Raw genomic sequence first — 72089 nt, 5'->3', positions numbered from 1 at the left:
TGCTTATGTGACATCAGTTTACTAAGAATGTTGGTTTAGTACAATGTTCATGACAAGTTGTCTGCCACGACTCTTCTTAAATCAATGTATCAGTTACTGTCTGTTGTACTTTTGTATGTTTTATAACGTGATTAATTTGGCATGACATTAAGTTCATTAATAGATTCAATGGGGGGATGTTCAGGAGTTTGTAGCCCCCCCCCCCTTGGGTTTTTGATGGAAAATTTAGTTAACTTTCTGCAGAATCTGGTCACATAGGAACAAACGGTCCTGGAGATCCGCCCTTGAACTCTTTTGTTCATTCGCTCTAGTGTTAATACCTTTAGCTGCCGTGTGGCCACGATAAAAAAGCAATATATTCGTGATGTTGTACATTGTTCGTGGTCGAAAATATTTACAAATATAACTGTTTACTTTTCGGAGAAATTCCGCATGCTCACACTACCAATCAAATTGGAACTACACGGTCAATTCTTCCACACTAAAAATAACGTTTTCCTTTTGTGTAACCAGAAACACTGAGCTCAAATCCTAAAAGAAAAATAAATTACTTTTAAGTTGACTGATATAAAAGTTGGCTTTTTATTTCTTTTTATTTTTGTCTTTTTTGTATTTTATTAGATATAGGTCTATCATACGTATACCTTAAATACTATCATACAAGATGACTGGAGGAAAGGTGAACCCGGTAGAGATAGACATTCCTCACCGGCCGTCCACTGCCAGTTCTATATTTTCCCTAACGCCATCTCAACTAAACTCGACCATAATGGATATGCTCAACATGAGGCAGGCAGCGACGAGATGTGATGCTGTTTGTAGAGGTAAGCAAGTATTGGATTTATACAAACCTTGCAAGGTCCGCCACATCATACTTATTGGATAAGGGATAAGTTTTTTTTTTAAAATAAACTAAGGCATGTTGATCAACTATTACTGCTAATCCTGCTATATTTTGTTATGTCTTAGATCTTGTTTACGCCTACCATACTGGTGTAAACACTAATTCCCTGGTTTTCTTTATCTGAAGAGTTGAATACCTATCGAATAAGCGAAAAACAATTAGCAAATTTTAGCCTACATGTGAACATGCTATGACAGTGCTATCGATCGGCATTGTCTCCGTAGTTGGGATTTTAGCCTTACGGATCAGAATGAGGATTACTCCGACATCGGCTTAAACAAGGATGAAATATGATTTTTTTTTTGCCAATGACTGGATTTCTTAATTGACAACACCGTCAAAACAAATCGCCTGAAATATCAACAGAAAATAAATGGTCCGTGAAGTAGGCCAAATATATGTCAGCGTATGCTCTATATTTTTCCTAACGCCAAACCTACTAATTTCGGCAATAATGGGTATTCCTTTAAAGCAACGAGATATGATGTTGTTTTAAGGAGGTTACATGGTTTTAATACAAGCAAACGTTTTCCCTAGCGCCACCTCAACTTTACTCTGACACGATGGTGCAACGAGGTGTGATGCTCTTAGTAGTGGAAAACAAATCCAAATTTTCAGGAAAATGATCAAAATCTGTAGTTTAACATACAATCTGTCCACATTAATTCTCTGTTTTCAATACACGTTTGTAACCACTTGTCGAAGATGAACTCTCATAAAAAAAAGTCATAGGAAGCAGTAGGTTGTACTGTATACACAACTAGCACTTTTATTTATTTTTGTTTCTTTCTTGTAGGGAACCCAATCACTGACGCTGGAAAGAGAAAACAATTGATAAAGATGTTGTCAGTTGTCATGATTCCAGTTTTAGTCATCACGGGAATGACGGCAAACACGTTTGCCACTGCCATTCATAATTACATTAGTTCCGCCAATGTACGGGAATTACTCTTTTTCAGTATCGAACTCGGGGCTTTACTTCGAACGATACAGTTCGAACGCGACATGAGCGCTCTTTATGTGAGTAATATCAAACCGGAAACAAAAGACTTTCTTCTACAACGTTATCCAGACACTGATCTGGCAATTCAAAATTTATCGAAATGGCCAAGAGGCGATGACATCATCAGCGAAATGGAGACTCGGGAACGGTTTTTATCCTATTTAAATAAACATCGGTATCAACTTGATGTTTATAATCAATCGGTAGAGACCGAATTGGATTTCTATTCGAACAGCATTATGGTCCTTCTGAAGTGGCTGTATGATGCAGTTAGCGAATCAAGCACTGGGTCTGTATGGAAAGATGTGGTTGCTTATCAAGAAATCATTGTTTCAAGTGAGCTTTTTGGTCGAGAAAGAGCACTTGGTGTATCCTTCTACGCCACCGGTGGATTTCAGACGAGGGAGAAGTATCTTTTATTCATGGAGAACCAAGACAGAGCAAACGTCACTTTCGAGTCGGCTCGCTTTTATTCAAAAATAGCTTTTGATATCTATAACTCAGAACTTGAGAAAAATACAGAAGTCATTGTACCAATAGAAAATTACCGGAACAGGATCAAAACAAATAACTATACAAGTACGCAGGCGTCAATATCGGAAGCTGAGAGATGGTTCGATAACATGACCATATACCAAGGCGTCTTGACACGAACGCAGAATGCATTGGCTCTAACCATTGACGAGAGCTTGGCAAAAGCTTCAGAGGAAGAGTTACAAAGTGTGATCACTATTTGCATTGTGTTTGGGGTTATTTTGATTGTATGTCCACTGATTGTGTTTGCTGTGTATTCTCTGACATCAGAAATCCAGAAATACTCGATTTCCATTTCAAACAGGTAGTGGATTTTAAATTTGCATAAATTTGCATAAATTTGCATAAATTAGACGTTGTAGAATTAAATTTGCATAAATTTGCATAAATTAGACGTTGTAGAAATGGTGTAATGCATCTTTTCTTATGGTCGATTAGATCATAATTCTTCTAGAACCAAATAATTTGCCCCTGATAGAGTCCAAGTTCGGTTGTATTTTAGGCTAGTATTATAGAATTTTAACTTGCCCGAATGGTCTGGTAAGTAGGACGCCATTAACCTTTATTAATGACCCAATACCGGTATACTGTGTTGATAATTTATCACAATGTAGACTATGAACGAATAATTACTATAATTACAAAAAAAAATCAATCCATCAATTTCGTGGTTCGTACTAGTACGAAAACAAAATGTTTAGTAATGCATAACTTCCCTGGATCCAGTCATAAAACCTTGGCCTTTTCAGAAAAAAATAATCAATAATCGATGTAAACTTTAAGTCAAAATACAAATAAGTGGCAAACGCAAAACATATTAAAAAAGGTTTGAACTGAAATGATAATAGTGATAGCACACACTTTTCAAAATTATATACTTTTTTAAAAGTTGTTTATGAATGAAATAGTACCGATAATTTTTACACTGTTGGGTTGAAATTACGTTTATAATTCTTATTCTACTCGAAAAGGTCTAAGTGGAAAAAAAAAACATGACTTTTATTCATTTATCTTTTTCTTATTTTTACATAGAACAAAAGCCCTGAACAAAGAAAAGAAACGCACTAACTTATTACTATACCAAATGCTACCGAAGTCGGTAGCAGAAAGATTAAAGAGAAGCGAGCAGGTGGATGCCGAACAGTACGGAGAATCTACAATTTTCTTCAGCGACATCGTCGGCTTCACGTCCATTTCCGCACAAAGCTCGCCACTACAGGTAGTGAGCATGCTCAATAATTTGTACTCGTGCTTTGATGCCAGAATCGAAGTTTATGATGTGTACAAAGTTGAGACAATTGGAGATGCATATATGGTTGTTTCAGGTAGGGTTAGAATTCAGCTATTTGTGGTCCATGCCCTTCCATTATGAAAAAGATTTTCAATACATTTTCTTGTTTATTGCATGATATTTTGTTTACAAAACAACGAAGAGGAAATTACCTTTTCTAATGCTGTTTTCGCCTTTATCATGTTGTTCAAATAGGAAAGAAGTTTTGAAAAGTAACGATGTTTTACAAAAAAAATGATTTTCTCTTTCAGTCTATCGAGATAACTATCAAAATAATCAGAATAACTATCATACATTAATACATGTGTCGAAGTATTCCATCGAAATCGCAATTCAAATTTAAAAGACCCCCCACGAGCGTAAAAAAGAGAATAAAACTAAACATTCACACGAAATATCAAGAATTAATGAAAAAAAGCAAAATTTAAAAAAATGCATGCAATTGATTAAAATGTAATACATTGCGTGTGCATGATTAGCAATTACTAAAAAGTACAATGTGCATCAAATTTGGGTGCAAGTAGTAAACCACAATCTTGGTCAAATGATTAAGTGTCAGTCCCTATAAGAACCAGGCAGTGGGGGAAACCTGGTATTAAAAAAACCCATCATTTTGATTGACAAGGTTTTCCATATCATGCTGGACCATTGAGTTACAATTTCATTGAAATGCACTGAAAATGAACGTTTCAAGGGCACATAACTCTGTCAAAAACCTCATTTTTTATGATTCTATTGAACAATTTCTGAGCTAATCCAACGGTGCAGATATGAAATAATGGTCTTTACAAATAGAGAAAGTATCCTTTAGTGATATTACATTGTGAGATCGGTGATGTTCTGCCATGCGTGTTTCTAATTTTTTTCCATTTTGCCTGATTCTTACAAACACTTACAGTTAATAGCTTAATCTATTACAAAGTGAACAAAAAGAAAAAAAAATAAGGCATATTTTGGACCCATTTAATATTCTTTTAATTTTTAGCAGGTAGTATGTAGCCTATAGCTATCAATAGTAGCATTATAATTCGTAAGTTATACATTATGCATGTACATCTAGTAATGCATTTCTATTATCGTATTCAGGGGTACCAAAGCGTAACGGAAGAAAGCATGCGTCAGAGATAGCTACAATGGGTCTGGATTTGTTGGACGACATCAAAAGATTAGAAATACCCCACCTGCCTGGTACAACGTTTAAAATTAGAATAGGTGTTCATTCAGGTAGGGAAATTTGTTTTTTTTTTAAAGATGACAAAAATAATGAACAGTATTATCACGACTCTCAACGATTCAGGAACAACATATCTAAAAAAAGTGATGTAGGTATGGAAAGTTTACGATCGTGATATTTTTTGGTAAAACTTGAATGACTAAATCAAAACGATTCTGATTATCACATTTTTATGATTAGCCTAAATTATCGACATGTTTAGTTGTTAACACCGTACCTGCAAATGCAATAAAAAAAAACATTCTGTGATTTTTTTTCATATTGATTTTAAGGACCAGTTTTAGCAGGAGTTGTAGGAACTAAAATGCCGCGTTACTGCTTGTTTGGAGAGACTGTCAGTATTGCATCTAAGATGGAGTCTCGTAGTCGAGGTAAAGCATTTTTTCTTTTTTTTTTCAAACTAGAATTTTGTGAACATAATATCATAGCTTCGTAACTATAATCATAATTATCGTATTACTTCCAGTCGTCGGCGTTTTTGGTGTATAAATATTGTACGCGTATACACTTTGTAATAAAAAAATATTAATGTACATTCTAATATGACGAACTCATATCGTCCATCAGTATAACCCCACCTTAAGCATCTGCGCACTGCATGTCTCTTTTCTTTCGCTGTCGCTTCGAGACAAAACACTCATTTGAAAACCTTTAATCGATTATTTAACGGCTGAGAGGTTATCAAATTGAAGCCCATTATATAAATGCACACATTTAACACATACGATGACATATATATACACATTTAATCCAACTACCATACGGGGGAGGTTAAGCGAACAGTTATTTTGGATACGCTTACGGAAATTTTTGTCACAAAAATTACCGTATTTGTTATATTAGAAAAGAAATAATTTCTTGCAGGGGGTAGATTTGTACTCATTTTAACATGGGTTTGGCATTTATATTCTCATTTAACACCTCGCTGTCGCTCGTTGTTAAATAATCGAATATAAATGCCGTACCCATGTTAAAATGAGTACAAATCTATCCCCTCCACGAATTATTTATTAAATACAATTTAAAAATTACAATTTAATCTTTGATTCAAGTATTTGTACGTTTATATTTTTTAAACAAAACGGAAATATATATGTGCGTGTGTGTATGCGCTAATAATTAACATGTATCTTTGTGTTAAATGTGTCTAAGGCATGTAACATTGTGTACATGTGTGTTTAACACGAATCAGCTATGTGGATAGCTGCATGATTCACTAAACCACGGTAGTGCAGAAAGAAAGGTCAAGCTCGATGTATTTATTTTTTATAATTTAAGGTGCTAAACCGAAAATTTAAACATAATGAGAAAAACTAGACCAGTTATTCGCAATTTTGTGTAGCAGTTAACAGTCAATTTGTTCAGTGCGTACGTGAGTCAGAGCACACTATCATTTTTGTAAAGAAAATCATCCTACTTTCAAAATTTATCTTTTTATATGTATGTTATAAGGTTCTGTATGAACATTATTCTTACATTACCGTTCTTTTTTGATGACGTGTGACCCACTTATCATCTATACAATGTTTGTAGTATTGTATTGGGAGATAGAATTCACTCAAAGGTGCTTTTAAAGAAATGTCAACAGGAAAATAAACCAAAAAAAAAAAAAAAAAAAAGAAAAAAAAAAGAAGCAAAAAAAAAAAAACAAAAAAAAAAAAAAAAAAAAAAAAAAAAAAAACCCCCCCCCCCCAAAAAAAAAAACCAAAAAAAAAAAAAAAAAACACAAACCAACAATTAAGAAAAACAACGTAAAAACATCAAACACACACACACATGGTATAATATGCCGGACAACACACTTATATCGGTATTCTATTTCAGCAAATAAAATACAAATAAGTAACACCACCCGAGATATATTAAAAGTACTCGGAGGTTTTGTGATGGAAGAAAGAAAGGATGATGTCATGAGGGTAAGACTAGAAGAACAATTTGTTTGATTTTAAATGGTCAATGGAACTTATCTAAAAGAAACGCTCTACACCTTAAGATTATTTTCACATTCATTATTTTCACGTGTAGTTTTTATATTATTGTCACCGAAATCGAGTAAATACATTTTTTTTTCATATAAATGACACTATAGAAATTTACGTGAAATGTGCAATTTGTGTGAATTTCAAACTGGATTATTATGTATGATTAAATTCTGAATGTTACAACGAAATGCCTAACTTTATAGATTCCTTCAATATCACAAGCCGTCTGACTAACATATGTGATTGTCAGAGTTATCGACCTTCACATGTATTTGTGATTTGTTAAAATCTTATAAAATACCAGAAACATATCATATACATGAACTCAGTTGTACGACGACAACGACGACAGTAGCAAATCATTTACAACAATTTTCGTCGCTGTATTTTTGGAAATACACTGATTAATTGAAAATTAGCATGTTCTTTAAATGCTGTTCAGTAGAAGGAAAATATGAATTACAGAATATATATATGATATAAAAACTGTTAACTTAGCAATTATAAGACTTGTGTTTATACTTGAAAGCATTGTACTAGATTGAAATTATTATAAGCAGAAACTCTGCGCGAATTATGACAAAGAATCAGAATTTACCAAATTATCCTAAAAACAAAATAAGAATTTAAGAAACAGCGAAGATGGTATGTTAACTACTTTCTTAATTGAACCTAAGTCAACTGAGTACTAAAATAATGGGAACGGGTGGGTAGGTAAAATGCCGAAATGACGCTTGTGTCTGCAGACAACTGATCAGACTGTCCAGACAGTAAAACGCGTGGATGGCTCATATTCTTTGGTTCTTTGAACAATTAATAGTCTACTTCCTTATTTGGCCATAACAAATTCTAAGGTAATAGTTTGCATGCACTTTTAAAGCTTTATATGGAAGCCATAAAAATAATATGTTTAACATCATGAACTCGTGGATCGTTATGGTGTATCCATCTGCACCATGAAAACTGATTTATTCAACGGGTCATAGTTTTCCTTTCCTCTTTCGTCTACCTTGGACTTGTCATCATGAACTCGTGGGTCATTATGGTGTATCCAGCTGCACAATGAAACACCTTTCCTCTGTCGTCTACTCTGGACTTGACTTTTTATGGGCAACTCGGTGGGTGTTTCTAGAAAAGCAGAGGACACTTACCCTATAGGTGCACCTGGTCCATGCACCCAGTTTTCAGTAGAGTCCGAGTTGCTCATTGATTTTTGTTACTTTGTATGTATTAGTTTTGTTAATTTATGTTCTTTGTTGTGTTTGTCTAATTCCATGCCTGGTCCTTGTCCCTGGATTACATTCTTTTGATTTCCGCTAGAATCTTGGTTACCTTGATTACTCTTGAACATCATACATTCATATGTGTCCGAGGAAAATGATAAATACACTTTGAAATACAAACAAAATCTAGAGAATCCGTCTAAATTACTGATCAGATACTAGTGTTTTTTTTTCAGCAAGACCAGGAAGTGCAGTGTGCTTTCCGTGGGTTTGTTCGCACATATTGGTTGCTGCACAGGGATGGGTTTCAATCTGATAATTATAATGAGTCAGACGGCTCAGATACGTCGACGCCTGACCTGGGTTATCAAAACTCGGAAAAATCAGGAGGTAATTAACATGTTATACAGCATGTCAGTAGGTACAAACACACAGAAACAGCGTTTAAAATTGAAGTCCGGAACCCGCTTGATCCGAATTTCAAGTGGTTTCAATTTATTACAAATAAGGTTGTGGTGCTGATTAGGTTTTATTTGCTCGTGAATACATAAACCTGTACAATTGAACTTTGTTATGATTTCTCTTAAAGGGGTAGACCTACCTCTATATATGTAAGGGATAAAACTCTTAAAATCAGTGATATGTTTGTATCATATTAAAATTTCACCAAACCTATCAAGCTTTCTTTGAAACAGAATGAAATCAGTCCCAGTTACTTGGATGCTTACATGCGATTGACGTAAAATGCTGAATGATAACGTTCAAATGATTTGTAAGACGTGTGTCCCTAATTCTAGGTCTATCTCCATAAATTGTTTCGAATATTCAGTAGTCTAGAAATACTTCAACATGTACTGTTTTATTCATAAAACTGCATCAAGCTTCCGATCGGGTATAACATAAAGTAAGAGAATATTTTTATATGCGAGAACTGATATTAGAAATGAGAATAAAATTCACATTTCAGGAGTGTTTTAACCCAAAAACTGATTTTAATATTTCAGGTTTAAAATCCTACTTTCCTCATTAACGTGGACGCCTACTGTGGAATGGTCACGCCAGAATTTAATACAACTAAATCTTCTTCACATGAAATTCATGTCTTTTAATTCAAATAAAACTTCATAAAATGTTTTCGATGGAAAATTGTAATGTTTTTAGTTTACCCTCGGCGAAATTTTACTTCAACATGTCGAGGATTTGGCAGTTGGAAAACAGTTGTTTTTCGCATGATACACAATTTCGATCAGCTTATATAATACGGATAAACAAATACAAAAACAAAACAAAACAAAACATTAAGTGCAAAAGTGCATATTTTATGCATCAAAGCACGATTTCCAAATAATTCAACTCCAAACATATCTTTTCTTGCTCCGAAAACTGCTAAATGCATAAACATGTCAAATATACACCTGTCTCCTATCATTATTGCATATAAATAAACAAACAAACAATTACAAATAAACAAAAACAAAACAAAACAAAACAAAAACAAAAACAAAACAAAATAAAACACACTATCGCACACACACATGAAAACGCACAAATTAACTCTCATGCTGAGTTACTACGCAATTCGTCGGGTCTTTTTTCATACATGTAATAGTGAAAATGACTTCATGGTCTGTGTGTTACATGTAGTGCATTTAGAATCAGTTGTCCTCCATATTTATTTTGAAACAGATCATGGTAATCAAGGCCATATTGTGTTAATTAAGGTACGTTAGCTAGAGATTTTAACTTTCGAATATTCTGGAATGCACTCCATAATTTAGCCATTTTGCTAAAGTGACAAGAGTTTTACAAGTAAATTTATAAATTGTTTACTACCAAGCATTTCCACGATCAAAGTTGTCAAAATTTCAAGAAATCATTTATTGTATTTTTAAACATCATCTTTTTATCCACGGAGATTCATATTATCAGTATAATTCCTGATGATTCCTTACCATTTCTTCGCGTTTGGCAACATGATCTTTGAACACTAAAAATTTAGACTGGAGACAACTTTCCACTATCCCTTTGCTTAACAAATCTATTATTGGCAAAAATTGTACTTTACTTTCACTGGTATGCTATGAAATATATTAAGTTAAAACATTTTCTTTCCGTAATTAAAGTTTCTATAGACTTTATTGGACGTGTTACTTCCCACATAAAAAGACGGACACGATTTTTCGTTTAAACGTTCCTTTAACAATTATGTTCTTAGTACCCATTCATAGTTTTCATGCCATTTGGAGAAAGTTCAAAAGAATGGTGATAGCCGCAAGGATGATAAATGTCACTTTAATGAGTAATCGGATGTGAGTAATTTTGCTTTGAGTTTTGATGAAAAAAAATCAGTATGATGGAGAAGCTTGTAAAAGTAAATTTCCGAAAAGGCAATGCGCATGTTCATGTGTAACAAAGGTGTGGTATGAATGAACATAACTCATTTGATTAAACAGACTTTAAGTTACTTGATAAAGTGAAAATGTATGAACAAAACCATAAATAAATCAGTCATATGAAATCTCTATCTTCAATGTTAATTTGTTTTGAACCTCTGCAAACTGACTACTTGCCTAAATGGAACAAAACCGTCAGTCCGAAAGGGCTTGGTATAGATAGGTTTCACTGTTTCATTTATTAACATTATCAGTGTATGTCTTTTAAATAAATCACGTAAACTCCATTTTATCATTGTTTTACAACGGGTTGGCCATTTGTGTCGCATTGTTTTACCCCAAGCGACAGTTAGTGGTTAAATAACGATATAAATGGCCATCCAATGATATAATCGAGTTTCTTGATTTATTTCGGTTCTAATAGGACTAGTTTCTTCATATTTTTTAATAGACGCAGTCTATGTGTTGCACGAAATGTTGGTCATGTGTTTATCACTTTTTTACCATGGCTGTGGTCTAAATAGCTTTGAAGCGCGTCATAATAGAATTTGTATTATAGGATTTGTTATTGACATTCTAAGGCCGCGTCGGTGATACTTTCAACAACTGTATTAATATCATGAAAACATGGCCTCTATCCTTTCAACAAAATGACGAGTCGATTAAAGGCGTAAATCTGAATGTTTAGTTTTATTCCATTTATTTTCAACAGATAATGTCAATAAAAAGTAATAATTAAAGCTTGCATGATTATAGTATAGTATAGTTCCCTTTTAACTTCCAATAAATGATAACCATACTAGTATCGTAAGAATGTATGATTAAAAAAAAACCAAAAAAAAAAAACCCAAAAAAACCAACCATTTGCAATTTCAATTTTACACCGAATAAAGACTGTAAGAAAAACGAAATATACATTTTAAGGATTTGTTTTGTGATAAGAATTAAAATTGCCTATTTGGTCAATCGTTGGATGATGATTCGTTTATACTGAACGTAAGCAAATGACCCAACTACTTTCATTTTTATTTTATGCATTAACCAAACCATGACCAATAACTTCCCTTACCACTAATTAAATGTAAAAATTGATCTTAAAGCCGACTCTAAAAGGAAAGTGCAAAGTTGAGTGTCTCAAATCATGCAAACGTAAAGAGGTTCACACACTTCTTGTAATTTTAACGGTTACAAAATACTATTTATGCAATATTGATCGAAATTATCGCTGCACACGTTCGAATGCCCTTTAAACGTATTTATGTACATGGTACGCTTTTTCTGTGCCATTAGGATATGTTTGCTTATGTTCCTGTGGATCGACCATTTCACCTTAATGTATATTTCTGAGAACTCTTAGATGTAGCGTATCGTGTTAGTGTCATTTTTGGTAACGTCGAAATTGGCAAAATTTGACGTCTTTCTTGTATTGCGACGTACATCGTTCTATAATTGTTACATGTAAAAAGAAGTGTGCTTTATTTTTTTTACATAAAATAAAACACACGAAATGTTTAATTACTTAATTATTAGATTCGATATTAATTTTTCGTACGTTTTGGTCAATTGAAATGATCAGATTACATCCCGATATGGTAAACCCATTTGTTAAGCCAAAGAAAAAAATGCAATGATAAAACCATAGAGGTGGATGAATACATTTTTAAGTATAAGAAGAAATCAAATCAACACCATTTGCCTTTTTGAACAATTCGTTCGAATTTGGCATGGTGTACGCGTGAATATATAAAATATACAAATTTTTGATGTTGTGACATTTTGGTAAGACAGAGACAAAATGCTGCACTTAAATACATGTTCAACCAAGTACCATAATTTGTACTATCTGCAGAATATATACATGTAAAATTCAAAATTTCATAGTTATTAGTTCACTCAAAGCTAACGAAAAAAGCTTTTGATAAAGACTGGGTAGCACGCAACATATAGAAAACGTCGGAGAAAAAGACAACGTGACATCACAACATGCGTGCGTATTTATCTACTATTAGACAATAAAATTCATTATTTTTTTTTAGAATAAACGTGATATTCTGAATATTTATACAGTCCTTTAAGCGTGAACATACTTTGGTAAAAATACTATTCGTTGTTATATTTTACAACCGTAAGCAAGAAAGTAGCCAATGGCCAACGTCGAAAAAATTAAGATTTGTCACATAATTAAATTCGGACAAAAAGGCTTTTAACAAAAAGACTGATTGAACATTTTATATATATTTTCATTGTGGTTATGTAATAAATTTTCAATATAGTTAATAAGAGTCCCGATTAAAAAAAGCTGTTCGTATAACTTAAAACAAATGTCTAACATTTTGTCTTCAAATCGATTTCTTTCCATTTGTACCATGTCCACATCAAATGGGAGACATTTGTGATATTGTAATAAGCTTTGATCTTATCATTACGTCATGAAAAATATGACATCGACTGCAACACAGACTGCACTTTCCTAAAAAAAAAGTTTTGTTTTATCAAAATACGCCAAGAAACAACTTAAATATATTGGTGAAATGGGAAGCAAGCATTTCTTAATGTTACCCGTCCACATACGAAAATGGACGTTCGTGTGATCCAATAATGCTTTCCCTCATCAATTAACGTCATCTTTCAAAGATTTATGATTGTAATCGTAAAATAACAACCATTTTCGAACATTTTAATATCTATATTGTCTTTGATAACTCCGCATTCCAATAGCAATATTTCGTAACCAGCCCCGGTTAAATCGAATGTGACACCAGCAACGTACGCAACGTCTTATTCTTCCGACGAATCTCGTGAATCGATCTTAGAGAACACATGATATCATCATTCGACTTCATAGTGTGTGTGTGTTTGTCCATTTGAAAATAGCTGGAAGTTAGGGAAAATTATAAAAAAACTGCAATAACTCGTTTTTTCGGTTATCGGCTCGGGGCTGAAAACCGTTTTTAGTTTCGGTTATTAATCTGACATGCGCATATCCAGTATAAACAGCAGACGAGAGATAAACAACAATGGAAGAACAGGGGTAGAGGATCGTTTCATTCCCGTGTCAGATAAAGACACAATAGCGTTTGTTAATGAAATGAAAAATAATTTTAAAAGGAAGACCATGAGTGACATGAAGATTCTGACAGACTGGCTAGAAAACCAACAGGAACTCCGTGCAGTGGAGGACATTCCGTCACAAGAACTTGACTACATTTTAGCCAAGTTTTTTTTTATAGAAGACGCCCCCCCCCCCAAAAAAAAAAAGCAAGGAATACGAGACAGACACCAATCAGGGCATTCAGCCAATTGTTATCCAATTGTTAATTTGTATCAGCACTCGACCCATGTCAACCCTCGACTGCATCTCGGGCTTGTTTTGCGAGTCTCGTGCTGATACCAGGGCGTTATAGAAAATGTCGTGTAATAACCTATAACCTTGGTTCCCTTGATTACTCTATAAATAATGAGTTACGTAATACATGATATATTATAGATGTTCACGGAATCATGTATAGGTCTGTCAACGTTTCAGTACAAGTAAGTAAAAAATGCGAAAAATCAAATACATGCATGTCATCACATTTGATCTGCTTCTTATAGTAGCAGTACATCTCAATGAAATTATATCCCATTTTACAAAAAAGATATGATAATGTCACTACAGAAGTTTTATTGTCGTCATCATGAACTCGTGTATCGTCACTGTAAATCCATTTGCACAATGAGAACGGATTTGTTCAACGTGTCACAGTTTTCCTTTCCTCTTTTGTCTATCCCAGTCTTTACTTTTTATGAACAGTTCGGCGGGTGTTTCTAGAAAAGCAGAGGACGCCTACCCAACCGATGCATCGGGTAAATACTCCTAGTTTTTAGTTGAACCCGAGTTACTCATTTGCTTTTGTCGCTTTGTACGTGTTATTTTGAAATTTTGTTGAAGTTTTTTGTTGCATATGTCTGTTTTCTCTGTCTGATTACTTTCTTTTGGTTTCCGCTAGAGTCTTGCTTCCCTTGCTAACTATTTCAAATAATCCACAGTGACTGTTCTTACAATGTACTTACAACCGATGAAGTCTTCTCTATTTGAAACGATCATTTATTTATTTGATCTCTGCACCACTGAAGATATTTGGAATTGTTTCCGTAGCATGTTAAATTGTTAGACAATTGAGGTTTTTGGCATAGAACTGCTTCTGATACGTTCATTTGCAATACGTTTCAATGAAATTATGACCCATTTAACAAAAAAAAAAAGATGTGGAAAATTTTCTTTTTATTCCTTTGTTCTGATTTTTACCGTCTAAATGTTGAGTTATTTCAAACCATGCATCACTGATTCGTACATATACTGACTCATAAGTTTCACAGTTTTATTTTTATATGGAAACGTAATTTTACAATTTAATCATGATAAAATATAAACAAAATACTGCTTGTTTTCTAGTATTTGGAAGTTATACATCCACGATATTTTCATTTATTTTTCTATCCCATTTAACTCAATACACACTGAAAATCTGGAGGAAATATAGAATTTATTAATGAATTACAAATATAGATTTGTTTAAACAGGGCTTAATCCTATAAGGACATTCGCTTTTAGGCACTACTAAATACTATGAGCATTGTATATCTGAAATAAGAACATTTCTTGTATGCCAATGCATTTATATGTTTGATTGCAGTTTGTTCTTATTCTCTTACAATGTATCACACTCACTTGACATTTTGACAGAAGCAAAATAACGTATCCCATATCTTGGGGTTAGATTACATACTGAACCTCTCCCAACTTTCTGTTATATTTATATAAGCTCGATCCGAAAACTCGATACCAAAATTGTTTGTCCTCACTGTCACTGTGGTATTAACCACGACATATCAGTTTACAATTGACTGAACAAACATTAACATCACAATGACACATTAGTTTGCATTTTCAGCCTGTATCATTGACTATGAGATTACTTTATTACACTTAGTAAATAAGAAAGGAGCCTTTAAATTATAGACCGGATTATTTATTACTCGTAAAGCAGAAATTATGAGTGACTGTAATGGCAATATCACTTGAATTGAAGCAATTCCTTTCAGAGGTTAAATGGGGCATCCATTTCCACAGTATGGACATCCGTGCATTACCGATAATGATGTTTACTTGTGACACTTGGGGACTTCGATTAAGGGGTATCAGAAAAGACATTTATGTGTTTGAAATAGAAATTACTAATGAGAAATCATATCGCGTCTTTTTCATTACGTTGTTTATAACATAACATTTTTTTCATTAAGGTGGGAGGATGTGGAAATTAAATGACAGATTTGAAAAGGATGTCCATGGCCAGTACTCCATAGTTAAGTTTAGTTTCGCTCTTTTGACTAGGCTGAAAAATGACATTAATGGAAACTGGTGATTGCCATAGTGATTAAAAATGAAGATTATATTATAGATAAAACATTTTCTGAAAAGGGGAACTTTTGAAAGTATTTTGCAATGTTTCATATATTTTCAATGTTGAAGATTTTTTTGAATGACTATTCGACTTCATTGTGAAAGTGAAAGTAGGTCATTTTTTACCATGCTAAATTTGATAAGTGGATTACAAAGTGAAATAGCTCAAAATCTAACTAGCGATGCCCATATAAGGAAGGGATATTCCAAAGAAAGTCTTGACAGATTCAGGGCATGAAATAAAAATTTAAGATATTTTGCTTGAAATATGACTTTTTTAACCTTATTTTATCAACTTTTTGGCATATTTTAGCGTATTTTTGCATGGTTTCTATGGTAACCCTATTTGTTGTGCGTAAATTACTTCCAGAAAATGTTTACTGCATTCTGAAGGCCTTGGCTTGATCTATTTATATTTATATTGATTTACAGATGTTTGACCATTTTTTATAGTGAAAGATATTACAAAGTATCAGATTACAAGACCAAAACTAGGCAGTTCTACAATACTGTGGAGTGCAGGCATATTAAGTAGATAAAATAGATGAGTTATATTTCTTTCTGTCACTTGGAAAAATAATATTTAGTCTTTTTTTAAATTTTACTTTGTCAGGTGCAGATACAGACATATTAGAAAAGTCTATAAATAGGGGTTGTAGGTCATATCTTTTCGCACAAATATTTTTCAAATTTGAAAACTAAGACACTATTTAAATTAAAATTTTTGGTATTATTTAAAAAAAAATGACCAAAACGGATGAAATAGAACAGACTTTGACATTTCGAAAATTCTCCTTTTTACAATTATATAGTACTAACCCAGGAAGAACTAAACACCTGAATAGAGCAGATATGTTGGCTGAATTGAGTAGAAATGTTAGCTACACCAGTAGAAACTAGGTGTACATATATTGTATACTAATTAAAAACCGTTAGTGTTACCGAACCTTTTATGATACCATTAGAAAGCTGAGACATTGGGTGGCGTATTTATACCTATGTGTGTAAATTGACCTTGTTGAAGGTTGTAGAAAAAAAACATAGTAAACAATATGAATTTTGCTTCAACCAGGTATAAAAAGTTGGCCTAAAATACAAATATGCTTCAGTTTTGTTTAGTTTAGTTTAGTTTTATTGTTTTTTTGTTTTGTTTTTTGTTTTTTTTTTTGGGGGGGGAGGGACAAATTAATTCGTAAATGGAAGGTATTAGGGTACCAGAAAATCATATTGGAGTTGGTGAGTGGAGGTGCGCGGGTTTTATCTCAGTCCACGTACTATTACCCTTCCGGATTACCTAATATCACTTAATTCTTAAGTTCATATTACTAGTGCTTTAAAGTTTTGTGTTATCAATAATGTCTTGTTTTCCTTATAGTCAGTTTTTATATGTAATATATTTTACTCGGTTTGTTACATTGTGTATGTATGTCATCTTTGTTTCCAGTTTTCATGTTCTGGCCATGTATTTGAATTTTGACGTATTTAAATTTTCCCTTTGGTCACGCTTTAAAGGGAAATCCGAAGACCGACCTGCATTTTTATACCTATTATTATACCTTTCTTAAAATTTTTATCCCGTATAGCTGGATATTTGTCATTTTTTAACAGTATTTTTACACAGAAACGTATTTTGCCTTTTATGTTGAACTCAGTGCTATGTTAATGACGAATCTCAATTCATTTGAATGGTAGACGAGGACCCATTCTCATGAAATCACGGAGTTACGTGACGAGACTTACATACCCTATTGGTACTTTGCATGAGATTTTGTTGTTGATTTGTTAGATTTAAGTGAAAGATGCATTAAGTTATATTTTTTATTAAAGAAAACACACAAAACAAAACCAACAAATCAAAAAAAAACACAACAAAACAACAAAACAAAACAAAACAAAAAAAAACAAGAAAATAATGTACCCCACTTCATTTGGAGAACATGATATTCAGCTGATTTATTACATAATTTTCAATATTATGTATTTTTGGATAGCTCGTGCATCATACAAAAATCAAAACCATTCTATGAACTAGGCCACTCACTCAAACATTTCGACCAATTTAGAAATACCTTTACACACTTTAGCAATGATACATGGAAATCGCAATTAACGGAAGATATGAAGATAAATACTTTGACTGCATTTTCTATACTACAATTATCAAATTAAAAATAAAAAATATGAATAAATACCCGTAAGAATCACATCACTGTGGTCCCTTTCACAAAAAATCGTCAGTGTAAAATTAGTCGTAAGTTATGACGTCATAGTAAATGAAAGTATATTGTGACGTCATAACTTACGACTAATTTTACTCTTACGAATTTGTGTGAAATGGGCCACAGACAGATCCAATAGTAACAAAGATACATCAAATAAATTTCTCAAGACGGAACAAATACAAAAAATGCAATTATATAAATACTGCATATACCAGTATGCTGAACATGGTGTTTTAAGGAGTAATGTCTTATTAGCAGTATTATAATTACATACTTATGACGTTAAAATCCGAAAATAAATAAAATACACGATGTTTTCAAAATTAAAATCGAAATATAAGTCAAATCCTGCATCGCCCAATACTTCCGAAATATGCCAAAGGAGCTAAGTTGTTATATTTACCATGTCTGGTAACTGTGCTGCTGAATACCAAGAATCTATGATCCACCAGCAATTGGTTCGACGCCCGTGATTTCTTAATATACGAAATATATTCCAAATTACGGTATGTTATACTAACTAATGATACACACTCAATGAGCATTGAAGCATTTCATACACGATTTTTATTACGTCTAGTTTGGCGAAGATGACTGAACTATTTGTGAAATTACTTAAATGCCATATTCATTTCCAATATAACCGCTCTAAAATAAACTCTTGACACTGTGCTGTCTCTGTCATGATTTTATGTCAAAAGCGTTCTAATGAATTCATTACATACCAAATATAATGAATTCATTTTAGAAATAAAAAGCACAAAAAATTTATAGTTGTATCAATACCTGCCTGAATCTAAACTTGATCTGTACTTAAGTATAATGATAAAATTATATTTAGCGTCAATGACCTATCAAATCCTAAATCATCGCCTAATTTACAGTTTTTCTACATACAATTACATTTTTATCGGGAAAACTACTCATATGTTGTCTTTGTCCATTTGTAATTCATAAACTTGTTTCTCTCAGTCTAAACAAACTTATTTTCTCATTGTACATCCTAATTGCTACTAAAGGCGACAAAGATAAATCCGTAGATCTTCGTACAATAACCGTCATTGAGAATGATACAATTAGGAAATATTGAATCTCCTGCTTTTGTTTGTCCAACAATAATTCATCGCAAAGGAATACAAAAATGGCTTCCCGCAATGAAATCTGACGTTGCGTTTGGAGTCAAAATCCCCATCTTTATTCCAGTACTTGATATAGAGGTTACAATATGACTTTTTGCTTTTATACAATATTACAAGAAGATAACGATATGGCTGCTACAGACTCCGATAACAGCACAATGTGAGACGGGTTCAACTTGGAAGGTTGCAGATGAAGAATTTATTATCCTTGACCTTTCATTTCATGTTTTTAATGTTCGGCCAAATTTTTATGTTCTGATGTTCGTCTATTTTGATGGATCAGTATTATTTGCCGATATAACATTCTTTCAAAACTTGCGTGAAATGGCTAGTTGCAACCACCAATAAAAACAAAACAAAACAAAAACAAAACAAATACAAAAACAAAAATAAAACCAAACCAAACCAAACAAAAAGATAGATTTATATGCCATTTGTTCTCTTTTTGTTATTTCCTGCCTGGAATCTTTTCGAGATTCTAGGTTAGTTAAGTAAACACAAGAAGAGTAAATAATACATTATTGTGCGGACTATCAAATTGTTACAAGTTTTATTTTTCATCTAGAATCAAATCAGAATTTGACCTTTCTATTTTTCACAATGATGTTGACTGTAAATAATACAGGAAATTATACCCTGACACTTTACGAGGCATTCGAGACCATTTCACGTTTGCTATCCATACGACGATTTGCTAGAAAGCTCTGCAACTGACACATAAACTATTAAGAAAAGAACATGTTTCCCATATATAAAAAGTCGTCATCTTAATTTCGTGTCCAATATGGTCCTCCAATTGTCATTAAACCAGTTAAATGCTGCTAGGAATCAATGAAGACGCAATTGAACATCATGTATGATCTAGAAAATGGTAGTATTTTTAGGCAAGTTCAAGATCATGTGTTAAGACAGATAACCTAAATTTTAATCCTCAAGAAATTGCGAATGAATTTTACAGCCGAGTTTTAAAGAGTAGTTAAGGGAACCAAGGTTATAGCGGTAATCATAAGAATGTAATCCAGGGACAAATACGAGACATGGAAAGCAGACATACACAACAAAGAACATAAAGTAACTAAAATCACAGATACAAAGTAACAAAAGCAAATGAGCAACTCGGACTCCACTAAAAATTGGGAGCATGGACCAGGTACACCGATAGAGTAAGCGTCCTCTGTTTTTCTACAGACACCCGTCGAGTTGCTCATAAAAAATCAAGTCCAGGGTAGACAAACAAGGAAAGGAAAACTATGACTCGTTGAATAAATCAGTTTTCATGGTGCAGATGGATACACCATAACAATCCACGAGTTCATGATGACGACCATAAAACTTCTGTAGTGATGACTTCAATCTTGTAGCAACATAACTCTGTTCCAGAAGTCTATTTGTTAGAGTTCTAGCGCGATACAAAAAGTCTGTGTAGTTTCGGCAAGCTCTAGCATAACGTATGAGTTGTATGAACACTCCATACGCAGGTTCCAAAGAGATGTTGCCACAGATGAAAGGAAAGTTGACAATTCTGAATGAAAAGTCATCACGTTCGTCGTAAAGTTTGGTCAATAGTTTTCCTTTAAGATCGATTTCTAAGTGTAGGTCAAGATATGAGGCTGACTTCACAGTCTGTAGTATTCTTTATCTCAAGTTCTTTGGGGTAGATGCGATGTATCAAATCCCCGAAATTAAGATTGTTTAAAAATAATACGTCATCTACATAGCGGAAACTGAGATCGAAGGATCTAGCCAAACGATATTCTTTCCTTTGGATCAGATCAGCTATAAAGTCATCCTCATAAGAGTGAAGGTATAGGTCAGCAAGTAATGGAGCACAATTTGTTTCCATTGGAATGCCGACCGTTTGTTGAAAAACACGTCCACCAAACTGGACAAATATGTTGTCGATTAAAAATTCCAACATTTTGTAGACATCTTCCTCTGTATATTTGGAAGATGATTTGGAATTATACGTCATCTGCATAGCGGAAACTGAGATCGAAGGATCTAGCCAAACGATATTCTTTCCTTTGGATCAGATCAGCTATAAAGTCATCCTCATAAAAGTGAAGGTATAGGTCAGCAGGTAAAGGAGCACAATTTGTTTCCATTGGAATGCCGACCGTTTGTTGAAAAACACGTCCACCACACTGGACAAATATGAATATGTTGTCGATTAAAACTTCCAACATTTTGTAAACATCTTCTTCTGTATATTTGGAAGATGATTTGGAATTATTTCGTACAAAGTATGAGGAATCTCTACCAAGAACTATATATTTGTATCTAGGTGTACAATCTTTTTTTGGAAAAACAACGATGTATAATGTTTTTAAGTCGGAATTTTAACTGAGTATGGGGAATAGAATTATACAAAGGTTGAACAAACATAGGTTTTAATGCTATTATATTCAGATAATAATCTTGAATTGATAGGATCCACATTGAATTAATACCATTACGGGAGTAACTAGTGTTGTGGTAGGACTGCAGACCCTCTTTGACAGTTGTGAGTATGGAAGTTCATTTTGAAAGAGGTTTGGTGGTACATTTTGCAGATCCAGCTATGAAACGTTTTTGTATGGATTGTTGTGGAGTTTAGGAATCCAGTACATAGACGGTGAATCACAATCATCGTCCTTGGTAGAGAGACCAAAAAGAGGATAGCACAGATTTATGGTTTTCCACAATCTCTTCTTTGGAGAGTGTTACAGGGTGTTACACGGTCGACAATATAGCCTCATTGACCGGTAGTCATTGTCTTAGTCTAATATAAGCAGCGACCTCAAACTATTGTATATGTCATCTCACTTCGCCTATCGACATAACCTTTGACAAACAACATAGTTGTTGTCTTGCAAGAAGCAGAAACTGTTTATTCCTCAAAAGCACGAGTTCAGCTCTAGTCTAAAATGGGTTTGCTTTACTCGTTTTCCTATGTGTTGGCTATATCGTGTTCTACTTTTTTGTTCTTCGTGTTTTGTTATTTAGGTGTTCCCGGTATTGCTTAGTCAATAGATTTTAACTAGTTTGGAGTCTAACTTAGTATCAAATATAAAATCATCTAAGGTTATGTGTTTATGAGATAATTAGTTCTATTTCTCAGACGATTAAAAAACTAATTAAAGATAATGAAGCATATTGTGAGAGCAAGTATGTTACACTGATTTTATTTGTAAAATTTGCCCTAGTTAAGAGGTGAAATCGAAGAAATATAGTAGAATACTGTTCAATAATCGAATAATAAAGCCGATTAAAGATAATCAAGAAAAATCCACTTTTACCCAGAGTTTCAAACATCTAAAAGCTTTCTTTATTAAAATATTTTACCTATTTAACCTAACTTGACCTTAAACGAGCAGCAGAGAGAGTGACTTGCAACAAGAAGAAACTGTCCATCCTTCCGCAGAACAAAAGTAAATATATTTTTAATGGGAGTGGAACTGTACGAATTAAGTGTATGTTTTAGTTTTTTTTTCTTTTGGTGAATAATTTAATAATTTAGCCTAGTCCTTGTGGTATCATCGGTGTTGATTGATTTCCTGTCGTTTGTAACATCGACACTTTGTTCCTGTTTTCCTGCTCAAGCCATTTATTCATTAGCTTTTTTTCCCGTTTTCCCGTTCAGTATATATACTTGGATAATTAGGTATCTAAAGTGTTCCACTTTTGACGCTTCGGTATTTGTTGTCGATATTTTACCATTTTCAGGCCCGATCATATTCTCGTCATGTCATATATATTTTATCAGATTTTCTTATGTCATAGTTTTTCTTTCCTCTGTGACATATTATGACTTTCTGTACCGGGTTCTTACAATTAGGATTACAGAACAGGATTATGTTGCTACAGAATTACAATCATCACTACATTAAGGTTTTATGGTCGTCATCAAGAACATCAGAATCGTTATGGTGTTTCCATTTCCACCACGAGAACTAGTTCGTTCACCGTATTTTATTTTCTTATTTAGTCTTCTTTGGACGTTAAATTGTATGAGCAACTCATTGTGCGTTTCTAGAATGGCAAAGGATACTTATCCTACCTTTGCATCTGGCCCATATCTCAGTTTTTAGTAGAGTCCAGATTGCTCATTTTCTCATTTTTACTTTTGTTTTTTTTTGTACGTGTTATTAAAGTCTCTTTCATTCTCTTTGTTGTCCGTGTCAATTGTTCCCTGTCTAATCGATGGGGTATATTCTTTTTATAAGCGTTTGAAACTTGGTTCTATTGATATTAGTTTGAATGACTCACATATGTCTTACTCTCGATTCCTATATCTTATTCTGAGGACCCCCCCCCTAAAAAAGAAATTCCATCAAACTCGTTTTCTTCACTACTTACCAATAAACTGCTCTGTGAATCCTTACACATTCCGTTGTTGACCCTAGATCCTTATGTTTAGAATTTCTCTAAAAAATACTTGAGATGCCTTCTTTTACGTCCTTTAAATTGGATAAGGAACTTATTGTAACAGCTATGTGGTTTATGCAAAGTTTGTATTGCAATATTACACAAACGTTAAATCATTTCATCAAACTCCATATGGATAGGAAACTCTGAGCACGTTATTATTACCTTCAAACAGGGCAAGAATTCCTAACTATGAAATATGTCTTAAATGGGTGCCTTTTTGTAAACGTATTGCAAGCAATCTGCCAAGGATTATACGATACAAACGTTCACATTCCTAACTAAACAGATAACAGGAACACGTTGTGGGATTTGAGGCCTTGAACATCTTACAAAGCAAAATCATGGACCAGAAGATTAAAAAGGCATGACTCAGGATTTACCCCAATATCAAACTACCTGACATAACTTCGACGAAAAAAGGATCAGAAAAGAATACCAGTTTTAAAATTCAGTTACCATATGAAATGATACACTCAAGAATTTCAATTGGCGCGTATTCATTTTTGGTTCATATTCTCAAGGCTCGAGTGTTTTGATAGATTTCACATTGCTAATTTGTTACTTTTTGTGCAGTTAATTGTCGTCGTATTTAAACCATTGATTAAAGGATATTATGCTCACTTTATCGTTTAGAGTATTACCTGTTCTGTGTTAAAAATAATTGTGTTGTTGTGTTCTCTATTCATGTGTCACATGAGCATTTTAATTACCGTAAAGATTGCTAATTGGGAAAAATGTAGCTCCTTATTATTATATATTTATTTCTGTATCGGCATGGTTTTTATCTCTGGTGTAATTGAATAATTCTGTCATGTTTTTGGTTTCTTTTGAAGAACAGCGGTCGTGACGAAAATAAGAAACACATGCACTTCATTCCGATCCTAAGATTTTGATATTAAAATTTGCAATATATATGATTGGTATTGTTTTTCCTTCGTATGGGTTTATAATGCAGTTTTGTTGTGTTTTTTTTTCTTTTTTTTGGTATTTGTTTTGTAATATTGTTATCACTAGAATTACTGTAAAGTTGTGCATACGATTTGTTCCCATTGTGTTTGTTTGGGTATCTCTAGTAACAAAATTAACTACTTGTGGGTCAAAAACATCATTTGTTTTATGCATTCCAGCCAAATGATTGTGTGTAAAATATAACAAGTCGTAAAATGAATAAAATGATTTAATTATAATAAATATAGTAAATTCGAATCACACGACAAAATATAAATTGAAATAAATTCAGATCTGAATTTAAATGAAAGCAAAGTGCAATCGGATAGACATAAAAAACGTTTTTATTTATACAAATACTTTTTCTGGCATCTTTCCCCTTAACGTGTTTAATTTAAAATTTATAGTTTAAAGAACGTACAATTTGATAAAACAATCTTTCAGAAAAAAACAATCACAGTATTGTAAGGGCTAGTGCTCATTGATCTTTTAACATAAAGAAAGTGAATTTTTCTACAAGTACATTTGTATATTCTGTATTATTATCTTCGAAATAATTACTTTTATACACTTTTAATGTTGATATTATGCCGTTACTACTTGCTTTATAGTCGTAGATTATCAAGTGCATTTATGTAAAATGCCTTATTTTAGGTAAATATAGAAAATGAAAACATTTCTTTAGTAAACTTTGAAATATCAACAACTGCACTTGAAATACCTACAGATAACAAAACTATTCCTCCGGGAAAAATGTGTCAGAGATATAATTAGTTTCATCTTACAATTAGTAAATCTCTATGCAAAAACAAAAATGCGAATTGAACTAAAATATACTTAATTATTGCATTATTGATCACAATAGGTGAACGATAAAGCGAAATTTACATTCTTTGTTGCATGACAATCGATAAAATGTTTTTTTAACTTTATCAACCAAACATATATGGACGCAAAGAGTTGAATAAACAAGTTGGGAAAATTTGAATAGAATAATAAAAAGGCGACACAAATATCCACCGCTTTAGAAAACGTTCTTTTTAATGATAAACATTTTTTGAATATTGTTTTTCAAACAAATTTGTGTAAAACTGTAAAACATTAAATTGATCATAGTAATATCTATGCACTTGAGTGATTTATTGCTGGCTGTTCTCATTCAAATAAATGCTCGGTGTTGATACAAAAGAAAGATTTTGTGAAACATCTTGATAACTCTGCAGCCAATGCATAGAAAAATGTTGATACATCACCATCAATTATGACTCCAATTTGTCGCTGCTGTCACTATACTGAAAACAGAAAAAGATGAAAGTTAAAAATTTATGTTTACATAGCATAAGTCGATTAAAATTTTTAACAAAAACAAACTTTGATTCTGTAAACGTAAAATTTTCGCAATTTGCCGATTTTGACTTTTCACGGGAGTGTAAGTTTCGAGGTCAAAACCCAACAAAATGACATGTACAAAGATACAAAAGGAAACGAGCTACCCTGACTTCAATTAAAATTGGGAGCATGGACCAGGAGCGCCAATATGACAGGTGCCCTTTGCTTTCTAGAAAAAAAAAACCCATGCTCATAAAATGTCACGCCCTGGGTATACAAAAGTGGAAAGGAAACGTATGACACAGGGAAAAATTGGTTCTCGTGGTGGAAATGGAAGCACCAAAACGATCCCCAAGTTCATGATAACGACTATCAAACCTAAATGAAGTGATGATTTTAATTTTTGAGCAACATAATCCTAATTTTAAGAACCCGTTACAAAGAGTCTCTGTACTTTTGGAAAGCTCTGGCAAAACGTGTCATTTGTGATATGAAAACCTACACAGATGATGAAGGGATGTTACCACAGATGAAAGGAAAGTAGACAATATAGAACATAGCATTTGTCTTATACATGAAAAGTACGACAAGTGGTGTTCTGGTTATTCTTTCTCAGTATAAGATGCAGTCAAATAGTGTGTATTTTCAATACTATATTCAGCTTAAAAAATATATGGTATTGTATTTAAAGTTATTTTCGAAAATTTTTTTTTGCAACACTGTTTGCGCACCACATGTTTTGGACGTCGTATTACGGTGGCTTAGCTGGGCTTGAACCTACAATACTATGTTGTCAACTAGAAACAACTAGAACAAAGATGGTGGTTCTTTGTGTTCAGAGTAATCAAGGGAACCAAGGTTATAGCGGTAATAAAAAGAATGTAATCCAGGGACAATGACCAGACATGGAAAACAGACATACACAACAAAGAACATAAAGTAACTAAAATCACACATACAAAGTAACAAAAGTAAATGAGCAACTCGGACTCCACTAAAAACTGGGAGCATGGACCAGGTGCACCGGTAGGGTAAGCGTCCTCTGCTTTTCTGTTAATCAAACTAATGACAGGACGTACTCAAAATATGAAGACAGCATAAACCAAATAATTCAGTATTAATGTAAAAACATCCCATCATTTTATGTTTTCTATCAATTGTTTGACGATCTTTTTAAAAATCCGAATCGATTTTTAAATCAAACACAAAGTACTAATATTGTATGAATAAATGATGCGCTCTGTGGTTTGGTTTCTCGCCATTACGATCACTTTAGACACACAATGATTTATTGTTAATATTATGTTTTGCTTAAAGCCAAACATTTTAAGATATGAGATAAGAAATATAGTGAAAAGTAATTTGGCATTATTAAAATAGAATGTTTTCACGTCTGTAATTTCATCATGGGAATTTTGCAATATGAATCAGTCAAACTTTCGAATTGTTGATCAAAAGATATAAATAAGAGCACAGAAAAGGTTTAATAATAAGGAGCTTTTTGATTGTCCCTGAAAAAAATGATAAGAAGTATAAACAGACATCTATTACACGTTAAAGAGGTATTAAACCTATCACACAAAGGCATAATATTGTTACCATATGCGGGGGTATGATAAAACAAAATGTGATATTTCGCAAATGTAGAGAGATTTGAAAGAATATTTTCATTTGATACAAAATCAACGAAAACACCTTTTTGATTATATTCGCGTTAATGTTAAACTGCTGATTGTTTGTATTATCCAAATGCTGATAGCATAGTTTTTAACATCTTAAAGGCTTACTTAGTGGACATTCAGCAGGTCGGTTTTCGAGAAAAAAGAATTCAACGTGATCGATGAAAGAGGCACAATCCAGAAGAAAAACTTACTTTCTTAAAGACCTACATGTAGTAGTTATACAATACAACTTTTTGCCGAAATTTGGTCTTCTTGAATGGTATAAAGTAGTTTATTCTTGAATTGTTTTATCAAACGCTGTTTCCTCTCGTACTAACGGCTGCAGAGAGGCCTTTCGTAATTCTCGGACATTTTAAAATAAAAGGCGATTTTTTTTTCAATTTTTTTCTGACTTTGAAGACTTATGGCATTTTCTGAGGGGGCTTGGTGAAGTGTCTGAAGTGAATTTTCTACGTCAGACGATCTTTCGGAGGTCATTGTTTTACATGATCAATGCCCATTATTGCAACAGTAAAGAGTAATCAAGGAAACCAAGGTTATTGCGCTAATCAAAAGAATGTAACCCAGGGACATGGAAAACAGACATACACATCAAAGACCATTAAGTAACTAAAATCACACATACAAAGTAACAAAAGCAAATGATCAACTGGGACTCCACTAAAAACTGAGAGCATGGATCAGGTGCAACGGAAGGTTGAGCGTCCTCTTTTTTTTCTAGAAACACCCGCCGAGTTTCTCATAAAAAGTCAAGTCCAGGGTAGTCTAAAGAGGAAAGGAAAACTATGACATGTTGAACAAATCAGTTTTCATAGCGCAGATGGATACACCGTAAGAGTAATAACAAAGTTACTGAACTGATAAGCAGATTACTCTTATCAATATTCATAAGAAAAAACAAATAAAAAAGGAATAGTCTTAATAAAGAATGACCGTATAACAAATAGCAATATTAAGGCAAAACATTGAAAGTTGGAAACAAACTCAATGATCCTGCGTTAGTCTTGCCTCTTTTTATAGAAATGGTGAATCGTGTCTCATTAAATGCATAATTATATATGTATGCTGTTTTTAAGAAATATTTTCATTGTCGAATGAAATGGAGTGGAAAGTTAAAGAGTAAGCCTCAGTGTTAAGGAGTACCATATACTCAGAAAGTAAGAAGTTTAAAGTCTCTATCAAAAGATATTTTGATTGAAACACATCTTATATTCCCTTTGTGCAAAGTGTTTATTTGCTTTACGAGAAGTTATAAAAATTAAACCTATAAATTGTATACATAAATACAAACACAGATTAGTGCAAACCATTGAAATACTTTTTTGTGAACTATATATCATAATGCAATCTACAACTCTGAAATATTAAAAACACATTAAGATTTTAAATTCTTCGTGATCAGGCTAAAGTAGCTATTCTTTTTTTTCATCTTTTTAATTAAAAAATAGCTTCATAGACTTTCATATTTTAAATACTTTTATACCTTAAAAAGCTCAACAGCTGATGTCACAGTACTTTTGAAAGTGCATACATAAGTGTTAAACACCATTACAATATACAAATATTAGGAAGTTATTATTGCTAAATCTAAAATATGATCGAGTTTGTTAAAAGTACAGTTACTGTTAATGACCACTGCACTAAGTCAACATACTCTGGAAAATACGGCGTCATAACTAGTACATAAAATTTGCAGAAGAGTTGAATTTCAATTATCTAATATGATGAGAGGATTGTTTTATGCCACTTGGTGGAAAATATGGATAATTCAAGTTACACTCGGGGTTTAGGGTTACAATTAACGTGCTGTTTGTATAATTTGAAGAAAGTCTAAATGACAATTATTACTTTCATGAATATCATGAAGTTCATATGGGTTTCATAAAATATTGGATATTGGGTATTTAGATTACGTTGTGTATTGCTAAAATGTGTGAAACGCTCATGGGTTCAATGGAGTTTAAAAAAGACAACCTTATCTCTCTTATATGATTGCAAGGTGCATCTGTATACCATTACATATCTACATGTATACAAAGTTAAACAAAAGGAAAGTTGCGTCGGTGTATAATATATAATAGAAGGGATAATAGACATTGCTTGGGATGTTTGGCGCTATGTTCTTACTGGTCGCATGAAAAAAAAGCATTTTTATCAAATCCACAATCAAATATTTTTGTCAGAAAGATAAATACTTGAAATAAGCTGTGAATATATTTACTAGTATATGAAATTATAGATATAACTTGCTAGAAATTTGTTTGTTTTTGTTTTTGTTATGTATTTCAGTTATCAATTTAAATTTAGAAATGAGAAAACACCAGAAAACTGCACTGTTATATTACATAACATATAAGGGAGAAATGTATAAAAATTACCTGTGATGGTACACATGAAAAGAAAATAATTTTGCTATCTTTTGCTCGTTCCATTCTCTGTTCAAGTCCATTACAACATTGCATTGCATCGCACGTAGTCATGACGTCATCACCCACTAAAATTGAAACTACACCTGAGCAGCAGTCGTCACTCTGCCTTTTTCCTTGTCGTGGCCAGGAGAAAAAGTTCTAAAATTCAGCAATAGAAAACATTGTAATAATCAAATAGATGCGAACGTTTAATTGTTTTTCTTTACAAAAAGTTGAAAATTTATTCCATATTAAAAAGTAAAACCAACATATCAATCTTACAAAACACATATAACTTTTTTTCTCATCGAAATAGTCAAAGAAATCAAAACATGAAGTCAGAGGTAATGGCTTCAAAAAGATGAAGAAGGAATCATTTGAAAGATTCACAGAACAATTTCAAAGGTTTAATAGACTCACCAAGAAATGCTTTTAATTAAATCAACGCATCAAAAGTATTGTTTTTTTTTTTGTAATGACGTTATCGACACGTCTTTGTAAGGAACTTACACGCAATAATGTAGTTTGGCTTGTATCATAAATATCTTACATGCATTTTACTGTAAACGACTTCTAGAAAAGCGCATTATATTTTCTTAATTTAAGATGCTTTCTGCAAGCATAAAATGAGAACCAAAAGCTTTGTCTTTAAAAAACCGTAGTGTAACAAGAAGTGATTGGTCCATTTCTAAAATGACTTCCTTTGCAGATTTTATGAAAATTCCACCACGAAAGCTAGAAGTGTACGATTGTTTAAGAAACATTTCATTTCAGTGATACAATCCCTTTTGTAATCTATATTCGAAGAATTAAGTACCAATCCAAACAAAATTTAGGCAGGTTCAATTGAAGATGTAATTCAATGTGTAGAAAAACCCACAGCACAGCTGATGCTTATTTCTTTTCCTTATTTTCACGAAAATATAGTATTTTCTGTATAGAGATTTGCATTTTAAAAATAAAACCGCACATTCATTTCCCGCTTAAAAGCAACCAAATTAAAAACAATATCGCCAACTTTGTCATCTTTATATCAAATGAGGAACTATTAAATGGGACTAATACCTAACTAAGACTGGTTTCGTGGTTTTAAACTGTTTCTGCATTTCGTAAAAGACAATGTGGTGAGTTTTACATAAACGAATCACCTCCGGTCTGAATTCAATGAAGACTAATATTTCAATATGCAATATATAAAACTGTTGTCACTGGAATCACTGCTTAACTTGTTTTTATAAACAGTGATGTAAATGTTATATGAAATCGGAAACTTAGGACCATTGGCATTGTTTTCAAGCACAATGTTTGATTGTAGTTACAAAAATCATTTATATTGTTTACGTCAATATGTATATTTATACACAGATCTATGTATTTATTCTTTCTATATACGAAAGTTATAATAGCAAAACAATATCATGTTTATTTTAGACAAACTATCATTATTTTGTGTATATATAACCAAATATAAACTATATCATTTGAGTATCATAAACATAAATAGTATTAATTATCTGGACAATTCGGATTATAGAAAATAATTATGTTCAGTCAAATGTCTGAATATGGCTTGCACGTGTTCTTTTCTATGCATATTTTGCATGAAGTTAAATTGTCCACATGCGTGTTACAAAAAAGATATTGTGCCAGAAGATTTTAATGATAGTATCTTCCGTTAACTAGGATCTGGATTAGTAATTTCAATGCACAGAAAGTTATAAACAATTATGAAAGTGTTTTGTTCTATTAATGTTACTTATTTCGAAATATTAGTCACAAAATTCACTTAATGATGATACGTTCTAGTTTACCTTTCTCAGATTTTTTTCTATGGATAATTTGAATGACCAATTTATTTGCAGACGAAAGTGAAGTTAAATTACAAAGCGTTTTATAGAAAAGAAATCCCTACAATGTCTAGTCCAACAAACCAGGATAACTGAATATATGAAAATCCAATTTAAAATATTTTTGAAATTACTGTAAATTATTGTATACATCACTTTGTGAAAAGAATCCTTTATAAATAAAGTTCCAAACGTAGCAATATTTTTTTTCTTCCGTTTATCAAAACCGATGCATTTCTATCTAGTGTTTTGAGAAAGTAATATCTGATTCTTATATTCATGTTACTCAGCTACCGTTCTCCTTATCAAACAATGTAAGTATAGCCGATGGATAATGTGGTAACCTAAGAGATATGTTAAACGTTCCGTGATATGAAATTTGGCTTTCGCAATTATGAATGCACATGGGCAAAGGATAATATGATAATATAATTCAGGGTTTTATAATTCTATGCTACATATACCCTATCAAGAGAAAAAGAAATAAGAAAAAAGACTGTAGCAGGATGTAAATAGCGTTATATAGAAAAAAAGTAAACTGAATTTTCGCTTCAGCGATTGCATGTACCTACCTCGTTCGCACGCATGCTTTGCGTATTCTATGAAAATAAATTAGTTTATTAAACAAAAGTAAAAAAGGTAATTGCCTAGATGTGATATAAAAACGAAAAATCATTAGAAACTATACAGTGAAACCTGTCAAAACCGCACCAATTGTGTACATTAGTTTGGTTTAGACAATAATTCAATGTAACCGAAAAAACATTAAGTTAATATATATGGACTTGAAAAAATTTAGACAGGTTTTTGGATAATTCAGAGTTTGATATAGACAAGTATTAGGATGATGCAGGGTTTGGTATAGACAACTTTTTGGATGATACCGGGTTTGGTATAGACAGGTTTTTGGATAAATCAGGGTTTGGTATAGACAAGTTTTTGGATGATGACGGCTTAGGTATAGAAAAGTTTTTGGATAAATCAGGGTTTGGTATAGACAAGTTTTTGGATGATTCTGGGTTTGGTATTGACAAGTTTTTTGATGATGCCGGGTTTGGTATAGACAAATTTTTGGATGATTCTGGGTTTGGTATTGACAGGTTTCACTTCATATATATTTTAGGCAGTAATGATTATACTTTTAAGAATCATCCCGAAAAATTCTTGACATCCCAAAATTTCGAATTTTTCACAAATTTTAACTAACATGAGTAAGTCGACAGCCTATATCCGAGCATCGCACTTATACATTTTTTACGTTTGGTAAATCATTGAAAAAGGTAAATAGCTGAACAGGGCGAGATAGAATCAGTAAACGGTTGACATTTACATTTTTGTAGAATAATTCTGGTACCGGAAAAAAATTTCTTTGTTTTTGAATCGCAAAAAATTGAATGCTTTAACTTTGAATTCACTTCCCTGACCCATTTCTGCGGGCTTGTCTGATACCTATTCCAGTTTGACTGAACGTCTAACGTTAGCCTCGCATGCGATGCTCCGTATCATTGCAATATAAAATGATGAACGTTTGATGAATAAAATTCAGTATTTGACTTCTAATTTATTAATTGGTAGAATTAATCATTAGAAGTATATAACCCCCGAAACACTTATTTTATAATCAAATAAGGTAAGCATAATTCATACGTGTACAATATAATGCATTTTGCAAACTGAATTAAACTTTTTGTTTAGTCACTTACCATTGCTCGTTTGCCTTGTCGTGGATAGGCGAAGAAATTCTGCAAAAATATAATTCAGTATTAAAAATTCATAGAGGAAATAGATTTTCGTATATATCTTATTATAAATTAAGTAATATCCTCTGATAATTATTTGTATTAAAATATGTCATTATTTTAGAAAATGAAATTTAGATTTGACCTTTAGTCATAATAACAAAATCAGGAATTCGATGATCAAGTGAATTAGAAAATGACTTCACAAGTTTTCGATTGCCAACACCTACAAATCTTTATAAAATGTCACTTTGATGTTCCATTTTATATCTCACCTACAAGAAATTACTTTGATTAATATTGTTTGAAAGTTGTATAAAAAGAATTTTATGAATCAAAATTATACTTTCCTCGGAGTTTTCAATTAAATTGAAAAAGGGCAACTAGTTTTTTTATTTCATTTAAATTACATGTTTTAATTTTCTTTGTAATGTGATTGAACTTAAATGTAAGTCTTTGCCTTAAGTAAATTCATAGATTGGTTCACTCACACTGACTTCAAACAACAAACATTAACTTTATTTGCACAAGAGAAAAAAAAAACAACAATTAACACGTTTCACAAAGAGACACCAAAAGGCACACTTATGACGTACGTTTCTTGGTAAAAGGTTAAATGCCCTAAACGGTTTTATACTGATACCAAAATACATCAGTCTGTTTTAATCCACTGTAGTAAGATCTTTGAATGCAGACATGTATCCAATTTCATTGCAAGATAATAGTTACCACAAGAGTGGTAACCAATGCCATTAAGAAGATATCTTTAATAATTACCAACATGGGATTAAAATGCACTCTTTAAAAATCCGGAGGTATAATGTAGAACTTATGCTCTTTTTTTTATAAAGCAAACCTGCCTTTGGGTCAATGACAATTAGAATATGTACAATGGTAACCTTTAAGGTGAATATTTACAGAAAGTAATTACTCAGTTTGAATAGAATGAGCACAAATGCCTTTGGATAATATACATTGATGTCATGATTTATTTAATTGCATCTCACGATGCTTTTTTTGTGATGTTTTTTCTGTATTTTTTTTTCAAAAGAACGTTGTATTAGTAGCATGACTTCTATAAATTCAGATGTCAGTAGTTGATGAGAATGGAATGCTAATTATCGATACGGATAAATGATAATTGTAACAATTCTAACTGCTTTATCACTTTAAACCCTCTATTTTGATTTTATTCTTCAAGTTCTATTGGTACATGTATCATGTCACTTATACTAATGATGCATATTCTGAATACTTGTCTGTTATTGAGTTATGAACAGATTTATCATACAAAGAGCCAAGCAAACATTTTTGAGCGATATTTTAGGAGAAGCGTAGGTAAACAGAAGTAATACTGTAGGAGTGTAGGCACTTCTTCTACGTTTAGAACAGAAAAGAAAACATTTAACCTTTTTATAAGATACAGTTTAGAAAAGGGAAATCATCGGAGAACACAATCAAAGAGAAAGTCAACAGTTAAATGTCTGAAGATTCACAATCTACTTTTTGAAATTCTTTGTTACTATATGATGTGGAACAACTGATCAACAACAGAAACAAACATAAATTATTACTGTTTCTGAAATATAACACGTGACAGACCTACTAGATAAAAGTCATGGTAAGTTCAGACGATGGCCATTTGATAGTCATATAAATTGAGAAAATATTCTGTCATTGATGAGGGCAAAAAACGATCGCGAACATTTTTACATAATTTGTACTACATTCAGAAAGCATATTGAAGTACAAATGTATGAACCCAGTTATTCGGTTGAGATAAGATACAAGTCACACAATAGAATAAGCAAACACTAATTCAGTTTAATAGGGTATGGGATATTGCAGTTTGCAATTTTTAGTTTGACATTAGCAAAAAAAGCAAACATTGCGTTTAGTTTTGCTTTGTCGATAAGACAAGATTTCACGATGTTGACTCTGTGCAAGACAAACCTCACTAAGACTTGGATTTTTTTCTACTTCCTCTTTGAAAAGTTCTAGGAATATTTTTACATATTCTTCTTTTAATCTAGGATCTAGTGATACAATTTCTTTTATGTCATCTGGAAATGGCTGCAAACATTTGTAATAATTATATTGATGACATGGTTAAAACAAAGTGCAAAAATATTGAAACATAAGAACATGATAAATGATTTGAAATAAAATATTTTGGGTACATAAGCAACGGTTAGTGTCATCAGTCTCAATCTTATTGTAAATGTTTTTTTTTGTGTAAGAAGTCCTTCTCATGTACAAAATATTAAGCAGACAAGAAATAAATTATAATGTACTCTTAAATGTAACAATTTAAAAAATAAATTATAAAAATAATAATAATGAACATTCTCGGAAGTATAAAATATAAATTTAAAACGATATCACTTTATTTATGTTCTTATTTAGAAAGTGCCAGAACAAAACAAAACAAAAACAAAAACAAAACAATATAATGTATGCAACACACTATAAGATGAATATTATCTGCGCCGTTTTAGAAAGGACTTAGCACTAAGCACTAACGTTTATGACTTTATTATTTATAACAGAATACAATATGTTCATCGTCTGAATATAGTCGAAATATTGCTGCTCGGACGTTAAAACCCAACAAACAAACAGAATACAATAGAAAGAAAGCAATATGTGAAGATGGATCGACCAAGTTTTGTATAACCATAGCAAGATAGTTTTAATGGAGGGTTCTGTATGTCTGTTGTAAGGGCAGTCGGGCTAACAGTGTACACACAATGTTATCTTAAAAGGACATATTGTTTACGTTAAGCTGAAACATGCAGGATTTTTAACGTTAAGCTTAAGCAGGGCAGATTGTTAAAATTAAGCTTAACAGGACCGAATGTTAACGTCAATCTATAGCATGGCGCACTGTTTACGTTACTTTTAATTGAAGCAGATTGTTAACGTTAAACTTAAACAGGGCAAATTCTTAACGTTAAGCATAAACAAGACCGATTGTTAAAGTGAAGCGTAAACAGGGCACATTGTTTACGTTAAGCTTAAACAAGGCAGATTGTATACGTGAAGCTTAAATAGGACAGCTATTTACCGTTTAGTAATAAGGTAAAGACTGTAAACAATTATTCTTTACACGAAGAAATTATTAAGTAGATAACCGTTGATGCTAAAAGTCAGCACTATTATATTGCACAGGCATTTGCAGATATAACTTCATTAGCGGCATGTGCTGCCCTTGCTCATATAAAGCTTGTCAAATTAGACGTACCAACATCTCTACCTTTGCACGCTTGCGTCCCATACGTGGCTGTTGACAGCATTTCTTCGTAGCACTAAACTGTACAAAGAAAAGCGACCCTAACAAATTGTGGAATGGCAATTTTAATTTAGCAATTAAATTTTAAACCTGCATTTTAACTTTATGCATTGCAATGGTTGTATATTTGTATGTTAAAGCTATAAGTTTTGATTTGAATTATTAACCTAAATAGATATGTTTTAAAGAACATATCACTTATTGTTTATATATAAAAGTAACTTTGTTTATCATAAATTCATTAATATATAGAAAAATGTAAATGAAAAAAACTTCAAAACTTCCTGTAAATATCAATAAATTTTATATGCAAAGGAATATAATGTAGTAAAAGTAGAAGAAATATTGAATTCAAAGGATGTTTTTTTAAATAAAAATTAAGAAGATATAAACACGTTTTAAGAGCTGGAAAAAATGCGCAGATAAAAAAGTCGCTTAAAGTTATTTTCTAGAAAATGAGCTGAGCGCAAGGTTAGAAAGAGCGCGCAAATGCGCTGTGCGAATCACCTACCTCGTCCGATCGCCGACCAAGTCTCGGTTGAAAGATACCCTGGCAATAGGCGTACATATATACAACATTAAGCGCATTTATGGCAAATAAATATCTATTCAATTGTCAAGCTAATATTGCTCGTTTGACGACCGAGCAATATACACATACATTAATATAACGGCCATTCAGTTAGTTTACATAGGTTAACTCATCACTTAAATTAAAGGTTTAAATCAATCACATGAAATTAAACTATAGAAACTATATAACAAATTATATCATAGTGTTCTGTATAAACAGAAAAAAAAAAAGAAAAAAAAACAAAAACAAAACAAAAAAACAAAACAAAACAAAAAAAAAAACAAAAAAACAAAAAAAAAGAAAACAAAACAAACAAACAAATATTGCTTTAAAAGATCAGGTAGTATATGTGCAGCTTTTCCATGGGGTAAACATTCCACTCTCTCTTCTTCCCATTCCCCATACCCTTTTGTTTACAAAATATATAAAATGGCTAAAGATAAAACATAGAGTAGAAAGTTCCTGCAGACATACCGTTAAGTCTTCCATAATATAAGAGGCGTGGTTAGCGCAATTAATTGGCATCTTTGTTGTTACGATCTCCCAAATGGTCTCACACATTTTTCATTCCAATTAAGCTATACTTTCAGTAACGAATGAATTATTAAAACTAGAAATGTACCCAAGTTAGACAGCATGAGCGTTTACGCAATTGATAAGAATTGCATTTCAGTCAAATACAATTATATCGTGAAATTCGTCAATTAAATAACATAATTTGAGACAGAAATGGAGGATTAATTTCATTATGCTTACATAATACTAATTTTTCAATGTACTTTAGTCAAATACGACAATAATGTAATACTAATTGATATCTCGGTAAGAGAACTATATATATGGTTAATTTATTAAACCACTCTATATAAATATAAAATACTTTACACTTCTATAAACAATATGTATACAATATTTAGGCTGCAATAAAGAAACATACATTCAAAACAACATTAACACATCAATAATTCAGACGGACTTTTATTTCAAACATAACATTAAGGGTATAGAAAATATGTACTTAGGATACGTTTAATGGTGTAGTATTTCAAATTACTGTGTATATCAAATTTCGTAGTATGTCAAAATTGGAACTGACTAATTTAATCAGGCATTTGACAAAAAAAAAAAAAAAAAAAAAAAAAAAAAGAAATTTTTATTCAACGTTAAGGAGTTAGACCTGGGGTAATGGACATAACACTTCAAATAAGTGATATGTTTGTATCATATGCAATTTCATCAAAGTCTTTCAAGCTTCCCTTTGAAACAGAATGATATCAGTCCAGGTTACTATGATGCTTACATGAGATTGATGTAATATGATGAATACAAACGTTCCAATGATTTGTATGGGTTGTGTCCCTTACCCTAGGTCAACCTCCTTAAACCGGACCCTTTAAAGACTTACAAATTTGTTCGATTAAAGAAGGTATTCGATTTATACAGATTCAAAAGGATTGAAATTAAGTGTCAAGTGTCAGTATCTGTAGGAATCACCAGTGGGTGAAACATGATATAAAAAACAACATTTTGATAGTTTAATTTGACTATTTTTACCATCAGAATCAAAGGAAAAGGCAAGATTTTCAATTTCACTTGGTAAATTGAAATATAATTTCATTGAAATGAACTGTAAAAGAACATATCAAAGGCAACTGACTCTGCCAAAGGCCTCCGTGAAACATTTCTGCGCAAATCCAGTGGTACAGAGATTAACAAATTGTCCTCAAATAGAGTAAGCATTTTTGAGTAAAAATTATATTGTCAGATCGGCGGTGTTTTAACATGTTTTTTTTGTCTATATTGCCTGATTCTTACGAATACTAACACTTAATATGAATGATTTCAATGGGAATCTGATAAGGACAGGTTTTTTGTTTATTGATGATTTGACTTAGAGAGGTTTCACTATACGAGAAGCTGCAAGCAGTCAGTGTTTTGATAATTTAAAAAAAAATATTTTATCTTAATAGAATTATTTATTTTTTGTAAGAAAGTAAAACTTACCGGCGCTCTTTTATCTCTACTTTGTGAAAGTGCCTGTAAAATACAGAAGACATGTACATAACTTAAATTGTTTTTTAAGAGGAACTGGAATATATTAGTTATTGATATTACACATGAATTTGATCTTTTTTAAAATTCAGTTGATAGAAATATGACAGTAGTGAAATCCATTTTAAACAGTACGAAGGAGTATTTTACATCTATAAGAAAGGGAAAAAATACACACTATGCGAAATTCTTAAATATCTTGCTTCCAAATCATTTTCAAATACAAAAATACCAATCATATATATTGTAAATTTCGATATGCTGTACACGTGTTTTAGCATTTGACTTAAATATGTAGAAATATCTAAATCCAAACATTAACTCTATACGAGAAGTACTCAAAACTCAAAACCAGAACTATAGAAACAGGAAGCCAAATCCTTCAACAACAGTTGCAAAACAAGTAATGAAGTCTCGGTGTTTTAGCTAATACTGCAAATTTTTATAAATATGATTACTAAAATTTGATAAATTTCAGGATTAGACAAGTCTGACTAATGGGCTGGTGAATACCCTTGGCGACAAACTTTTCGTAATAATTTGCAAAGAAACAGCTATTTTAGCAGAGCATCACATGGTTTACGTATGGTTTTATATACGTCTCCGCAATCTATTTCATCACAAAAAAGAGTCTTAATTACATTACAGAACACAAATATGGATGCAAAAGTACAAAAATATTGTTGATGATTTACTAGTCCTCATGGATCCGATAATGTCTGCATTTTATTGTGCTTCATTTGAACACACTTTATCTGGCTAAATCATTCCATTAGCGCTGTTTTAAAGCATTTATATCTTAAAACTGTAAATTGTGATATGTAAACGTGATTTATAGAGAATTATGATTAATTTTGCGCGTTTAAACAGTGTTAATAACAAATAAATTGTAAAAAAAAACAAAAGAGAAAAAACATGATGAATTTGCTTTTTATGTTCTGATTTAAGGCCGATCAAATGTATTATTAAGTTATATTTATCGTTTGAATTGTAGTTAAAATTAACCATATAACTTTATACAAATGTTTGATAAGAAACTCCAGTGATTATTATAAATGAACGATTGTATGTTTGACCCTTTTGCCTAGTCTGTTATTCGTTTTTGTAAGAAACAAGTTGATATATCAACACAAATGTTTTAACGTAAAATTGGACGTTAATAGCAATGTCTCTGCAAGATATATATGATGAATTCCAATCTAACAATTACTTTTTCGTTACGACACCACAATGCCTATAGAGTATTTAAATCTCATTCTAATTTCATTTTCATCAACATAATTGTCGACATAGAACGTATTGAAAAGCGGAGATCGTCCTGCATTTTATTGTTTTATTTTTTGTATCTCGAAACGCTGCATTACAATGCAAATCTTCTTTTAAACGCTTTTCATAAAACATTTATCATATAGAAATAGATAGTTGTCATTTTTAATAGACATTTTTTCCATCTTAAGATATTTTTTCGTTTAATAATGCACTCCACAAATGTAAATGAAAACAAAAATCATGCATTTAATTAGTAGGCTAGGGCCCATTCTCGTGAAACCTCGGCGTCACGTGACTAGACTACATATCCTATTTGCAATTGGTTTTATTTGAATTTTTTTATTTTTTATTTTTTGGTTATGTGTATTTTAATCGATTTAGCCTCTGTTATTCTTCGTTCGTCGAAAATGTCCTTAATATCGATTTTGGAATAACGTTTAAATCGTTGTTTCCTCTACTCGATTCTCATTTCCCATTTTAATATTACACTATCAGCTTCATTGTTCTTTGCAATAACTTAAGACAAAATGACTTCAATAGCGAAGACGGTAATTACCCTTGGCATTTAATTTGATGGCCAATAAAAAAATTACAGGAAATGGTCTGTTAATGATGAAAACAATGTCTATATCAAGAAAAAGCAATAACTGAAGATGTTTTCATTTACAAAGTATTTGTTTCACACTCTGAACATCATTATTGTTATCAACAAAGTAAAATTAAATCTTCTTCCCTCTTTCCTGCAAATTGCTTCCACGACACCAGTTTATCAATGTCACAATCACTAAAGCGATCGACCAGAGTAGAAACACAACATTGGAACATGTCTAGCTCTCCCAGTTGATATCAAACTTGTGAAAAAATTGATTTTTAAAACGGCAATTTAGAATGTCTACATCAATTCCTTTGGAATCACCGTATTTTTTTTGGTTGAACAATGTCGAAGATACTGACAAATAGATTGAAAAAAGAATTCTATAATATTGTAAGCACAATCAGTATTTTTTTTAATACGAAGAATTATAGTCATTGCACTTACCTACAATCTGTATTGTTAAAGAGTAATCAAGAGAACCAAGGTTATAGCGGTAATCAAAAGAATGTAATCCAGGGACAAAGACCAGACATGGAAAACAGACATACACAACAAAGAACATAAAGTAACTAAAATCATAAAAATCGTTTTCAGGAAGCAAAAAAACAATTTGACATTGAATGAAAAATTGAAAGAAAAAAATCAACACTTAACATAGTGTTTCAAAACAACTCACTTTATTGAAAATTTTTTCTTCTCTGTACTAAGTTTTTTTCTAAGTATTAAGAAATATATTTCATTTCAAATATAATTCCCGATTTATATTCCAAACAACATATTTTATGAACGATATCTGCCGTAGTTTGAACTTAAAAGTGCCGGAGAGGAAAATGCGTTGCATTGACACAATTATCTTTCAAGGTGTTTTGCGAAAGATGTATTTAAATTTTATGTCTATGATTTATTTCGGTAATTATATATCTTGAAACTAATATCATGCTTAAACACATGTATTATCCTTTATCACAGGATTGCCAAGTTCTTTTTACCTTTCAGCAAACAATTCTACTTCATTTAGCTAACGATACAGTATTACCAAATTATCTAGCAATAAACGTTTTCTCATGACATTCCATTTAAGACAAAAGATATTTACCAAGATAACCAGTGACCATTTTATCTACGAGGTAGTAAAATACGGTCTTTTAGTCTACCACTGTCTTGTTATATGTCAACCCATGAATGGTCGTTGAATTGTAAAACACTGACGATGGCGATAAAGGTATAATTAACCTATCAGCTATCAACATGAGCGACTTCAGTAGTAGTCTTTGTAAGAATCATGCAAATTCTGTTATATGTGATACACATCCAAAAAAAGGCTACACATTTTTATTTTTGTTTTTAAGTTGCTTTATAGGTCTATATGATGAAATATGTAATTAACATTCCAATCTGTCTGCTCTTACAAGATAATCCTCATTGAAAGTCCAACAATTTCTATGGTATTTTAATGTCCTTTACAGAGTCTCCCTAAATTTTGAATTCTACAGTATATTATATATAATTTTTATATCCTTTTTTATAAAAAAAACAAGGGTTGTATGAAAAGCCACTATACCTACTATCAAAAATAAAAATATGTATGCTGTTCAACAGTGAATCACATTTTGCATGATTCATATTTGGAGTGCTACTTAAGCTTTTAATCAAGACTATTAGAATTTGAAAGTGCTTGGTCAGAATTAAGATACAAGCAAGCATTTATGTGTACAGTAAAATTTGTCTTATTGAGTAAAGGATTTCGCTTTTTAAGCTCCACGACATTTTCTATACAACTGTGGTCCTTTTCACAAAAAATCGTAAGTGTAAAATTAGTCGTAAGTTATGAAGTCGTGGTAAATCAAAGTATTATGACGTCATAACTTACGATTAATTTTACACTTACGATTTTTTTGTGAACAGGACTACTGATTTTGTTTCTTATTATCATTACAACAGCATAATATACACTTTACAGACGTAAGCTATATTCAAAATTATTTAAATGATATCGTTAGTATGCACATGCATGACCGGTATTTTTTTGTATTATTTAATCGTATTTATCAACATTTGTGTAATATTTAATGTATATACTAGCAGCAAAACGATTGACACATAGTTACCCTGTTCACAGAATTAGATCTAACCTTTTGTTCTTAAAAAAAGCATTGCAAAATATTTGCTAGTTAAATAAGCGGTTTATGAAATACATATGTCTTAAAAATTGTAAAACAATTTACTAGTAACTGGTTTACTAAAAAGAATACCTCTATGTAAATGTGTGTTTGGGCGGAACCGACATAACAAAATTAATGCGTTAAGATGGAATTAAGCATATTTAATCAAGTTATCATGTTTGATGAAAATCATGTATGTATGACATTTATGTTTACAGTGGAAAAGTAGGAACAGTAATACAATATGTATGCTAAGTGGAAGGAAATGGTCATACATGTAGCAATATTTTCATAGTGAAGTCTGAGAAAATTAGATAAGATTTGGAAAAAAAATGATTTTGGGCTTTTCAGTAGCAATTTTTTTCTAATGGGGAAAAATGCAAACAGAAAAAGACATGATAAAGATATTATAATAAAAACGAACCAACAAAAACATAAACAAAACTACAATATGAAGCATTGATGGACTTTGGATAGGTTCCGTGTTCGGAATTAAAATTTAGACAAAAATGAAAAATAGCCAGTAACCCAATTTCTAAGTTCTCAGAATGAACTCCTGGTCAGATATTTCCACAGAGATAAAATCTTGCACCTTTTATGGTTAAGATGCTGGTGTAAAGACTTTCGTTTGTTCGATTTTCATAAAAAATAAAATAGTGATAGAATGATTAGTGCAATATTTTGACAACTCTAGACTTAAGAAGTACAGCACATCATTAAACAATTCTAGCCTTACAATATTCTAATTGATCACTTCTCACTTTCATAAAAGCTTAAAATGGAAGACATTAATAAAATACATCTAGAAATATTTATCAAAATTCTCCATCAATATCTTTCATTACCATTTACGACTTTTCTATTTACAACTATAATGAATAACATTAAGTTCTGAGCAATTGCAAACACTTATTAATGTATATTCGATATCTATATTTATTCAGTGATAGCTTTATATCTGTTTGTAATGGAAGGCTAATTAATCGCATTAGGATTATGAGAATGAAAACTTCCTCCCCGTTAATAATATATTGATAAATATGAATGAAGAATATCTGGTATATGAATGTCAATACCCTTAAAGAAATGGTCAATACAATTATGTTTTCCGAGCCTGAGAAATATAACTCGTTCTGTTATATAAAAATGTCACCATCGTCTCAGAAAGGTAGTTGAGCTTCATAACCTATAAACAAGAAGTCTGAGTACGTATGGAGTGCATTTAATCAGGCATAGGAAATGCTTAAATGTAGGCAGTATGTAAATAACATAGCTCTAAAAAGTAAGCATCTCAACAGCAGTGAGGTCTTACATGGTTTCGGGTACCATTCGAAGTAAGGTTATCTCAACTTATCGCAAATCTAAAAGTATTTTGAACAGCACCACCCACGCTGAATAATAAATAACAATATCTGATGAGCGTCTCAAAATATATTTCGAGATGAGACATTGGCTTTAAACTGCTTATCACAGTCACAGGTATTGACAACACGACTAAATTTTGAACTTGAATTTGAAATTAGAATCCGAGTTGCTAAATAATTCCATAGTTTCTATGTGTATGATTTGTTACTTTAAATTATTCATGGCTTTTTGTCCGTTTTCATGGTGTCGGTTTTCTTGTTAGGAATACTTGATAAAAATGATATTAAATTTTAAACTTCAATTAAATACTGCTTCATGCATCTCGTAATTTCTCAGGTTTGTCAGAGTTGAGTACTTCAACAGAATCATTTAACAATGGCACATAACAAATTATTATCAAATCAGCAATTCGTTGACAGGAACAATTTGTCGATTCTTATTGAATTACGTTGGCATTTTTTTGCAATAAGATTGTTTGTATTTGTCTGTAAACTTTAATTGTTTTTCCTTGAGTGGTTTCAATGTTTTCATTTCTTTTAATTCAATTTGCATTTGTCTTTTCAGCAATGTGACTAGAAAAATGATTGTATCTTATGAGGTTCAGATACAAATTCTAACACCAACAAACATGGAGGCCGATTGTGCATGTTGACTATCACTGATCGACGCAAACAAATTAATTGCGTGCATTTTTGCACTGTCAAAACATATACCGAAAATATATATATCAAAATTCATATACATTGCACACATAGTTAATACTACCATGACAAATATAAAAACTAAAATCGTGTCAAACAGTCGCTTCATACACTTGCCAAGCCTTGATATACACGGATAATATACATTAGTAAACATACAACTACATTTTTGTATCACATCATGTCTTTGTGTCCTTGATGAACGTTTGTACCATACTTAAAGTGACAACGGTAAGAATCATAGCGATATTACATGTGTACATGTTAAGGACGGTAAATATTGTGGTTGCATAGAAATTTATACCGATACTGTTTGAAGTTGATGGCTAAACTGTTGTTTTTTTATTCGGGTAGGGTTGTTATCCCTTCGAAACATTCCCCGTTTCCACTTTCTTCTTTATCGATAAAACAAATTAAAAATTACATTTCTTATTCAATACATACTCTTCTTCAAGTGTTGGTGGAATTTTAATTTAACCAGCAAAGGTATTTGACATTTTAATCACGGAATTGATATCCGGTTTGTGTATATCATTTTGGACAGGGTGTCCTTAAGGGACTACTTCATTAATCACAGCTATACGTCTCATTTGTGTAATCAATACGATTTAAAACGAAAATTACCCGAAAGGAAAAGAATTATCATTGATCTTAGTTAAATATTGAAACATTTCTGTTCCGAACGGCAAACCAATTATAGACCAGACAGTGCGTGTGGTTACGGAAACAAGCTTCGGTTATCCTTGGGGTCATGACCTTTCAATCGCTCCAAACTGTCATTATGTTTGATATTTTGCTTATTTATATTTAATTCATCCCACTCTTATATTCCATGGAAAACATTAGTTAGTTTTGTTTTGTTATTTAGGAGTGCAACGGTGCTTAACGCTGATAAAACTGACAAAAGAAAAAAAAATCATTTAAGCAATCAAAATAAATAAATCAATATATGAATAATAAATACGAAGAAAAATGAAATTATTAATTATGATGAATAAATAATTAAAGATCAGCATTATGTTAATACATGATTGAATTTAAAAAAAAATAGCTTCACTAAATTCATATGAATAACTGGTCAGATACATTTTAATATAATGATATACAAATATCATGAATTCACGAATATCAAACCACTCTTAGTTCAAAAACATTTATTCAAGTAACGATGATAAATTTTACATTTCTGTATGATTTAGGTTGTTTTATCTACTTCGAGGACGACTAGACATTTGCGATATCACACAATGGACGATGTGATTTGAGCAAGCGTTATGAAAACTTTGCTGTTCCGATTGGTTGTTGAGTGATTATACAATACAGTATTTTCCAAAAAAAACCAAAAAACAAAAACCTGATTGGTTGAAGCAATGTTGTGACGTCATAGAATGGCGATCGCTAGAATTTCTGCCATGACAGATGTCGAATATCAAACGGCTAAAATATTTTATAAAAATCAGAAAGAAAGATTTATAACTCGTAAAAGTTGAAAATCGCAAAATATCAATTCGTTTTATTTAATTTCAACAGCATAACAAACTGGCCGATGCTCGTTTGTTTTGATGTTGAAAAATAAGATAACTTGAGTTGATATTTGCGATATTCAACTCTCAATCATTTTGAAGGAATAATCAAGGGAACCAAGGTTATAGCGGTAATCAAAAGAATGTAATTCAGGGACAAAGACCAGACATGGAAAACAGATATACACAACAAAGAACATAAAGTAACTAAAATCATACATGCAAAGTAACAAAAGCAAATGAGCACCACGGACTCCACTAAAAACTGGGAGCATTGACTAGGTGTACCGGTAGGGTAAGCGTCCTATAATAACCTCTATCTATTATCATTTTGTGTTTCTGAGCTTAAATTCAAACGTTTTCAATAGATTTCAAGAAATTTTATTAAGAATGCAAATTGAAGGTTTTGTATGTACATCATACATTGAAACCAAGTTAAAGATATTTTGACATATTTATTATCGTTATATATGACAAAATAACGAATAAATATGAAAAATATGAAAAAAAGTTCCGTATACCTGGAGTTTCTACACGAGGCTGACTTATGCTTCAATCGTGACAGTCAACACGAAAACTTAATCAATAAATCATGTTATAACAGTAATAAATTAATGAAACATTAGTGAAGTCATGCGGAGAATTGTTGTATTAATAACGCCAGGATGCATACATTATCTTCAATTTTTGATATAATATTCGATAAAGTATGATTTCACACAGTACGTCCTACGTCAAAACGAAATGTATTAAAATAATAAACCATGTTTTCCATAAACATGCTAGGATAAAAGATTTGTTCGGCATAATTTAACGCGAAATTTACATTAAATCAATTTCATTTGAATAAATTCATCATATGAGGAAATCTAGAAATTTATTATCTTTGAAAATTCTAAATTTCAAATTATTGTCCTTGATTTATGTACGCAGCGTATGACTAAATCTGCATTAACAAGTGCATGTTTTGACAATGCTTTCAAAACTTCAGTCATAATGTACGGAACCGTATGTTGAATTATCAGTTTTGAATGTAGATTCATGGAGAATTTACGCTTCCTGTCTCGAAATTTCTACTATTAAATTTAAACCGAATCCCCATTTTTTAGGTTAATGGTCTTGTTTTCTAATGATGTCTTAGAAATCATGTTTAGTGTTGGATGTTAAGTGTATGCTACTTCTTATATCAATCCTTCATAGTTAATTTATTTTTGCTTTTTTCAAATCCTGTGAGTTGATGTAGTACTTGTTGTAAATGTAAGCATACAAAGCAATAAACAAAAAACAAGAATACCGGAATACCGTCAGAACAAACAAAAAATCCCAAGCGACATATAAACAGTATATTAACATCTCCAACCAAAAAAAAATTACAGAATCCAGAGGTTATATATATTTTTTCTCTCAGTCATTGGTCTATCCACCGAATTTGGACGATTCAAGGGTATAAGACCCAATTCTTTTACACTATTTTCGATTATTGAAGAACCTATGGATTAGTTTTGATTTAATGGTTTTTAAACGTGAGCTTTTATTAGTGTCGATGACTGCTTAGTTTAGTTAGCTGATTGCTAAATGATACTGAACAAATTTACTTTGAACTAGTGGACTATTTTCCATTATACAAACATTACAATGCATTTTCGTTACAGGTGATAAGAATTGATAAAATGTCAGCGTAGTCAATTGTCTCACCATGAACCGGTAGTGACAGCAGACTGTAGGACTCAATTATGACCCTTGTCATTTATAAATGTAAATTAACAAACGGAGCAAGCAGTATTTTGGTGTAGAATTTCTTTGGATTATTGTTGTACTCTTCTGAATTGAATTAGGGCAATTAAATAAAATGAATAAAGGTATTCGAATGACGGTTTTCTTTTAAGTTGCATTGTTGATTGATGTGCCGAATGAAAACGCGTTTGTACTTATTTAAACTACATCGAATTATTTGGGTCATCAGACCTAACAGTTGCATACTGAATATTATTATTTTCTTCTTATAGTTCGAGTGGTCGACTTCAAAAGTTAAAAGTTACAATGTACATTAGTACGAAGATCATGCACTGATCATCTCAAGCTCCACGCAGCAGCAGACGTGCGTTCCTCTCTTACCAACCGCTGTTTTCGAAATTTTCGGGCATTATTCAATTTATATGACAATCGGAAAATCATTCACTTTTTCCTTTTTTCCCGATTTTGCAAGATTCTTGCAATTTCTGAGATGGCTGGATGCAGCGTCTACAGTGAATTTGGACGTCAGTGTGTGTGTGCTTGAATCAACCTTCCATGCACCAAAATATGGTTCCTAATAGGATATGACATTTATTTCAATAAAAACGGGAGTTTGAACTTGTATACAATAAAGTAAGGTTTTAAGAGAAATATTGTGTAATTGATTGGTTTATATACATTTTAGAAAAAAATACCACTCGATTTCATTCAAATGGTCTTTATATGATTCTGGTATCTAAATTTTATCTTACCAACATATGATTATCATTACGAGCTTAGGATGAGCAAATGTAAAATGTAACATATGTTAATCATATCAGGCATTATTCATACACTGTACGATTATCGTGTGTATCACTATTGGCAGTGTGGGGAATTTCGCCAGAACAAATATTTCCCAGAAAATAAAATTCAAATTTGTTTATTTAAGTACCAGTCCACATAAACGCAGACACTTCCAATGGAACAGTGATTTATCGTGTAGAAAAACCCATCAAACAATCAATGCTTTCTTCAGTATACATAAGCCACACATTCACATAACGATAACCATTTCTGCATTCAGATCTGCACTTTTTAGAAAGTTATATATTCATCTTCAACTAAAAGCAACCAAATGAAACCAAATCACTCTTGCAAAGTGCAAATTTCATGTACAATCCTTCCAATTATTATCTCAAAAGCGCACCATCCAAATGAAAAAGTAAGATTGGTTATGTGATCGGTAACTGTTTCTGAACAAGAAATAAAATTGAATTCGGTGGGTTTTTGACATGCACGAATCATGTTCTGCCTAAATTTTACAAAGACTGCTACTTAAATATTTGTAAGAGTTGTGTCCCTTACCCTAGGTCTATCTCCTTAAATTTAAAAAAGTAAAGCTTGTTATTATGTAGCAACGTTACGTTAAAATGAATATTTAATCAGCTGTATTCAACTAAACCAAGACAAGAAACCACAAATAACTATATATTTTAGAGTTAACCTGGTCTGCTTGATACATTTGTTGGAGGCTAAAATAGTACTGTAAAAACTGTCTTAATCGATCTCGGAATAATCAGAAAATAAGTCTTAACCAAACACTTTTTACCGTCATTTTTTTAAAAATAAATTTTAATGTATTTTTAACATAATAAATTGAGTTACCCGCCTAAGGCCAACAAATTTAAAAGTTCACGAGATGTTAAGTATCACTCTAGCTAAGGACCATGCAAAATGTGATTTATGGGTAAAAAGCCTACATATTTTTATTTTTGATATTTTGTTTGAAATGTCATAGTAAACAGAAATTAACATGTGGTTTTTCATATAACCCGTGCTTTTAGGAGATAAAAATTGTAAAGAATGCACTGTAGACTTCCAAAATAAGGGAAATAACTCTGTAAATGACGCTCAAATACAGTAGAATCTACTGGCTTTTCAATGTTGATTATCTCCTAAGAGCAGGCAGATTTGAATGAATGATTACACATTTCATGGTACAGACCCATAAAACAACTTAATTACATAAATAGAAATATGTAGCCTATTTTAGGGTGTATCACATTTTTCAGATTTTGCATGATACTTACAAAGACAGCTACTTAAGTCTGAACAGCTTGTACTATATTTGATAGACAACTTTACACATGGGTGTTAAAAGTAATTTTCCTACTTCTGTTACAATTACGGTGACCATGACAATGCAATAGCTTACCAATGAAATTCAATAAGAGTGGGAACAATAGCCTAAATTTAAAAATAGAATTAATTCGTGTTGTAGTACATTAGTATGAAACATTTGTATTTCAAGTTGTGAGACCAATTCAGTTACGGTTGCCACATGCTGACTAAAATACAAAGAATTCGTCATGAATTGACATTTGCTAGTTTCGTTAATGCGTTCAATTGATATTTTTTCAGTTGAGATCATGTTTGAATACGATTTGGTTTGTTTTGCAATGCATTCATTTCAGTATTGCTTTGTCTTTATCCTTGACCGTTGGTTTCATTTTTCTTTTCTCTCACCTCATGCATAATGTATTTTAATTTTCTTAATCTACGATATTGTGACATTTCTTTTAATCAATAAACGTGAAGAGTTTTTTTGTATTATTTGAAAAACGAAACAAAAAATTTAATAAAATACAATGAATAGAAAAAAACATAAGCATCTTTTTTCTATTCTACTGTATTTAACGTGCTGAATTTACAGTACGTCTAACGGTGATGTTTGATTTATAAATATATAAGCATGTTCTGAGAGTGCCGACAGCTAAATAGAAAATAACAGGTGTGTAAACTCGAAATAAGAACACCACTTAATTATTCTTAAAACCGGGTTAAAAGTTATCTTTTAATCTCACGACGTTTTGCCCTGATGCCAATTGAACACTTTGTGAGGTTAAAATGTGTAAATATTTTTTCATTTCAAGTTGCATTCTGTTATCGTCTTGTTTTCAGGGTCTCATTTTTAAATTGCGTGTTTTGTCCTTTACAACTTTTGTCTTTGTAATCTAACAGCTGGATCCCATTGCATTGACGTTGATTCATGTATAGGAAGAAAATAAGTCGAATAAAAATTGTTATCAATACCGACGTTAATTGATCTACTCTCTTTGACCGTTTATCATCAATAAATTTACTGTCCAATGCATTATGATTGCTCGAATAAAACAATACATTTTAAACCATAAGAGTGACACTCCTCCTTTAAAAAGTAGTTTTTGTCATTGTTAAGAACTACTATTTTCATACCATGATTTTTGTTTTATTTTATACCATTTTATGAGTAGCTCGTCGAGTGTGTGTAGAAAATCAGAAGACGCTTAGCTTACATGCGCACACGGTCAATGCTTCCAGTTTTTAGTGAGGTCCTTTTTGCTCATTTAATATTGCTTCTTTGTACGTGTTTTTTTTTACATTTTTTTAATTCTTTGCTGTTTCGCAATTTTCCCTGTTTAGTCTTTATCCTCAGAATAAATTCCATGAAAACCGCTCAAATCTAAGTTCACTTAATTACTCTTTCAAATAGTCCGAAAATAGTCCGAAGTGAGGAAAATATCCTAGATATTTATTTGAATAAAAAAAATTGTATATCGTGAAACTGTAGCATTGATGCTACAATTTTGATATTTATTCAATGACTTTCGTTACATTTTTTTTACCCTAGTTTGGTGAACGATATTTATATTAAAAAAAATGTGTAAATAACCCGTCAACGCACTATCAAAGTTCAGTGGATAAGGTAAAAACTGACATTTTATTTTTACTGATGTTTAAACACCTTGCGCGTTTTTAGTAATAATTACTAGTTATTTTTCATACTGTGCCTATGGGTCTAGTCCCGGGTCCAAAGAAGAACTTCATGCAGCCCGCGTGTTATGCAAACATATGTTTGAATAACAAAAGGAAAATGATATACGTTGAAAGGATATAATTCGCTCCTGGATATAATGAATGCCTGCTTTATGCGACTTATTACGGGTCAAAAAGTGAATTTTATTTCGGTAATTTCACAATCCCACATCGATAAAAAGCATATGTGTAAATAAAATAATAAAAAATAATAAAGGAGGAAAATATATAACTCGTTTATGGACATAATATTGACTCTTATTATATCTGTTCATGTTGGAAATCTATAAATCGTACAAATATTTGTATACGTGATGTTATATATCCCCCTAAAGTATCTTTCAATAGAAATATCTATGAAAGGCATGGATGTATATCTCCAGGAGCAGCTCTTTATTACCTTATTGTCCACAGGTCAATAACAGAGTGAGTATATACAATTTGCAGGCCGTATGTAATTCCCGAATATGTTGTAATATTATAACTCCCCGAGGAGGGAAATGATTGCTGTAAATTTATCGGGATTGTATGATCTTATGAATAATTCAAACCCCTGAGGTCTTTTCATGCCGAGTCCCATGTAATTTGATTTGATTGCTTGCATTGATGATTTATTTTAACCACTTTTGCGTCGTTACCTATTGATATGTTTTTACTTCTCCTTTTGTATACATTTCTCTACCATGTAAATAGAAGCTTTTCCAGAACATACTGGTCCCAAATATGTAAAACGGTAGGCTATAGATTACTCTATTGATATGCGTTTTCCGGTCTGAATTTTATATGGGGCCTATGCTTTGTGAAAGAAAGAAATACACTGCTTTAAATGATTTACAATTAATATTAATATACGAGCTGAAATATTTACGTCAATACCATTTACAATTATATAAACTTATATCAGCATGGGCAACTGAAAAAGGGATTCGTCGGTCTATAATGCTAAACACAGTGTGGCATAAAGTTGGTTTAGTTTCATAAATGTAGGGTTTGGAATGAGAATTCATGGGCAATATTATCAAAAATATGTTAAAAACGAGAGAAAAAAAGGAGATATAATTGAAGGCTAAGATATCTAGGAAAATACGAAACAAAATTAGATGCACTCATTCAAAGAAAATAAAACCCGTCATTGTATTTTTAATGATAAGTCTATTGAATGAGCCTTCAAACCTCAAGGTCAAGGAAAAGGTCAAAATAAATAAAAGTATTATTTTTTTTAAATGTACAGCTAGGTATTGTGTGTATGATATTCAGATATACAGATAGTCCGAAATCTGTTAAGTCCACTTTTAGTTTTCAAAACGTTTCAGTACATGTCTATTTTTTATGTATGCAACATTTAGTTTTGCTTTAATTTAGTTTTTTATCTGTATGGTATATACGTATAAATGCAAGCTAGTAGCACATACTACAGTTTATTTTATGATCTTGAAAAAAAAAATGCTAAAAACAGTAAAAATTGCATTATAGATCTTAAAATATATCGGCAAATAATATCGAAGTGGGATGATTCAAATACGTCAAAATAAAACAACATGGTCTAAATATGAACAGATGAAACAGAGACGATCTGCATACACAATATAGTAAACGAACTAAAAAGAAAAACACTACCAATATGAAATCCAACAGAAAACCAAGAGTGACATCAGGTGATCCGGAAGGGTAAGCGGCATCCTCAATACTGAAAATGAGTATAATCTGGTAATAATCTAGCTACAATAATGCAATTCCGCTACACGTGTCAAACATTATTGATATTAAGAGTTTCAATTAAACACATCAATAAATATAGCTTTAATCACGTTGCTCAAAATAAAATATTGACTGAAACGATTAGCCTTTTATCTACACGTTATTATCATGAAAGTCAGAGTAACGAAATTCATATCCGTTTGTTTTGACTGAAGGACCTAAATCTTACTTTAACTGAAACTATACACTAGGAATATGGAAAAATGGTCTTCACAATCATAATGGATACATTTTCGTTCTAAGAAATACAGTGAAACCTGTCTTAACTGAACCTAGAATTAACTGAACACCTGCCTATACCAGACAAGTTTTGAAGTCCCATTGTGTCAGTTTAATGCATTTCGAACCGAACACCTGCCTATACCAGACACGTTTTGAAGTCCCATTGTGTCAGTTTAATGTATTTCGATACTGGATGAACCGTACACCTATGCAAACCGACCCAATTCTTCATTCCGAAAGGGGTTCCGTTTTGATTGGTTTACTGTATAAAACATGAACACAATAGTGAATCTGGTAAAACTTCTTAAAAAAAAACATTAAAAACAAACAAACAAAAAAAACACAAAACAAAAAACACAAAACACAAAACACAAAAAAAAACAAAACAAAACAAAACAAAAAAGAACAAAACAAAACAAAAAATCGCATTATGAACTCACACGAAAAGGACTCTTCCACTTAAACATTTCAATATCAAGCAGTTTCCTGTTTTTAAATGACGAATATTTGGATTGTATCATTGTATTTCTTAAAGCTTTAAATTTGTTACATTACAGGCTTCACTTTGCAGATAATCCAAAATATTTATTTACAACATGAATAAAGAAAAATCTACATTTAATTGAAAATAACGCCATACATTATCAAACCATCAGACTTCAACTTCAGTAAAGAAACTTGGGAACCTTTTTAAATATTGACAAGGCCAATTAAGTAATTGGAAAATCTGTTGATATTTAGATTTTATTCCTGGATAACTATCCAAGATGTCAGACAGAATTAACTAATTGCCAGGTTAACACTTTTCCAGGAGACAATCATAATTAAAGTGAAAGAAATGGAATTTAACCTTAGCATCATGATATCCACTTCATTAAATTCAAACTTATATCGGTGTTTACTTCAATAGAAAAATTCAGAATGAAAAACAAAAGTAAGAGGGAAGAAGAATATGTTATATTGATGTATATATCAAATGTAAAAATAACAGACTTAAACATATATGCTAGAAAAGTTATAGATAAAAAAACCATTCAAAACAAATAAAAAATCAACAAATATAAAAACTACCAAACAATAAAACAGACAGAAAACATAAGAGAAAAAACAGATAAGCCATATTATGCATATTTAGCTTAAACAAACAAGAAACAAACATACAACACTTAATATATGAATATTATGATAGACCCTCCAAATCCGACCCACCTTAAACAAGCTCCAACAACGAATGGCGACTGCAGTTAATACAACAACCATACACCATTGTTGAACGTAGGTCAAAATATGGAACGAAAAGAAGAAAAACAAACTTTTCTTTCTGATTACTTCTTCTACTCTAATTGATTGTAATATGTCATAATGTCATCATGTGTCAGGACAGTTTGCCATAAAGATGTGATAGATGACGTTTTAGCGGAGAAATAGGAGTATTTACGCGGGAAATTGATAATGCGCTTGGACTGAGATGAGAAGATATGATTGATAGACGAATTTAGTGGTATTGTCTTCTTTTGTAGAAAAGGAACAAATACGTCTGAAGTACTATGTGTGAAAACAGATGTAGCAAACATAGGTAATATATGATGGTAGTAGCATATAGATATTCAAGGTGTTCTTGTAGTAATCCGAAGTATTTAATCCATGGACAAAGACCAGACCCCGAAAAATTAATCAATCAATCAATCTTGAACACGCCTTGTTGTTAATGAATGAAAAAGTGTCTTCCATATTCCTACTACTTTTTATAGGACGAAATACACACCAGATGTATTTTTTCCTCACATACCTACTATTGATGTACGCTACTTGACATGCTGATACTAATAAAGAAAGTTAATCAGAAACAAGTGATGCAGTAAAACTATGAAAAAATGTAGATCAAAAGAAATTCAAAAAGAAAACCGCTTAAGACAACGAATACATCCTTTCATTTGCCTTAACACGCAAACAAGTATTCTAATGAAATTAATCTGCTTAAGGTTCTCATTATAGAAGAACTTTGATTTCTTGCCGTGTCGAACGTCTTCTGTAAGTAACATTTTTTTTTTTAAATGGTGCAGTTTGCATTTAGACTAAGTTATACAGAATAAATGCAGTTTTGAACGCAAGACGGCAAATATCTAAATAAGCCCTACATGACGAGATGTAATGTTCTGTCGAAACGTTAAAACAGTCGTTATTGTGTTCATATTCGACGTCATAGTCGATTTGACTTACGTTGTAACTGGAATTTCCGATTTGTTTTATTTTTCGGCAGTAACCTGAGATAGGAAATGTTTGGCAATTAGAACAATGAAAAAAAGGAAAGGAAAACAAGCAAAATAAACAAAATAAAAACAAATAAACAAACGAACAAACAAACAAAAACAATAAAGAAACAAACCAAAAACAAAAAACCGATGAAATTGCCAATAAATGTAGAATTCTATCATGTACTCATATACTGTCGTTAATATGCTTTACAAAAATGTTTTGTTATTTGTTTAATTTTTTTTGTAATAGAAGCAATCACGAAATTTATGTAGAACACAATGAGTTTTGTTAATGCATATGGTTTCACAGATGTTCTGTTGATCAAATGCAGCAAAGACTGCATATAGAACCGATCAAAGCAATTGTTAATCCTCTGGCTTTAGATATATTGATGTTGTCAGGTTTACCCGACTGTTATGTTGTCTTTTGTTTTATGTCATTGAAAACAAATTCTTGCTTATTCCTTTTAATGTTGTCATGATTGCTTTATACATATACTGTTTTATTTTTGTTATTCACTAAATAGGTCAAAACTAGTCAATTTTGCTTAAAATATAATCGGATACATTTATTCTGAAAAATGTAGACATTTAAATTTCTTTTATTGGAGATGAACAAAAACAACCATTTTCTCAATAACTGAGCAAAAGTTCTTGAATTTTGTTATGATGTTGCATACAAATGTTCTGTGTAATTCAACGAAAACAATAAACAGTCTGTCTTGCTTCAGCCAACTCAAACAAAACCTGACTTTCTAAAGCATTCTATACTAAGTCAACATTGCTGTCATTGCGTATCATTACGCTCAAGATTGAACATCATCATCGTCTGAGTTACCAAGTAACATAATTATTTGCTATTTTGTTAAGAGTCAGGCAGAAGGTTTACAAAATATACAACAAATCCAATTGATATTTGTATTGTATCATCCTCTGAGTTTTATAGAGTAATCAAGGGAACCAAGGTAATAGTGGTAATCAAAAGAATGTAATCCAGACATACACAACAAAGAACATAAAGTAACTAAAATCTTACTTACAAAGTGACAAAAGCAAATGAGCAACTCGGACTCTACTAAAACTCCACTATAGACAAGGTGCACCGGTAGGGTAAGCGTCCTCCGCTTTTTTTAGAAACACCCACCGAGTTGTTCATAAAAAGTCAAGTCCGGGGTAGACAAGAGAGGAAAGGAAAACCATGACACGTTAAGCAAATCAATTTTCATGGCGCAGATGAATACACCGTAGCGATCCACGAGTTCATGATATGACCATAAAATTTAAGTGGTGATGACTTTAATCTTGTAGTCATGTATATAAATATTGTATATTTTGATGCATATGGTGTTTCAAAGCGTTTACAGCATAAGAAACAAATGCATCAAGTCTAATTATAAAAAGTCTACAAGTACTTATAACCAAAAAGATCAAGTAACATTATTTTAGGTTTTTGATAAGAAATTAGAAAGCTGGTGAAACTATCCACGAAATTTGTGGATTACAGATATGATTTACAATGTTTCTAACTGTCGAAATATGACCAAATATCTGGTGAAAATTCAGAATGTATGATCAAAATGTCTAATTTTAATGATAATTAATTAGAGACAAAAATATGGAGCACATATTTCTGTTGTTACAAATGGTGCCTGATGTTTTAAAATGGTTTTATTAAAGCTATCATCGGTTTATGTTTCCAGTGTTAAATAGCATAGAAAATGGATGATAAACCAGCTATGAGAAATTTATATAGTCAGGAGCAATCGACCCAAATTTGGACTAGTTAGCAGTTTTCCAAATAGTTATTTGTGGTTGTTTGACATTTATTTTCCACCATTATGCCTTTTATTACTCTTCCAGATTGCTTTTGAGAGGGTATAAAAGGTTTTTTTATGCCCACAAAAGAACCAAATGTCACTCATATTCTAACGAATTAATTACACTCATTTAACAGTGTAAATTGAACATTGTTACATTATTTAACTACATTATTGAAATTGATTCCATTGTGTTTGGATTGGAATGAACTAAAAAGATTATTCAACTATTTATCCGTTTATTCCTGAATATAAAATATGCAAAATATTTTCAGATAATTTTACATAAATATCACACGAAATTCACACATACGTATTCTGTGATATAACTCACCACAAGAAACTGATGTCTATAGAATCTTCACTGAAATGTCACGTACTTTTGTCACAAGGAAAATGATGCAAGGTGAATTTCACAGGAACACCGAACACAATTTCTTGAAAATTTGATTGAAAGCTTGATTCAAAAGAGGTTCATATAAACTACTTTAACTTGTGTATTAAAATCTCATAAATTCATTTTAGATCAAAAAGGGTGTCAGGCATCTATTGTTCATTTTATTCTATTTAACACATACTATTATATTAAAAAAAACATAGTTTGCACTGAAATGATATGCAATGAACGTCAAAAGATCTTCAGAACAGTTCAAATATGCTTTATTTTATAAAGTGTTTCGAACTAAGAATTTATTTCTCTTTTACATATCCCTCCCAGTATTTTGGTAAAGACAGATCAACCTTTATCACAAACTGCTGTTTAAACTAAATAAGAAGATATTCATTACAAGACACGTCTAAAACAGTATTACAAAAATTTTATGCTACTAGTACTTTCTTTAAAAGAAAATCGACTATTCTAGGAAGTCTCAGAATGGGAATAATTTATGATCCATACAAAATTCCTTTGAAACTATATAAAAGATAGCAATAGGCGCTTTTGCATGTTATCCCAAATAAAAGATTGTAGCAATACAATTAATGACGGTTGTAATGCACTCTTTATATCCTAGAAAGTGACAAATGTTGTTTCGAGAAAGCAGCGCATTGAGAATAACGACCAATACAACTGCCTTAGATGTTAAATGTTTTGCATTCCCACAAAGTTCAATATTTTAATTTCGTTTCGTATTTTCACTTGATTACAAAGTTTGACACAAATGACTGAGCATAACAAATACAAGAATGTTATTGTTTTATCACACACACACAAAATTAGGTTCTTGTAGAAACTAAACACAATTGAATATATAGAAATGTTGTTTAAAATTCAAGACGTGGACGAGTAATTAAAGGAAACTAAGATTCTAGCAGGAATCAAAACAATGCAATCTAAAGATTAGGCAATGAAGACAGACATACACAACTTGGAGTCCAGTAAAAAGCTGGGAGTACGGAACAGGTGCGCCGGAATGGTAAGTCGCCTCTGCTTTTCTAGAAACACCCGCCGAATAAACTAATAATGTTATAGACCTGAGATGTAGTTGAAAAAGAATCGACAGCATATTGATCTTAAAGTACAGACAGAAAGTAGCATACACTCTTTAGCAAAAATTTAAGATTGTCAATAATGTACAATGTCCATTTTATTTCACACATGGTTAGTTAATTTCTCCTGTAGTAGATAGTTAGTGAAAAAAAATACGTCTTTGTTTAACTATATTAATATTGTCTTACATATTTCACAGTTTGATTTTATTTACTTAGTTCTTTACCAATTTGAAGACCTAACAATTTGGTATCTTTTACATTCAAGTTTCACAGTATATTCATGGCTTACATAAGTTTTTAGATTTTGATATGATTTATTTATTTTCTAAAAGTACGTTGTTCATCTTTGCACTTTTTTTTTGCATAATTCGCTGCGTTGTAATTAACGATTATAGAAAATTACATTAATTAATTTTTTAAGGGTCTTTTCAGATTAAATATTTTTTTTGATAAGGAGATGCTTAATATTAGGTACGTTACAAACATTTTTTTATGATTCGTTTTCTGATTTAAACGTTAAAAAAATGTCCAAGTTTGCAAGAGACTGGAATACTAATTGACAAAACAATCTTGTACCTTTGAAATAGGAGGAAGTTCGTAATTATGATTGTTTTAATTTGATATTTTTTAAATATATTAACATCATATTTTATGTCTCTTAACTATTTGTTACTCTTACAGTTATGTATAATTAGATCTAACAAACATTAAAACTACGTTAGAAATTAAATGATTAAAATATCGAATATGATGTGATACATTTGAAAACCGAACAAATTTACTTTTAAATCATAAGCGTAACTTACCTTTGAATCAACTGTTTCTGTATGAAATATGCAAACTGCTGCTAAAACCAAAATTGGGAATGCCAAAGAAGCCATTATAAACCTTGTAATCTTTTTTCTTCGCTGATGCCACAGAAAACTGAAAGGACTTAGAGGTTGATATGATGCTATATGTATACTTTAAACACACCCACAGGCAATGTCAACGTCACACCACGTGATCACGGGCAGCTTACGTTTCACGTTTCCGGAGATCGTTATGTTTATAATTAATTAATTCATATATTGTATGAACCATTTACATGGCATAGGGATCACGGCCGTTGTGGGATACTATTGTAAATCTTGCTCATAGGTAGTTATCGATATCAAATGATTTGATTTAGATTATTGCAGCAGAAGAATTAATATTTACTCTGATGAAAATCAATTCTTGTATTGGAATTACTCTTTTCTCATTTGTTGTGATATGTTTATTTTCGCTTATTAATATTTTTGAAATCTTAATCATAAGTTGTATGATATGAATGAATAAGAGACAATAGTAATTTTACGGAATAGTTATATACCGCCATGAAGTGTTTCAATTTTCTAAACAAGAGCCATAAAAAAACAGAGTTCTGCTGAGACTAAAGGATACGTAATACAATAGACACCCTTTTAAATTAAAAAGCATCGATATTGTGAGAATATGCGCTAATAATTAATTGACGATTGCATGTAATATCACTGAAGGTCAATGTCTTCAGAACTTTAAATTTGCAGGACGTCTTAATGTATTTGTGGTATTTCGTCAGTGAAAATAAAATAACTTTTACCTTAAATCGTATCTGCTAAACAAGGAAAAAGATACTCAAACATTACTTGATATTTACAATGAAACTGTTTAAATCCAATCACTGAATGAAGCAAAAACTTTTCTAAACCATACACCTTTAAAGTTCTTTTTATCAGTTTAAATGTTATCTAAACCAAGGAAAACCAAACAAATTTTAGTAGAACATTTAAAAAAAAAAGGTTCCGTTTAGGTAGGATTCACTATATCGTTCTGTCATGAACGATCTGTACAAACAATAATGAAAAAAAAACGTTCACATGATCAAAAACTCATTTACGGTAAATGTAGAAATAACATTGTTTTGCTGAGACAAAAACCATTTTGTCTTTAAAATAAAACAAATTCATTGACTAAAATTATTCAATATGGACTTTATATTTATTTAATTACACGCTGCATTACAATTTCTACATACGTTTTAATAGTAAATAAAGATTTAAGGATGTATGAAATCTATAGATGAAGGGGAAAATGTCTATGTCTTACATTCCTGCTTGCCCAAAGAATTCACGACTTGGCAGGAATCAGGCAAAATGGGAAAAATCAGAAACATGCATGTCAAAACCCTACCGATCTAACAATGTAGTATCAATCAAGGACACTTTCTCTATTTGAAAAGACTATTATTATTTGATCTCTGAATCATTGGCTTCGCTCAGATATTTTTTGATAGAATGATAGAAAAATTAGGTTTTTGAGAGAGTTTTCTGCCCTTGAAATATTCATTTTCTGTGTTTAATTTTCCTAACTCAATTTGCCAAAATGATGTTTTTTTTATACCTTGTTTCACCCACTGCCTAATTCTTACAGAGACTGACACTTAATTGATATAAGGGAGTACATATGTAATAAGTAATTGTTTTAGACAGGTTTCCGGAGTATTCAGAGTGCGGTTGAACAGGTTTCACTGTAAAAAGATTCTGTAGAAATTACAAACATTTATATGACTATGTGCTTCAGTCCAAAACACTGAAAAATATGTTCACGTGATCATATATGAATAGACTATGTCGTGTGAATTTTGCAGATTTTAAATTGAGCTTCATATGTTTGTCAATTTCCATAAATTTCATTGATAATTTAACTTAGTGTAATGTTTAATTCTTCTTTGTAGTCCTGCATCGACTCCATATCGAGTCACTAAGCTTTGAATGGAACTCCAAAATATCACACTACATGACGTCATTATATTGAAAGAGTAATCAATGGAACCAAGGTTATAGCGGTAATCAAAGAGTAATCAAAACAACCAAGATTATAGCGATAATCAAAGAGTAATCAGGGGAAACAAGGTTATAGCGGTAATCAAAAGAATGTAATCCAGGGACAAAGACCAGACATGAAAGAGTAATCAAGAGAACCAAGGTTATAGCGGTAATCAAAAGAATGTAATCCAGGGACAAAGACCAAACATGGAAAACAGACATACACAACTAAGAACATAAAGTAATTAAAATCATACATACAAAGTAACAAAAGCAAATGAACAACTCGGACTCCACTACTTATAAATTATAAAATTCTGTATATCAAAGTAATGTGTATCTTATGTAGAAATGAAGAAAATATGTTTCTCCGCCACTAATAGGTCTACTTCTTTAATAGCAGATTTGATGTGCACCTTTTGCACAGATAGAACACATATTCATTTTAAATTTTGTAGGACTATTTTTGCACACGTTTTAAAAGCTCACTGGCTGAAATAGTTATGTGTTACATTGTTATCTTATATATATAGTTAAAACAATCAGATATGTTTTGTACAGCGTCCTCGTGAATGTACTAACATTGACGTTTCGCATAAATTTAACGTAAAGGCTTTTCCAGATAATTATGACGTGAAATTGTATAAAAACTATGTCACATTTTTCATAAATATATTATATATATGACATGCATATTTCAAACATTTACAAAACTAAATATCACAGACCCAATAAATGATATAGGAACATGTTCAAATTTCTCACATGCAATAGAACAAATGCACATTAAATAGAAAACTGAATCTGAGTTAATGCCAATTACTAAATGCCTGTCTCGTTGTCAAATAGCAAAATGAGTTATATCTTGATTTGCCTTTATGATGGTGCGTCTTGTTTCCACTTAAACTCGACAAATTGCCAAATGGAATTAGAAAACAAAATACCAGCTTCAATTGCATAACTGTTATTACAGACACAATTCATATTCGTTTTCTTACGTGTTGGAATATTGTTTACCATAAAGTTCTCATAAATGTATGTTTGATTCCTAAATAAGTCAGATAGTATCAGTTGAATGTAGTTGATTCTGTCTCCAAATCAGCCAACATGAAACTAGTTAAGCGAAGTATATCGTATTCAAAACATATTTGGAAGACAGATATTAATTAATGACAAGGGCAAACATGACGGTATAAAGGCAAGCAATGTAAACTAATACAGCTCAATCATTAAGGTAGTACGTAGATCGAATCAGTTCAACAAATAAGTTAGTATCATTATTTACAATGAGAATATGTCTCCTTACACAGGCAAAATATCTACGGACGAATTATTTGTATATGTTTTTCTCCGTTTACAATACGCAGCTTGGATAATTACGGTCATTGCTTTCATCGTCTAGAATACCTCCGTCTTTTTTTCGCTGAATTTGTGTAGCTTGTAAAAAGAGTAAATAAATATTTTAGAACGATATAAATGAACAAATACAAAAAAAAAATAATATATGTTCGCCCAAACAAGTATATTTACACATTAACTTGTATTTGTAACTGGCAGAGTGTTCACTTTTACCCATTTTTGCGCATTTTGTGACAGATATGAAGTTTAAAATCCATAAAAGTTAAAGAAAGAGTTCTTTAAACAATCCTAATTTCGATGATTTGATACATCGCATCTACCCCAATGAACTTGAGATAAAGGATACTACAGACACTGTGAAGTCAGCCTCATATCTTGACCTACACTTAGAAATCGATAATAAAGGAAAACTATTGACCAAACTTTACGACAAACGTGATGACTTTTCATTCAGAATTGTCAACTTTCTTTTCATCTGTGGCAACATCCCGTCAGCACCTGCATATGAAGTGTTAATATCACAACTCATACGTTATGCCGGAGCTTGCCGGAACCACGCAGACTTTTTGTATCGCGCTAGAACTCTAACAAATAAGCTTCTGGAACAGGGTTATGTTGCTACAAGATTGAAGTCATCACTACAGAAGTTTTATGGTTGTCATCATGAACTGGTGGATCGTTACGGTGTATCCACCTGCACCATGAAAACTGATTTATTCAACAGGTCATGGTTTTCCTTTCATCGTTTGTCTGCCCCGGACTTGACTCTTTATGAGCAACTCGGCGGGTGTTTCTAGAAAAGCAGAGGACGCTTACCCTTCTAGTGCACTTGGTCCATGCTCCCAGTTTTTAGTGGAGTCCGAGTTGCTTATTTGCTTTTTTTACTTTGTATGTATGATTTTAGTTACTTTATGTTCTTTGTTGTGTATGTATGTTTGCCGTGTCTGGTCTTTGTCCCTGGATTACATTCTTTTAATTACCACTATAACCTTCGTTCCCTTGATTATTCTTTCAATGAGTCCTTTTTCGCCCTATATTGGTTTACTGCAAAAATATTAAAACCAGTAATAAAATACAATACTACCACAGAATAAAATGTGGAAAATATATACAGTGGTTGACCGATTATGTTAGACATGGCTTCCACGACGACCTACGAAATTTGCGGTAAAATCATTTTTATTAATAAAAAGTATGATTTTGTATAAAGTCTTTCAACAGAACCCTGTATTATATTAAAACATTCACATTCATTTGTATCAAAATTAATAACATTTTTTTTGTTCAATTACTACAGTGTCTGGTTTTTCTTTGGAACTGAGTCTATGAAACATTCCTGAAACTTATTGTATAATTCATCAATACGCCAGGCTGGTCTCAAGTCATATAATAAAAGCAGAAACAAATTAGGTACGAGGCTTCCGTGTAATAGTATTGTTAAGTAATATTAGGCTTATCCTTAACATGTGGATGTTAATCTAATAAGTTTACGATATGATTCAATTATGTATTCATTAATTTACCCCGTAATATAGTCTATTACAAGATCCCGAGTACCGTCTGGTTAATTACGGTGTAGAAAAACTTGAACAAAAATTACATTGTTAGCAGAATAAAGGTAATGAATATACTTAATATGAAACAAAGCTAATTTGTATTGAATTAATTTGCATCGCAGATTTGATTGCATTGCAGGTATAACTTATGACGCCAAGTATTGTTTGCGTGTTGTGCATTTTAGAAATGATTAACTGACATAGTACTAATTGATTAACCTTCCAAGCAGTATTAGTGGTGCTTTGTAATGCGTTTCCGAAAACAACGTGTTTTATCAAATGGGCTTACTACACTTATACAAACCAGGAATATATCTGGTTTGTACCTTCATTCAGAAGCTTAAATATGGTATGATGACAGCTCCATTTTCGTATACTGTGAGTAATCATTGCAATTTAGAAGCAAACAAGTCTCGCGTAACATTCGCTTGTTTCGATGATTATGTACAAATCGAATCATATTAACTTTTTCTAAGACTGTAATTGCCAAAACATTACACAGCATGGCGCTCACATATTTACGAAAATGACGCAATCAGCTTTACCAATGCCATACATTTTGGACCAAAAGGACATTTCAAACCATATTTCAGGAAGATTTAAACCGTATTGAAAGTCATTAAAATTATATAACTGAGCCATCAAAATGAAAGGTGGTATGAGTTTTAAGCTTTCTTTTGGGAACGTTTCAAGTTTCACCATCTCATATTCAACCGTACTTTTAATATGAATTTTAAATGAATTCATAGTGAAAATTAAATGAAATATTTTATTTCAGCTTAATACGAATTTGTAAAAAAAAAAATGCGTTAACATTAAAATTATAGATATCATTAACTAATGAGTATAATTTAGAAACAAACATTTCCATGGTTACTTGTGTTCTTGGTTGACCAGCATTGAGATTTCAAAAGGGAGTATTAATTTTGATAACATAATTAAAATAAATAAAATTCAGGTTTTTAGATTAATCGTCAAACTGTGTGATATTACCCAAAATGTTCTTATCGAAAGATGCTCTTGAAGCCACAATCGGACATTTATTTTTAATTACAAAATTTCATTGGATTAAAAATGACATTAGGCGAAAATAATTGTTTCTAATTCTTTCGTTAAAAAATATCTATCTATCTAACGTTAATGAAATCTTTTCAATAAATCACAATGATTTTGTTACATTTAAACCCGTCTTTTCTGTATAATTATCGCATTCCATAGTGACCAGTTAGGTCTTGAATTAGCACACGTAACAGGCATTTACCTCAATACGCGTCAATTTATTTATTTTTTTATAAATTGTCATATTGAATTCTTGATATAGTACACAGTACAGTCAAGCAAGCGTTTACATGAATTGTTCTAAAGAAAAGGCTGTTTTACTCAGTACACTTGTACGAGATGTTAACGACATTTCAACATATAATGAACCCTGTCTTAAGAGAAAGGGGAAAGCAAACTTTTGCCCTCAGAAATCTCCTTTTCCAAAAGAAAATTTTCTCAAAATCTTGAGTTTGTCAACTTTAATATGCAATTTTATTTGATTTAATTGGTCAATTTTTGGGTTGAAGAAGGATTTGAGGTCAATCTCAATTTAAATATATTTTTACAAAACCGGGTCCTGGTAACACAAATAAGTGGTCTTTATGTGAAGGTTTATGTTACTTAGACTGCTCTCAACAGGGATATGTTCACCATAGTCTTTTCAGGGATATGTTCACCATAGTCTTTTCTGGGATATGTTCACCATAGTCTTTTCAGATATGTCACTGCTAAACACCGGTGATCGATAGGACATCTTAAAATTTAGAAACTATCATAGAAGTAAAACGTCCTTATAGGGCAATGGTCACTAAATATTGTCAATACTAGACCATTGTCAAATAATCACATTAGACTACACGTTTTCTTTACGTTATTCATGTTTGTGGTAAGTGGACAGACCATTCTGAGTCTGAAGTACAGCATTGCTAGCTTGCAGTTATCAAGGGCATCAAATATTTATGTTTTCGTTTACAAAATACACAACAACTCTCTTGTTTGGAGTAATTATTGGCTTGTTATGTGCGTTATTTGGTACTTCTCTTTCCATTTTATATTACATAAGACAAGGATTTACAGAGGTTGGCAATTTTTCTCATTTGTCCATGAATTTTGCTCATGATTAACAAAAGTTTCAGCTCCAGTATCTGCCGCTACATTGTACGATATATTGTATGATTTGTTAGCTGCTTCAAAATTGGTTTTGACCCTTTGAGTGCTAGAGTTTTCTCTAAGAGAATGTCAGAAGTATTTTCACAAATGTTTTCCGAGTTGTTGTTCTATGATGTTTCCTCTTGCAACGATTGTATGACGTTACAATGCTGTCTCCGAGAAGAGGCGTCATCGGGGTGGAATGAATACCACGCATTTGTTTCCAATTACAATTTTTTTAAATTGCCTTTGCCTTTATGGAATGTCTGCCGATACTGACCGGGCAGCTTAGCTAAACATTTAACATTGAAAATTACTAACTGTGAACGTAAATGAACAAAAAGAAAATGACACTGTCGACAGGAAAGAACCTTTTGAAAGAAATGAAATAAACGATAAAAAAAAAGTTACCTCACTATCTACATTTGTAGTAGGCTTTTAACTTATATTGTACATGTGATATTTTTTTCTCGAAACAATAACATAAGAGGGCAGTGAGTACTATCAGACATAAATGAATTCATGGCAAATGCTATTCACCCGATACATGTAAAAATAATGTTTTATTAAGTTTGCATCCAATTGTCTTTCCCTTCAATGAAAGGTTAAGGGGGGTTTAACCTGTGAGTTTCGAAATATGATCACTTTTATGGAAATAACTCCCTTTTTCAGGCACACGTGGTCATAATTTTACTGGATCGTACATACATTCACATGCATGTAATGCAGTATAAGAGGGCTATCGCATACAAAACATTGGAAGACATGATACATGCATTGCGAGTCCTACCCATCACACCACTTTTTTTTAGGGGTGGGGATATAGCTAACATTAAGATTTTATAATTCACATTATTTTACAATTGATTAAATGTCCAATCCATTTAATATACGGACAGACAGTACCGAATGTGTCCTTTTTTTCGGGAGAACACTTGATTTTTTTGTTTTCGCCAAAAGAGTTATTGTTTGGATAGAATCGGTTAAGTTTGACAAAAATGAATGTACAATGGTTAAACACTTATCATATCTGTTGCTATCACTTTACTTGTGTCGTGTTTTTTTTAAAATATAGAATTTACGTTGTTAATCTTATCGACTTATGTGAAATAAATTATGATCTTATATCGGCCACTCTTTTTTTTAATTAAAAAAATAATAAAATAATAAGTTGAAAATTCAAGTTAAAAAAAAAGTGACCGACGTCGGCCTCCGTATTTGTGTATTCATTGATATTATGTTTTATTCTATTTCATCACTTTAAATACCCATTCCACGAGATTGAAACCACCTTGTCCGTCCGTCATTCCATTCGATTATCTCTGTTCCCAAAGGATGGGTATGTTTCAAAATTTGGCATGACCTTATATAGATGGGGCATACGTTGTAAGTGATTTTGGTGGCTCTCCGATATCAGCTACCTGTACGAGTTTTGCATGCCCAGAGCAAAACAACGCCTGCAGCTTTTTTTATGGGGGGGGGTGGGGTGGGGGTGAAGGGATTAGGACCAGACGCGTGGCCTTCGGTTCCGTAGAAAAAATAATAATGGAAAAATAGGACAAATATAATAAATCAAACATTTATTTCTAGCAACTGATATAAATAAAAAAACCGGCTTAATTGCAATAAAAAAGACTAACAATTAATTTGGAAAATGAAGTTCATGCTGGCAATGGCTCGTGTATTTAAATGAATACATGTACACTGTTTATTGAATTCGTGTAATTTCTTGTCTTGCACTAAACGGTATATAAGCATTTCAAATACTATGTCACCGTCACTGTTTTAATTATTATGATAACCAACACATGTAACAGAATAAGAGAAATACACTTCTTGACGTAAGGCCCGCCAGTTATCAAGCCAAGGAAATTTAAAAATATGTATATGATTGATTGACAAAATGACTGGTGAACTACAAAACTTTCCTTTATGGACCCTCCACTTTTTGCCTCTCAATGTCACGTTTCGTCGTCACAAAGGCCTTGCTATTGTGACGCCAAGAACACAACAAGTTTTTGACGGGGCCGATGATCGGCCCAGTGGTACAAAACTCGTTAAGCTTGTAGTTCAGTTCAACATATGATCAGCAGTTGGAATATTTCTAATGAAGTAAAGGCATGATATACAAATCAGAATGTAGTATCTTTCGTCTACCCCGGATTTGACTTTTTATGAGCAACTCGGCGGTTGTTTATAGAAAAGGACGCTTACCCTACCGGTTCACCTGGTCCATGATCCCAGTTTTTAGTTAAGTCCGAGTTGCTCATTTGCTTGTATTAATTTGCATGTATGATTTTAGTTTCTTCGTGTTCCTTGTTGTGTATGTTTGTTTTCCATGTCAGTCTTTGTCCCTGGATTACATTCTTTTGATTACCGCTATAACCTTGGTTCTCTTGATTATTCTTTGACTTAACCCTTTCACTGCCAGAGTTTTCTCTACGAGAGTGCCAGACGTATTTTCAAAAATGTTTTCCGAGCTGTTGTTCTGTGACGTTTCATCGTGCAACGATTGTATGACGTTACAATGCTACCTCCGATAAGAGGCATCAAGAGGGTGGTATGAATACCACGCACTTGTTTCCCAGTTACCATTTTTTTAAAAATTGCTTTTCCCTTGATTGAAAGTCTGAAAATATTGACAGGGCAGCTAAGCTAAACATGAAACATTAAAAAACAATTACAAAATGTGAACGTAAATGAACAAAAAGCAAACGACACTGTCGACAGGGAATGTCCTTTTGAAAGAAATAAAATAAATGCAAAAAAAGATGCTACCTCACTTTACCAACATTTTTTGTAGGTTTTTATCTTAAATTGTACATATAAAAAAATTCCCGGAAAAAAAACATAAAAAGGGCAGTGAGTACTATCAGACAAAAATGATTTTATGTAAAATGCTATTCAAACGATACATGTAAAACTAATAATTTGCTTACTTTGCATCCAATTGTCTTTCCAATCAATCAAAAGTTAAAGAGGAGTTTTACCTTTGAGCTTCAAAATATATGAACACTTTTAACGAAAGATCTCCCTTTCGCAGGCCTACGTGGTCATACTTTTACTGCATCGTACATACATTCAAACAAAACGCAAACAAAACATTGGAAGACAGACATGACACATACATGGCGAGTCCTACCCATCACTTCTTATTTTTGGGGGTGGATAGCTAAAAAATTAAGAAAGCCTTTGACAGATTTTAAAATTCACTTTATTTTACAATTGATTAAATTTCCAATCCATTTGATATACGAACAAAGACAATACCGATTGTGATTTTTTTTTCGGGGAACACTTCACGTTTTTGTTTTCGCCAAAAATGTGATTGTTGGAATAGAGGCAGTTAATTTGACAAAAATGAATGTACAATGGTTAAAAAACTTATCAGTTCTATTGCTATCACTTTATTTGTATTATTTTTTTAGAATATAGAATTTACCTACGTTGTTAATTTTATCGACTTATGTGAAGTAAATTATGATCTGTGTATGAAAACCTATATCGGCCACTATTTTTGAATTAAAAAAACTTCAAGATGATAAGTTGAAAATTCAAGATACTAGATAAAAAAAGAGCGGCCGATATCGGCCGCCGTATTTGTGTATTCATTGGTATTATTTTTTACTTTATCACTTTTAACCCCCCACTAAACGACATTGAAACCACTTTGCTTGTACTTCATTCCGTCCGATTATCTCGGCTCCATATGGATGGGTTTGTTTCAAAATTTGGTGTGGCTTTATGAAGATGTGGCATACATTATAAGTAATTTTGG

General features: G+C 31.8%; 2 protein-coding genes across 6 annotated transcripts; one reads left to right on the top strand and one right to left on the bottom strand.

Annotated features, from left to right (window-relative positions):
* The first annotated feature begins 591 nt into the window (after nucleotides 1-591).
* Nucleotides 592-9201, top strand: LOC148601443 (uncharacterized). Its single transcript, XM_088555344.1, has 8 exons — nucleotides 592-824; nucleotides 1701-2745; nucleotides 3474-3766; nucleotides 4819-4956; nucleotides 5239-5337; nucleotides 6791-6882; nucleotides 8408-8561; nucleotides 9176-9201. The coding sequence occupies exons 1-8, from the start codon at nucleotides 665-667 to the stop codon at nucleotides 9199-9201; spliced, it is 2007 nt and encodes a 668-aa protein (XP_088411470.1). The 5' UTR covers nucleotides 592-664.
* A 15741-nt stretch (nucleotides 9202-24942) lies between these two features.
* LOC148601442 (uncharacterized) lies at nucleotides 24943-61461 on the bottom strand. Of its 5 annotated transcripts, XM_088555217.1 has the most exons (8): nucleotides 61185-61369; nucleotides 39602-39634; nucleotides 37535-37573; nucleotides 36976-37044; nucleotides 33696-33734; nucleotides 32565-32591; nucleotides 30116-30304; nucleotides 24943-26018 (listed from the first exon to the last, which is right to left on the bottom strand). In XM_088555217.1, exons 1-8 carry the CDS (start codon nucleotides 61257-61259, stop codon nucleotides 25986-25988), a joined length of 504 nt encoding a protein of 167 aa, XP_088411343.1. In that variant the 5' UTR covers nucleotides 61260-61369; the 3' UTR covers nucleotides 24943-25985. The 5 variants fall into 5 exon arrangements, with proteins under 5 accessions (XP_088411343.1, XP_088411344.1, XP_088411347.1 ...); XM_088555218.1 differs by lacking the exon at nucleotides 32565-32591 and having other exon boundaries at nucleotides 61185-61365; XM_088555221.1 differs by lacking the exons at nucleotides 36976-37044; nucleotides 37535-37573 and having other exon boundaries at nucleotides 61185-61362.
* Between the last annotated feature and the right edge of the window lie 10628 nt (nucleotides 61462-72089).

This window comes from Perna viridis, chromosome 12 (genome assembly GCF_037379345.1).
Source record: "Perna viridis isolate PV_CMFRI_1.1 ecotype Kerala chromosome 12, ASM3737934v1, whole genome shotgun sequence".
In the NCBI taxonomy this organism is placed as follows: domain Eukaryota; kingdom Metazoa; phylum Mollusca; class Bivalvia; order Mytilida; family Mytilidae; genus Perna; species Perna viridis.
The sequence above is the reverse complement of the archived record's forward strand: the minus strand, read 5'-3'. Positions and strand labels throughout refer to the sequence as shown.

Coding starts and splice junctions, on each gene's coding strand:
- LOC148601443 (XM_088555344.1), top strand. CDS start 665: ATGACTGGAGGAAAGGTGAACCCGGTAGAGATAGACATTCCTCACCGG. Junction 825..1,700: donor ATGTGATGCTGTTTGTAGAG/GTAAGCAAGTAT, acceptor TCTTTCTTGTAG/GGAACCCAATCACTGACGCT. Junction 5,338..6,790: donor GATGGAGTCTCGTAGTCGAG/GTAAAGCATTTT, acceptor ATTCTATTTCAG/CAAATAAAATACAAATAAGT.
- LOC148601442 (XM_088555217.1), bottom strand. CDS start 61,259: ATGGCTTCTTTGGCATTCCCAATTTTGGTTTTAGCAGCAGTTTGCATA. Junction 39,635..61,184: donor CAGAAACAGTTGATTCAAAG/GTAAGTTACGCT, acceptor TGTATTTTACAG/GCACTTTCACAAAGTAGAGA. Junction 32,592..33,695: donor GACAAGGCAAACGAGCAATG/GTAAGTGACTAA, acceptor TTATTTTCATAG/AATACGCAAAGCATGCGTGC.